The 67166-nt window shown below is 40.4% G+C and overlaps 2 protein-coding genes across 2 annotated transcripts; both read left to right on the top strand.

Moving 5' to 3' along the window:
• The first annotated feature begins 6552 nt into the window (after positions 1-6552).
• Positions 6553-23563, top strand: hpcal4 (hippocalcin like 4). Its single transcript, XM_062529685.1, has 4 exons — positions 6553-6670; positions 19630-19805; positions 20452-20667; positions 22843-23563. Exons 2-4 carry the CDS (start codon positions 19644-19646, stop codon positions 23038-23040), a joined length of 576 nt encoding a protein of 191 aa, XP_062385669.1. The 5' UTR covers positions 6553-6670; positions 19630-19643; the 3' UTR covers positions 23041-23563.
• A 9323-nt stretch (positions 23564-32886) lies between these two features.
• On the top strand, positions 32887-52461 carry nt5c1aa (5'-nucleotidase, cytosolic IAa). The gene is made up of 6 exons (XM_062530045.1): positions 32887-33390; positions 42407-42574; positions 44292-44421; positions 48374-48496; positions 49079-49263; positions 50592-52461. The coding sequence occupies exons 1-6, from the start codon at positions 33244-33246 to the stop codon at positions 50937-50939; spliced, it is 1101 nt and encodes a 366-aa protein (XP_062386029.1). The 5' UTR covers positions 32887-33243; the 3' UTR covers positions 50940-52461.
• The last annotated feature ends 14705 nt before the right edge of the window (positions 52462-67166 follow it).

The raw sequence follows: 67166 nt of genomic DNA, 5'->3' as shown, positions 1-67166 counted from the left end.
CATAATATGACCGCCGCTCAGTCTTGCACATTCTTCCTGCAAAAATAAATCACGCTCATCAATTTGTTTCCATCTCCTACTCCATCCCCTATACAACGTTCATGTATGTAAATGAGTGTGCGCATGTGCGCGCTTGCTTTTGTGTATGAATACCTCTGTGAGTGAGTCAATGGTGGGGGTAATGGTGTGTGTGTGTGTGTGTGTGTGTGTAGATTGAATCATCATCATCCTATAATTTCACTAAGTGAAACTGTGGATCTTCTACTAGGCAGCTATGTACATATCTGGAATAACACTTGTACACACTTTGTTGTGTTATTCATCTCCACCAAGACTCCCGTGTGAATACTGCACTAGCCTGAAATATTCCAAATAGTAGTTACACTACATAGCCACTAAGTGTCGCCAACTGACAAAAGCTAAATGTGCTGATATCAGTCTTGACCCTAGATTCAATTAGCCATGATTGGGAAATATGGTAAATGCACATTAACATTTTTGTAGACATGCCATGTCTATACAGGTATCGTCCACAAAGTGAAACATATACTGTAGGTGGGAAACATAGACATTAAAATGTACATAATTGGCTTCACTTGGATTGGCACACCTTTAGGCGTCTTCCATTGGCACATTCAACCTCAAAACATTTCGTACCATTTATGCAGTGGATAAACTCTATTTCTGAAATTTCAGAGGTGGCTAAACTGCATTTACCTGTGTTTAGCCTCCACTACATCCCTGATGTGCACACACAGCTTCAGGGAAAACTGCTCATTTTGTCACACTACTGTGTAACTGAGGGAATCAGTCATGATCACAGCAATATCATGGGCTCCTTATCAGTAAACTACATTCTACTTCTATCTACTTCTGTCCTTGGATCTGTCCTCTCTTATGTCAGTGTAGTAGTTTCCATTTTCTGTCCAGCCTTTCTCTGTCAGCTCTCCTATTTTGTACACTCACCTACTTTCTCCGTGAACATCATCTATGCATACGAGTCAATGTTTTGAAATGTTAAAGTACAGCTCCGCTTCATCTATCTCTTTCCTTTATCTGTATTTTTTTCTTCCCCTTTCAGTTCTTTTTTTCACACTCCCTCCTCTCTCTTTCCTGTGGTGAGCAAATCAATGCTTGGGATTATCGAGCTCTTGGAGGCTGAGACTGTGGGTGAGCTCCTCTCATGTTGATGGTTCCTGCTGCCCGTCAACTCTGTGAAGTGGGCATGTACCCTAGCGTCGCCCCGGCAACCAGCCCTACAATGCTTTGTGCCTCTTTGCTTCGGCCAGAGATACGTTGCAGGGGGCGCGTGTGTGTGGAGCTTTTTTTCAAATTCACCCAGAACTTCAAAGTCACGATCAACTTATAAATATATAATTCTTCACAGTTCCAGCGCATTCTTTAATGGGACACACAATGTTCCCATGTTTGCCATAGGTATAGCTCCACTCATGCCACACACCTGCACTCACACACTCATTGAGACTCAGTGTGTGTCGCTCGACACCTGAGTGTCCTTGAAACAAGCCATGCTTGTGTAATCTATGCATGTGGCTCACCAGCCTTTGAAATGTAAATGTGGTGGCACCCTAGTCTGGCTATCACCATACCAAGCTCAATCTGTCAAGATTAAACATTGGAGTCTGCACTTCATTTCTACTGCACAAGAGGCGTGATCAATGGGCATAGTTCAATCATTTTTGGGTAGTCCTTCAACCAATCAGACCAACGATCCGGTGCGTCTTTTGGATAAGCTAGTTTGTGATTGGACCCAAAGGTTGTGGACAGGAAGCAGGGGAGATAGATGTGCAGGTTTCAAGCCTGAGCTGCCGGGCGACATCCAAATTCGTCGGCAGGTCAGGCAGGGTTCACCCAGCCTATGCACATGGCTCACCAGCCTTTGAAATGTAAATCTGGTGGCACCCCCTTTTCCTCTTGTATACACACACACACACACACACGTGCTCCTTTCTATCATTTGTGATCGCAGCCAGCTGCTGTGGCCATGAAACTACCTACACTGCACATGCACACACACATGAACGCACACGCACAAACACACACACACAAAGATACATACAAACACACACACGCACACACACACACACACACACACACACACACAGAGACGAGCAAGTACACCTCCTGTTACTAGCACATGAATGGATGAAAGAAAATTAAACCATACCCCATGTATGCTGTTTACTGATTCTGTAGTCTCTTTGGAGTGTTCAGAAGCTACAGTACATTATTATAATGGCAGAATATGATATTATGCGTGTACAGTATACATTACTGTAACATATTTTCTGACTTCCAGAGTTGAACAAGTCTGTTTTCTGAACGTACAGTATACTATATCTATGCACCTGCGGAGGGGAGCTATGGATCATGCCAACATACTGATAAGCCCTCTGAAGAAGAGTAATGATGCTTGAAAGAGAGACTGTATGAGTAAGGTGACCTGATGTCCGAGACCAAAACTGGGGACATAATCCCAAAAATGTGGATAAAACTGGGACATTTTCAATGTGAATCGGTAGTTTTTCTGTATTTTCACGGGGACAGGCAACCAAAAACGGGGACTGTCCCCTGAAGCCGGGGACGTCTGGTCACCCCATGTTCTGTATGAGGAACTGTACATCAGTGAAGCGCTGATGGGAAACAAGAGGGCGGAAGAGAGAGACGAGCGAGGCGGCGAGGCAGACCGGTGGGGTGGCCGTCACACAAGCATCCTCTGCCCTGGTGGGCCCATGCTGTTGCCATGGAAACTGGGTCAGTGCTGCGGCAGTCGGCACGGGGTGTAATGAGTGAATGTGTCACAGGTGCATGAGAGGGAGGTGTGGGAACTTAACAGAGACATAAAAAAGATGGCAGAAAAACAGAAACAGTGTGTGTTTTCTGTCTGTTTCACAAGCAGTGATGTGAAGTGTGACCCAGCCTGTCCACGGATACATACACGCATTAACATTCTCATATTGACACTACTATAGCCGTTGTGAGGATACCCCTCAATTGTTAAAGCATAGTGTTTTACGCGTCAAACGTTTCAAACACGTTTCAAACACATGTTTCAGACACAACAAGGAGCTGTCATGGTTCTCAAATAATTGCTTTGTGTAGTTGGTGCCCCTGTGAATGGAGAGTGCCCTTAGCATGTGCCTCTATGCTAAGGGGACTAAAAGTCTGAGGTCAAAACCGGGGACATAATCGCAAAAATATGGAAAAAACGGGGACATTTTCAGTTTGACTGTCAATATGATTGAAATACATGCCATTTTCATCTTCCAAAAACCTTGGACATAGGTAGTTTTCTGTATGTAGTTTCTCTTCTTCGCAGAGAGTCTGGCCTATAGCTCCATTGGCAAATGTTTATTTCCTGGTTTGCTTAAATGTAATCGCTCTTGGGAACGCCCTCTGATCGCTGATTGGGCGGAGATGCATTTGCCGGAGTAAACCAAGCTGGATCAAGCTATACCAGACGGAGTGTGAAGAGAAATGCAAATGAGCGGAAGTACGTAGTCAGAAGGGGGCCAGGCTACATGGCATCACTATGTGGCCGTGGTACAAAGTTCTGTCCCTAACAAGAGGCGGCAAGAGAGCACCACACTTCACTGATTGAATTGAATTTTATTTACTAATCTATCAAGGAAGACTGTTACAAATGGAAACTGTGCATTTCCTCGTGTTCATTGTTCTCTGTATACTGGCTTATAAATCCCGAAGGAGCCAAATTCCAGATGCCAGGGTAGCTTGTTGTACTCGGTTCATTCATTCAAGTCAATGGAGCGCTCTACTTGCGTTGTGAAGAGCCGTATAATAATAGCACATAGCATAGCTTGTGTGCAACTTTTCCAACCTTTAGGTTAAATCACTCTTTTCTAGTTATATTATTTTCTAGACTCAAAAAAGCATGATACATCTATGCTAGTAGAGACAAAGTAATTTATTATTATACTTTAATGAAACAAGAATTCATGAATTACTGCTGGAGAGTTCATAACTACTCTGATTAGGCCTACCTTAAAAAAGTTGAATGTACTGTAAATGGGGAAAAAAGAATTTGTTACACTTTGTTCATAAGTTTTAGATGTGCCAATAATGGTAGCAGGTGTGTTTAGGCTTAAAATATTCATCTCTTTAGGGTGATTTGCATATATATATATATATATATATATATACTGTATATATATATATATGGGTGGTGGTCATTTCATTTTCTGATCTTTTGGATTTTGTGGTGTTTACAGACCTAAATTCATAACTGTTATTGAAGAGTGATCGTTTAAACGGCCTGCTATAATCCCTGTTCTAAGACCAGGCAGCACTGTAACCATTTCTGCTGTGAAGCAAATGGCAAATGATGCTCTCTCTAGGGAAGGTCACAGACAGACATTTCCTATAACAAGATTAAACATTGTTTCACTGAAAAGGAAGGAAATAAGATGTCTGCAAATTTAAAGGTCATAACTAGGACTAGATAACCCTTTCATGGCTCTGAGCTTTTAGTGTTTACAGCTGAAACAGCTATTCCCCAACAGATTAACGTCTGGCTTGACTTGATTTTCACTGACCAGACACATAAACACACACATACAAGCAGGCGCACACACACACACACACACACACACACACACACACACACACACACACACACACACACACACACATACACACAAAGACACACACATACACACACAGTAGACAGGTAGGCATATGCACACACACATGCACCTGCACACACACACACACACACACACACACACACACACAGACACATATATAAAGACGCACACGCACACATGCACAAACACTCCAACAGGCAAGCAGATGCATACACACACTCACACACACATATACAAACATCCCATTACCCCCACCACACACACTCAGAAGCAAAAAGTCAGACAGAGAAGCACACATGCACAAAAGCACATATACAAAAGCAAAAGTTGTAGTAGGGGATGGAGTAGGAGATGGAAACAAATTCACAAGCGTGACTTATTTTTTGCGGAGAGAATGTGCAGGACTGAGCGGCGGTCATATTTTACACCGCTTTGCGGTACATCTAGTTGAGTGTAAGACAAGAATAAGCCTTGCGTCACTTGTGTGAGATAGGGCCCAAAGCATGTTTGCATTGTAAGATACAGTATAACTAGATCTGCACAGCACTGACAACAGGGTTGAAATACAAAGGCTATCACGATCATTTAGTCCAGTGGTTCTCAAACTGTACTGCATGTTCTTCACCATGAGTACCACCTCAAAGAGCAATTGACCCTCCAAGTACCACCATTATGACCAGCATTAAAATACAGTAGCGTAGGCCAATGTAAATATATTTTATATTGCACATACAGTTTTGCGTTGTTTTGGGTTTTTTTTTTCAAGAAAAACAAAAACTAGTTTACATTTAACAAATGTTCCTTATATATATTTCTATATCATTTGAAGTGATTATGTCTTCATGAGATAAAACGTCTTGGAGACTCCCAGAGTACCACAACAGAGAGTTTGCGTACCACCAGTGGTACCCGTACCACACTTTGAGAACCACTGATTTAGTCAACAATGATGCTTATAGCACCAACATAATAAACAATTTAATATCCAATATCATTTTGACTATAATAGTTAAGCCTACAGTACCTGATGATGTTCTCTGGAGCCCCCTGTCAGTGCTGGGCCCTTAGAATGGTCTTAAACCCCGTTTATTTTTCCTTTCCTCTGCAAGGTCAAACTCAAAAAGGTCAGGTCATTGAAATTGTAAAATGAGCTAAGGTAAATGAGATTAAATTCCAATTTAATATTTATATCACTGCCATTTTGATTTAGCAATACGTCTTTATGACAGAAACTAAATATCCTGAGTGGGCCTATCAAGATACTTTTAGTTGTGAGGAAAGGCTCCGTTGCCTTTATGGACAGAAGGGAGAGACATGGTGAGTTAATTGAGCATTGAGGTTGCATTATTATAATATAGCATCAATTCAGGGCAGGATTTTCTCTCTGTATGTCCTATTCTCTTAACTTTTTATTATTAATTCAAAAACTGAACCGAATAAGAAACAGAACGGTATGAGTATGCATATCTGTCCCCTTTAAGTTGACTACCCCAGGCAACATAAAAATGCCTAATGTGTCCCAAAACACAGATAAGAAACACTCATAACATTCAGACTTGGCAGTCAATATCAATAACAAGAATAGGAACAAAGAAAGGTATTAGGTAATTTATCTCTGAATACTCAAGTTTACACAGAGCTTGTTTGTCAACAATTAAGAAGCATGCTTGCAATGGCAGCACTCATGTTGGACTAAAACATGCATTTTAACAGCAGCTCTTGGCATACGTACAGCACCAAGATTCGTTTTGAATGACGTTGCGTATGGCTTTTGCTGTCCAATTCAAAGCGCGCCGTCTTTACATATATAATAATTTGAGGTCATCTTTAAGTATTATCCAATCAGTGAAAGAAGTAGGCGGTTCCTACGCAAATGTGTTGGCAACGGAGACGTAAGCGGCGGTCCATTCATTTTCGGTGTACAGGATAAATTGGTATCTCGCATTGAAGTGCCTTGCGCGTTTAGTTTTAGAATTACAAGCCAGTAGAAAACGGATAAAGACTCTGCAGAGTACGGAAAGAACACTGTTCAATTCAATCTCTTGGTAAGAAATACAACTTGATTACGCCTGCAAGTGATTTTGTTATTGTAAAATGAAGTCAAAAAGCAATAACGCTAGCGCATTTGAGTGCGCAGCAGAAATCTGGAAAATAGTTGTCTGAGTAAATAGGCTGCTGAAGAAAAGATCAAATGCTATGATCAATGCTATGATGAATTTCGTTTTTTTCCCGATAGCATGCACATAGGTCTGCTATTTACGCATTGATGAATACCTCACCGTTTCTGACATAACAACAGCAGGTGTAGCAGACTCATTTGATTTGCATAGGTATGCATCAGGCTTCAGTGCACAGCATTAATTATTCTTCATACAATCCAGTTTGAACTGAATTAGGTAATGGACGCAAATATTGGAATGAGTAACGGGAAAACGCGATGTGGTTTACTAGAGGAGAAAGGGCACATGTGTAACCTCCTTTTGGAGCGCTGCTCATCTACACAGTGGAAAGATTTTGTTCCATTATGGTTTCATTGCCTCTCCATGGAATTGACATGAGAGTGCCAGTTGCGGCGTGTTCCAGTTTTGTCATCACTGAGGGATAAGTAATGAGGATTCTTAGGTCCATGTCTAAGTTTGAGCTTTAACCAAATAGGTCCTCAGATCATGTTTTTAGCATGTGGGACATATGAGAGAGCATAGGTTGGCCTATATTTTATTTTCATGGAAGAACATAAATGAAAGTGGGGGAAAGGGCAAACGCTAGACCTTAGTGTTTACTTAAACTTGATTTCAGTTTTCTGTGATGCACATTTGCTTCTGGGAGCATTTGTGGGTTTTGTATCAGATGTGTTGTGTTGGAATGCACTTGTGATCTGTTATAGCATTCAGATTGACTGCAAGTTGGCAGTCAGAAGGCTCAGCAGACAGCCGTTGCCATCCCGAATGCCACGTTGCAGGTGCCTGTCACCATGGTTCTGCATGGTCTCTGTGTCATTACCTGACATAGTCTGGCATGATGACATTACTGCCAGTGATCACCAATATGATGAAAGGTAATAGTAATATAGTTTGAAAAAACTTGACAATTGTGAGGGCTCAAGCAAGGGATCTGCAGCTGTATCCACTCTGAGTCTGTGTTGCTTCAAACTGGAAAGTATTTGTGAGAGGAAGATGCATCATCCTACAGAACAGGTCAGCCATGATGTCATCACTCGTCGCACATGTGATCAGTTCATTGAAGAGAACTGTAGCTGTCTGCGCCCTCTCTGGAATATTGTATTGATTATTCAACCTGTTTATGGTTCAGTGCATGTTTCACAGACAAAAGGGACATCATGAATCACAGTTATGCTCTGGATTGATACCATGAGTCATGCGATTTAAACCAAAAATACAAGTTCATGTGGAACGCACCTTTTGCACATTCATTCGACACATTTTCTTACATTGGGCATTCACTGTCCCACAAAACTGAGCTGTCCCACAGTGATACATTATATATTAGGCTATATATATATCAGTGTAATCTCAGGAGCCTCTTAAGCAATCATTTTACCACCCTGGTGACATCTGCTTTACCTACTCCAAGTTCATTTTGTCATCAGAGATTAATGATGCTACAGTCTCTCTTCTACACTGGCGTCTGAACACTGTATGTCCTCTTTCCACAAGACCCATGTGTTTTACACTCCGTCACTCATACCTCACTAACAGTAAAGTACGAAAGGACCTTTGAGCTTCTGAGAGATGCTGGTCTTAATACTGTAACTACCAGTCAATGCTATCTGCCTTTTTATCCACCGTTACTGTCACCGTCTGTAGATTCATCTCTTAACCAATTTGTTTGTTCTGACTGGAAATGACACCAGCACATGCCTGAAGTGTGTAAGGCAATGCAATGAGTGATGGCAAAGAACCGTTGCTGCTAAAACGGTGAAGTCTTTATTGTGTAAACATAGAGAGGCTTGGTAGCTATTAAAAGAACCACTTTGAGTGCTGTGATGGCAAATTAAGATGTTTCCATTGATTATTTAAAAAGGGTATGAATAATTTGGACATGCCATTTTTCATTTTTTTAAAAAAGCTGAAAGAACTTCTTTTGTTGATTTTATGCTTCTAAATGTTTATTTGTTTATCTATTTATTTATTTATGTATTTATTTATTTATTTATTATTTGTATTTGATAGGGAGTTAGCCTCAGGCTAATTGATGCAGTCCCTAGGCAGGGCATGTGGACCCATGACATGTGGCTGTGCTATTTTCAGTCAGAACAAACATTATGGTCAAGAGAAATTTCCCAGGGGTATGTATGAATAATTGTGGGCATACCTCAAAAAATGATAACATATTTTGATGTTATTCTATTGTTCATTTTTCCCATTTATTGCAAAAACTGAAATGTTAATATTCAATATTCATTACACATATATTTAAAATGCTCAAGAATAAAGAGTTTATAATACAACAATTTCAACCTTCTGAAAAGTAATGAACTAAACTGGCTTATCTGAAATAGTTAATGTATGCACTAGCCTACTTGGTCGGAGCTCCTTTTGGGTAAATTACTGAGATGAGGCATGAAGGCAATCTGCCTGTGTATTGATCTTATTCAATCTACGTAATCAATGTTCGCTGCGGCCATATTGTTGACATACACTGTAGCCACTGCATAGATACTGTAGGTTACATTTATTTGTTATTTTTTTTACAAAATTTAACGTGATGGTACATGGTAGGCTACTGTATGTAGTGTAATACACGGTTGTTCTAACAACAGCATTAAGAACCCTGGAGTTTTTATGCCATGTTGACTGTCGAAGGGATGGAGACAGATGAGTCGAGCCAGCGCAGGAGAGACTTGTGGTGTTACAGTTGGATAAATAGGCGAAACTTTCAGCTAACGCCTCAGGGTAAAGTCTGTGCCCACCATTATTATATGGCTGTCCCTGTTTGAACAAGAATGAAATCTACCTTTTTGTAGCTTATGCATTTTTCCAAATTAATTGGTATTTCACACGATTTCTATTTCTATCCATATTTATGCAATCATCACATTTTTAAAGTATTTTCTTTACTCTACTTTTGGGAGGTTTTGCCCTTAAGCTGTTGGCTATACTGATACAATACAGCTAAAGAGGTGCTGATCATTTGACATGAATTGCACTTATCATCACTGTTTGGCTGGTCAACCAGCTAAGTTATGTTATACAAAGTACGTTCAACCAGTGTTTAAAGCTCACATTGGTCAGAAAAAGCACCCTTTCTAAATAGCCAACTACTAGGCTACTTGAGGTGCAGATGCTGCAGCTATACAGAAAGCAAAGACTCTGACCTGTAGGGTGTTCTATGTTAGTATGTATCTTTTACTCTGTTATAAGATTGAGAAGCCACTAAAATACATCACATTTATAGGGTCCTGCATGTAAGATATATAAAGTTTCTGCAGCACATGCATTTTGCCAACTACATTAGACAACATTAAAACAAGCCTTGACAATGTCAAAATTATGTGTTCAGAGCATCCACTCATAGTGCTTCTCTCATTCACTTCCCTAGTACATGTGATAGAGTCACAGGAGTCCTTTCATTTGATCACAGATGACTATCTAAATATCCAACAGTCATTTTGATGATAATCACGGTGGAAGCAAAAATTATATATCTTCTAAAATCCTACATGTCTCAACTTCAACCACTGTTGCAACATTGCTACCTGTACATAGTTCTATATTGTGCACTGGTGAACCATTTTTACAGTTGGCCTATTTTTGCCTCTATCATTAAGGGAAAGCTTATTGAACAGCCTAAACTCTTCCCTCTAGATGTGACATGAATTAAGACAAATTGAAAACTGTACAACACTGTATTGAATAGTTATGTAGTCAATACTGTATGTTATAAGCTTAGCTTGGAAAATCCAGATCCTGATCATCTAGAAATATTAAAGTTCTGGCCATTATTAATGTAACGACCACTGTTTACTGACTTCTGACATTGCTGCGCTGTTGTCATCAGTTTAGCTTGCCTCTGGCCCACCTATATCAGATACACCAGTTTGATTGGTGCCTCGTGATGCAAGAGGTAAAAGTAATGTGCATCATTGCTCATTGCCAGAGTGTCTCGCAAAGACAATTCATCTTGTGCTCGTGTGAGAACTCTGGATGTCCAGGGTATTATAAGCTCTTTTACCGTCTGGCACGTACATGAGATTATGATTCACGTGAGCCATCCTTTTATGCTGTAATATATCTGAAATCTGGAATCCATTCGGAAATCGCCTTCTGTGTTAAAAAGGTGTTTGGATCTACTGTAGGAAGGTCATTCCACCACTGATGTACTGTACCACAATTGAAGACTATACTGACAGCTGTTTCTTGCTTCTGAATGAGGGTAAAGACAACCAAAGTTGGTGAGAGGCAGAATAGAGCTGAATCATGGCATTTGAATAGGCTAGTGCCAATTCAGTTGTGTACCGCTACCAAATACCTGTCACCAGTGGCTGTCCTATAGATAAAAAATTATTTGAATTCTCACAGTTAGAGGGGCCAAAAAGGGTGACTAACAGAAGATTTCCATGTGACTTTAGATGATAGAAGAGCAACATATTATTAATCAACTACAACACAGGCAGGCTGTAACAATGCCTGTGCAAGAAGTGTGTAGCATATTGTGTGAGCTATGATCTTACAATTACTATGTAAACTGATGAGATCTTGAGTCAAATCGGTAGTTAATATCTCAAATTTCGTTGTAAGTAAGTAAGGAAGTAAGTAAGTTTTATTTGTATAGCGCATTTAACGTGCACAGAGTGCAACCCAAAGCACTTTACACACAAGACAGAGTCAATGAAGATGAGCCAAGTTGAATGTTGGCGTTCCGTGGGTTACCTATGGGAATGCAGGGATTACTGTCACCATGAGAGAACAACAGCATGTGGCTGCTTAATAAGCAGACCTGTGTCTATCCCTGTTTACCCCACGGGATTTAGGGACTTTGCCTTCCGTGCTTAGATTCGCTTCCCAAGAGGAGAGAGACAGAGATGGCGTGTCTGTCTATATACAGTATACTGTTTGTGTTCAGTTGGCCGTTGGAGTGTTGTATCTACTGAGACTTTCTCTAACAGTGGAGTCTGTCTGAGTCTGACATTGTGCGCTATTGTAAAATTGATTTAATCTCTCTGCAATTCACTGTCACACTGTCACTGCTGTGAGCTCCGAGTGGAACTTGGGATAGTTTCTTCTCACAAGGACCCTCTAATGAGGTTCAAACAGTATGTGGGCCCATGTTAGGCAAGACTAGCATTACTATTTTTAGTTTTAGGCCTCAGAGGTATGACCTACCTACAGGTGTTCTATCTGTAGTGGAAGGTGGGATGTGTGTAGTCTGCCAGTCCCAGCTGCACAAGGATGTGCTCATCGCTATGGAAACAGCTCTCATCTCGGTTCAAAGATTCTAATTTAAAATAATGTGCTGGGACTGAGATATGCACCTGGGAGAAGAGTATGAATCTCTCTCTCGCTCTCGCTCTCTCTCTCTCTCTCATTCTCTCTTTCTCTCTCTCTCTGTGTGTGTGTGTGTGTGTGTGTGTGTGTGCGCGTGTGTATTTAGGTTTCAGCAGAAAATGAAAACCGGAGAAATGAAAAAAAAAAAGTGCAAAACAAAACAAAACAGCAGAAAGACAGAAGCAAAAAATGATGTTTGAATACAGGAGGATGACATGCGGATTTGAGCATCTCACCAACAGCCGCATGATGCCGCTCTGCATGTCATAGTCATGACTCATGACTCACAGGCGAATGCTACAGTATGAGTCATTTATGGTTAGCTAGCAACACGTACTTTATCCATAAGAGATACAAAATGATAACTGACTCGGCTAAAGATGATGTAGAGAGGTAATATAAGGTTATGCCAGATTACAAAGGATGTTTAGTTATTTAAGCAAGATAACAGTGTTCACAAATTAATGTGACTTTACAATACACTTTACACCTAGGAGAGGGATGTGAAATGGAAGAGATAACTTAGTGTTACGTTACAACTATTTGTGTGGTGCAAACCGTTAAACAGTAGTAACTCACAGACTGCAACATAGTGCAAATTTGCAATTTTGATGAAGTGCTAGTGCTAAAATTACGCATTTGTTCAAGTTGTGCAATCGGCTGAGGTGCAGTGGCTGCAGGACTACGGAACAGCTCATAGACTTGCTAAAGATGACATTTATTTTAAGGGGCCAGTACAAATGACCTCACTGCCAATTTAATAGCCTTGGCCACCTGCAATTATTTAGTTAAATGAACATGCCAGATCTAGATCTAGGCTCATAGAGGGCCATTTCAGAATAGTCCACTGGTTTGTTCTTGGCCATTAGTTGTGTGAGATTAGACATGGAGCAGTTTTGCTCCAGGGTTCCTTCTACTATATGGTTTCCGTGCACAGATTCAAGGTACCAGATGCAGCAAAGCAGTCCCAAAACTTAACCTACTCCACTCCACAGTAGATATGGTGTTATTTATTAGTGGGCTTGCTGCAAGGCAAGCCCATCTATTGTTATCTGTCGCCCGTTTTTTGAGAACGCCTCTTCTCCTAGTTCGAGCTATCGACGCGGTTCAAACACTAAAAAAATCAGGCCCGATCCGGTGTTGCTTGTTCATGTCGGATGGCTGCCGGTTGTCGTTTTTCCGGTATTCCCGTTTTTAGACCCTTGTAGTTCCGCCATGCTCCACCAGAGGCGTTTCCCCATTGAAATGAATGGGGGACTGTTCAGGCGTTTACATCACTGCCCCCTGGTGAGCAAGCCCACTCTTGCAGCTTCTTCTCATCAGTCCAAAAGACATTTTCCCCCATAGGACTGTGATTTTAGCAGGTTCCAGTCTAGCTTTCTATGTTTTTTTTTCAACAGTGGAGTCCTGGAGCTACTGTGGTCCAAAAAGTGACACATGTAGTGATCAGACACTGATGTACCATGACCTTGAAGTTCACCTTTGGCTTTGGCTCTTTGTCTTCCAATTCATATAATCCTTCTGCTCAGTTTGGGGTCCAGTTCCTTTTGTGGCCATGATCAGAGAGTGGATCATATAAACTGCATTTCAAACCTGCATTTAGAAGACAGATGTGTTTTCTGTACTTCCGAAAGCATTTGGTAAGAGTTTCTTTACCAACCTAAGTTTAATTTCACCACTGATAACACCTCTCTTGGAAATTGAAAGTGAACAGAGGGGGTCAGCCAGGCTAGTTCAAGGTCTTTTGCCCCCCCCCCCCCCCCACTACTATTGACTTCAAGGCACTTAACCTTCACCCGAACCTTAACGATAACCCTTGCCTAACCCTAGCGCTTTCCAGACAGGAGGCCCAAAAGACCATGGGTGCCTCTCATTTGGTCTTTTATACTTCCTCCCTCCCTCCTCGGGCCTCGATCCTCACTGATCTACATAAAGAATGAATGGGCGGCAACAATGGGATAGCCTATCCAGTGTTAGTTATAGATCAGTGGGAACGCCCCTCGAGGATTGAGGATCGAGGATCGAGGATCGAGGAGATATGTTGAGAGGCACCCCATATCTCCAAGTTTAAGCTACTTTTTGTTTATATTTAAGGCCTTCTACTCCTGAAACGTCTGCTGATGTGGCGCACTCACACATATTCATCACTAGCATGGTCATTTGTTGTGTTGCTAAGACAACTATTTATTCACTAGAGCCTTTGATGCCATCCCTGGGTTTTGAACACTGTTCTAATGTGCTACTGTTGTCCAGCATAGAAGGGCTAGCGTTTTCCTTTCAAAAGCCCATGGTCCTTAGATGCGGTGTAATACACACTCTCCATTCATCTCATCACAATGTGCACGTGCACTGATGTGTGTGAGTGTGCATATGTCTAAATCTGTTTGTGGGAACTTATGTGTTTGGGTGTTGAGATCGAGCTCCTGTTCTCCTGGATGACCAGATTTCAACTGATTTTCCTGATTTCAACATGATTTGTTTTCTCATATTTTTTTCTGAATCTTATTATCTAGAACTAGAGAGGTTTTGTGGTATTTTTCTTTCACATTTAGACTACATCTACTTGGTTGGCCTTAGTTGTTAGAGCCGCACAATTGTCGGTACAACTATTGATGAGCTCTTCTGAAAGCTCTTTAAATAGATCACTGACACAAACTCACAATCCAACAGTTGAGCAGAGGACACATCAGAGTTCTGACCTCAGCCAGTCTCTGCTGTGAGTTTGTTAGAGACTGATAAAGCTTTACGTTTCATCACACCAGTCCACCACAGGATCCGATCCCTTTACTTCAATGTGATGGTCAATAGATACACAATACATGATGGGTACATTTTGTGTAATGAGCATGGCTGTTGTTTACAGATGATTATTTAAACCCTCTTCACTATGAATTTTAAGTCAAAAGTCAAACCTCAGATGTTAAAAACAGTGCCCATGAAGTGGATTAAAATTTTGCACACTGCAAAACTGTTTTTGGTATAAAGACTCTTACTCACCTTGTGCTCTCTCGTAAGATAATTTTGACTTAACTTATTAAGAGTTTGACTTATTTGTATTAAAGGGATAGTTCGGGTTTTAAGACACGAAGTTATATGGGTTCCCTGTCAGCAACGTTGTGCATCAGCAATGACTTACCCCCCGACAGCGTCCTGTGAGCCGAGATCCAGCCGGTTTTTGATGCTGAAGAAAGTAGTCCGGCAAGTTTCTGGGGTCACGAAAGTAAAGTGTTTTTCTTCTCAAAACCATACGTGCTCAAAATAGTGATATATTTGCACCACAAAAACGTTGTCCAGGAAAAATTCAAACCTCGTTATCTTGGCACTATTTTTCTCGATTCCTATCACTGCGCGCTACTGACAGCTGGACAACGTTTTTGTGGTGCAAATATATCACGCTTTTGAACGCATATGGTTTTGAGAAGAAAAACACTTTACTTTCGTGACCCCAGCAACTTGCCGGACTACTTTCTTCAGCATCAAAAACGATCAAAAACCGGCTGGATCTCGGCTCACAGGACACTGTCGGGGGGTAAGTCAGTGCTGATGCACAACGTTGCTGACAGGGAACCCATATAACTTCGTGTCTTAAAACCCGAACTATCCCTTTAAGCGTGTTATCAAGACAAAATTCACTTAATGCGCTGGCAGCCAAATTTGCTTGTTTTCATGATGAGACGTCTTAAAATAAGTCAAACTCTTAGGGCGCATTCACACTAGGTCCCCTGGACCGGACCCGGGTCCGCCTGAAAAGGTGGTCTTGGGTCCGGTTCGCTAGAACGCTGGAACGTTTGCTTAGCAACCTGCCCCAGTGTTCTAGCGAACCGGACCCCAGACCACCTTTACAGGCGGACCCGGGTCCGGCCCCGGGTCCGCACCCGAGTTCGGTACGGTTGCGTTCACATTATCAAAAACCGAACCATCGGACCAAACGAACCCGGGTCCGGTTCAGAGGACCTGGTGTGAAAGCAACCTTAGTCAATAGGGCTCGGGATCATGACGTGAAAACTTAGTTGGCACAGCCATATTGGCAGCCTCACTCCTTAGTTTACTATGGATTACTATGGATTTACTCCCGCCTGTTAGTGTGTTCCTGTTACTTAGTTTTTGCCTTCTTGGTCGTATGTTGCTGTGTAGTGGGGTGTAACAGCGCAACCCATGATTGCAAGAGGAAAATAATCGCTAATACTATATTTCTGCTTCTTGTGTTCTGCATCTGAATGAATGGATATTACGTTCGGTGCGCTACCAACATGGCGGCAATATTCCTAGAATGCAAGGCGTGTGCCCGAGCCCTATTAATGTTTTTATGAGAAAGTGAAGCGAAACCAGCTGATACTTTAAACCAGCTGATTCTAATTAGCACAACTCTTCAGCCAGGTATAGAGCAGCTAGTTGATGAGATCACCTGTGTTAAGTGCACAGTCCCCTGCACCTCTGCACTTCTGCACAGCATTGTGACTTGAATTTGATCCAGGTGGCCAAGGGCAGGAAGTGGAGCTCAATGAACAGTGGGGTATAACACGTACCCTTTTGAATGCAGACCAGAGGGGCTGCAGCATCAGGAGCATTTGTAGCCGTTTCACCGCACAAGCTGGAGGCCCTTGTGGTGGGATCTCTTTTTCAAGGGAGCACTAGAACAGCAAATGTACAACAGAAAAAGTATTGTAGTCAATGTGGGGTTTGCCTTGTAAGTTGCAGTTAAACACAAGAGCCTAATAATGAACACACGCAGTGGTATAGAAATGTATAACAATCTCTATTTTATGAGTTCACGGACATATGAACTACTCTAAAATGCACGGGAGATAAGAAGGCAGAGGGCAACAAGCAATATCAGCATAACTATGGGCATCATAGTTGAATCACACAGTTACAGGACATTGCCAAGCACGGTGCACACAACACCAACAGGAGCCACTGTAGACCACTTAATCAATTCACACTATAGAAATGAAACACTGCCACCCACAACCAGGAGAAACCACTATTAGCCTGCGCTGCATGCGTTTCCCCACTACACACTGTTATCCCCTGATACGCTCATAATAACAGATGCACCACATACAGTATACACACACAACCACAAACACTCATGCGCACACACACCTATAAACTCACATATTTAGGTATACTCTTTTTATCCTGTGAGGGAAATTTGGTCTCTACATTTATCCCAAACACACACAGCACACAGTGAGGTGAAGGACATGCTGTACTATAGTAACCCAGAGCAATGAGCTGCCTGCCTGCTACAGTGGCACTCTGGGCAGTGAGGGGTTAGGTGCCTTGCTCAAGGGCACTTCAGCCGTGGATGTGGGCATAGCCATCACTCTGGCCACTCTGGCTGCCAATGTTTTACACATTTTGAATGTTATAGGTGTTAGTCTGTAGACTTTTTTTGTAAAATTGCATATATTTTTCCTAGAAATTATATTTTATGAAAGACTAGACTAGTTTTTCACGTGCATAGAATTTGGAAGTGACATTTGAATGCAGCGATTAGCATTTTCAATGTTTTGGTTGGTAAGGTTGGTAAGAAAAAATCTCTGCGAGAGAATGATTGGGGTTTTGGGAAATCATGGAAATAATGCCGTTGGTTGTTCATTACAGTAACTGCTTGGGAGACCCAGCATTCGATTCCTTTGAACAAAGTGCACATGTACAGTACGTCATCTCTATGGATTTTAGATCCAACATATCTCTATGCCCAAACCTTATTTTCACAGAAACCCCCCCCCCCCATTATTTTTGCCACAGGGACTGTTTCTTGGAAACCAGGAAATGTTAAAATGTTTAAACTAAAAAACTGACTGTTGACTTCCATACTCAATAACACTAGTAGTCTCACATGATCATCTTGAATGAAGTTCATGTTTTTTGGTTTTTTTGAAGGGGGCTTTGAGGAAAACCCACAAAGTCAGATTTGATCATTTGAATGATTGCTTCTGTGAGAAATAGAAAATCACAATGCCTCACATACAGTAGGTTGCTATATGAAAATCGAGCATTGAGTGGGATGCACTAATGGCCTTATTCAACAGAGCTTTTTTGGCTTTAGTCTATGAACAATGGAGAGACTTTTTTAACTTTGAAGATGTCCAGTAAAGGCCTTTGCTCTAATTCCACCAAGCACCGCTCTGTCTACAGTCTTTCTCCGTCATCTTCGCTTATGAAGACATTCATTCCTAAAAGCGTCACTGCCACCTACTGGATTGTGTACACATCCTACTGATACTTTCAATGCGGGGTTTTACTAATAGACAATAACTCTTGTGGTTTCTTTATGAGCACATTATATTAATCCTCTCTCATTATATTTAAACCATGAAATTAACACAGATATTGATATAGTAGAAGAGGAATAAGATGTGGGTCACAATTACCAAAACAAGCTCCCCATACTAATATGTGTCAACATTTTTTATATATGTGTGGCTGTGTGTGTGCACTGTAGGCTATATATTTTTCAGAGCAGGGTACATGCTGTACATTGAGTCGTTCAAGAGGAAGAAGGCATTTTTATTCAATATGCATTTAGTCTATTAATGTTCTTATGATTAAGGTTTGTATGTTATAGCGTTGTTTTGTTACCATTAGGCCATGGATTAAATTGAAGTTATTATATAGGCTATTGATTGAATGACTTTATTGTTTAATTACTATTCTCCTATTTAGTCATTGTTTTATTTTCATTGGATTGCTTATATTGACACTATTGATTTAAGTTTAAGTAGCTATTCTCTTTAGTCGACACTATAGTCTGATCAACTGCTAAATTTAATTATTGTGTTGTTTTGTTTGTATTTCGCTTTGGACAAAAGCGTCTGCTAAGCACCATAACTGTAACTGTAACTGTAACATAATAGGAGAGTGAGCAAAAGGCAGAAGGTGTATACTGTACACAGACTCAGAGACACAGCAGTAATAGAAACACATACGGTATCCAAACACATCACATATCACTCGTCACATTGTTGAAAATGTAAGAAAACAGATGTACAGTATGTTATTTGATAAATCTGGGAGTTGGCGACAAGGTTAGCAGCCACATCTGGTTAACTGGGTTGGATGGATGAATCATGAATGAATCATGGGTTGATCCAGTCTATCTTGAATGAATGTCAAATGTTTGAATCAAAGATGATTTGCACATTGATGAAAAAAGATTGCTATATATTAACAAAGTGAAATTCTACCTCAAGTGATGCTGTGTGTGTGTGTGTGTGTGTGTGTGTGTGTGTGTGTGTGTGTGTGTGCAGTCAGTGAGAAGCCACATTATTTCAAACCAATCTGCCATTCTCTCTGATGCTCTTATTGCCAAGAGGTTCAGTAGGGAATGGGAGAAATAAATGTCTTATTTCTCAAACCTGCAAAACCGGCATTTCTTAAAACGGTTTTGATTATATTGTCTGCTGATTTAGCTTTTCTAGTAAAAACAAAGGACCCTGTGAATATTTATTTTTTTTATTTTAGGGTACTCACTGTCCATTTACACCCAGACAGGTGCAGCAAGATGGGGAAGCACAACAGCAAGATGAGCCCAGAGGTGCTGGAGGACTTGACCAAGAGCACAGAGTTCAATGAGGTGGAGCTCAAGCAGTGGTACAAAGGCTTCCTGAAGGACTGCCCCAGTGGTATCCTGAACTTGGACGAATTCCAACAGCTCTATGTCAAAGTAGGCAGAGGATGCTGAAGCATACATAGTCTGTTTATTGTCTGTATTCAGCAACACAAAGGCCTACTGTATGCAGCCTATAGCCTGTATTGAGCAACACACTCCTTACTTACTTTATAATACTACCTGGGGAGCATTTAAGAAATCATTGCTGAACAATAGAGGTACAAAGTAACATTTGCTAAAACATTGAACTTACTCACAACAGTCTAGAAGACAGGTCCAAAATATTCATATCACTGTAGTCAAATAGTTGTCTATGAGTACATTTTAGTCCTTTTACCATTGTTTTTTTCTTGACTATAAAATACCTTTTTAATCTAAGACTAAGCTTAATCCATGTCCAGGAAGCCAGCCCAAAAAACAGTTTATGAGAATTGTCAAGGTTTATGAGTTTTTTTATGATCCCAGCAACCATGACCATTCTTTGATGTATGTAATTGTAAAGGGTTGAACTGACGTTGTGCTAACAGTTGATACCTCTGATAAAAGCAACTGATTGTGATATGCTCATACACACAAGTGCCCTGCAGTGGTGTACAGACATAGTTAAAAAATCTATATGTGAGAGCAATATTAATGTGTTTAATGTGTTTAAATGAGCAATTCATGTGTTTTAAGTTGTTCTTTTGCTTCTTTTCCTTAGTTCTTTCCTTACGGTGATGCCTCTAAGTTTGCCCAGCATGCCTTCCGGACCTTTGACAAGAACGGGGATGGCACCATTGACTTCCGGGAATTCATTTGCGCCCTGTCCATCACCTCACGGGGGAGTTTTGAGCAGAAACTCAATTGGGCTTTCAACATGTATGACCTGGATGGAGATGGAAAGATCACACGCATGGAGATGCTAGAGATCATTGAGGTAGGTCATATAGGTGTGGCTGAACTTACAGTGGCCTACTTTTAAGCACTTGTGACTAAACTGCATTTACTTAGCTGCTCCCCCTCCATTTACAGATACTGGATTTTGAGATGAAAACATTGTGTTCAATTGTGTTAATTGTGTTACGGACCTGAAAGGTGTGAGTTTATCCATAGCTTTCCACGGTGAGCTTTTCAGACAACACTGCCGTGCACACACGACGCATTCAGCAGCATTTGCTGTTCCTGCTGAAATTTGTGATTCTGAACCAATTCTGAATTGCTGATTTGAAAAGTAGGTTCATATGGTGGAGAGTCCTTTATAATCTCTGTATCGTCCCTGTACAGTATGTGTGCCAAATAGGTGGAGTTGTTAATCTGTCCGTTGTCTCTTTGTTTATTTTGTGTATGTGAGTGCAAACTTTACTACATAGTCGTGCTTTCGTGTTCTTGTGTATGGCTGTCTTCAGTAAAGAAGAAGCTGTATTTCAATCTGTTTTTTTTTTTTTTAAATGCAGTGAGCCGTTACTGATTAGTCCCACTAGGGCGAGATCCAGAGTCCTATCCATGGCTGCTCAATTATTCCGGCATGGCCACTGTAACCAGTCAGCAGCCCTGCTGGCGCTGAAGTCCAGACTCAGTGCAGTGACCATTCAGTGCTTCCGGCATTGAAGTCCAGAGCCAGTCAATGTGTCCTGTCGGTGGAGTGACACAAGGGGGCACTGTAGAGCCAGTTCTGTGACTGTGTCTAGTGTCAACTGGGACACACAACAGCCACCTGATGAAATAATTAAGTATTTTTCTATGACAAGTGTCAACAGCCCTGTCTGGCCAATGATAAGTTGAACAGCTGCATCTAAATTATGAGTTAGCTATTAGTTGATGGTGACATTGACTGACCATGAATTGACTCTGCAACTCCTCCTACACTGTCAACACCACTGACAGGCTACAGATTTTATATCGGCGAAATTCACCAGTGTGGAGAAACTTCCAGTAATCAAAAAGTACAAGGGGCAGGCTGACCATATGGTAGCGTACAAAGCTTTTTTCACGACTCCGGAGACAGGTTACAAACACACAAGCATCCTAGGTGAGCATGAGAGCAACAAGCCGCATTGTGTATAAGCCGCAGGACAGTGTTTTATGCAAGTCAAAATAAACAAAACCATATTAACACCATATTAACTGCCACCCTGTATTAACCTCATAGTTGAAGAAATTTTGCAAAATCAATGTGTAAGACGCGGCTAATAGTCGGGAAATTACGGTAGACGCAGTATTCCCATTATTTATTGGACTAAGCAGGCTATTGAGGGATTACATGAGATGATGAAATGAAAAAGCTGTCATGAATAACCAGAAAAAGAAGCTACTATCACTCCAGACTCCCCAAGGAAGTTGACCTCAGAGGTCATGGACAAGGGAATCACTTCCAGACTCCTAAGGGAAGATGGCCTCAAAGATCAGGGACAAGAGAAAAAGAAAATAACTAAGATCCTCCTTTTGACGTCTATTTTTATGCTCAGTCCCGAGCATAATGTCTCTAACAGCTGAGACATTATTTAATTACTGGAAATTTCCCCACACCAGTCATGGAACATACTCCAGATGCTGACTCAAACAACAAGAACTTTTATATAGAAGCATTTATATAGTGATTATCAAGTCAACCCAAGCGCTTTACAGCCACTACTAACCACCACCAATGTGTAGTAGCGCCCACCTGGGTGATATACTGTACTGTACACAGCAGCCATCATGCACCAGAATGCTAAGCGCACATCAACTTCAGATGGAGAGTGAGGGAACGCTGACGGCGTTGACTGGACATAGAGGCCACACAGGTGGTACCAGTCACGGCACAGATACTGGAGCTTGATCCTGGCAGCATTGCCTGGTCTTGGAAGTCATGTTGAACTTGTAGTATTTGATCATTCTCGCCATACGGCATCAAAAAATGACCTGTTTTAGCGACAACCCCATGTCCTTCAGTATCTTCAAAAGTTCTCTTCATTTCCATGGAAGTACAGTCGATTCTTTGCCTCATATCATCATCCATTTACTGTATTCCACTTCAGTGGTTCGTAAAATAAGAAAAGAAATGCTTTATATCAAGGAAAGTGGAATGTCTTTCACCACCTCTCTCCTCTTTTCATTCCTTCGCATGTCTTAGGCAATATACAAGATGGTGGGTACAGTGATCATGATGCGGATGAATGAGGATGGACTAACTCCACAACAGCGTGTGGACAAGATCTTCAGCAAGATGGACAAAGACCACAATGATGAGATCACCCTGGAGGAGTTCAAAGAGGCCGCCAAGAGTGACCCATCTATTGTACTCCTATTGCAGTGTGACATGCAAAAGTAAGAAGGGAGAGAGGGGACAGAGAGGGAAAGATGGAGAAAGGGAATTAGAAAAGAGAGTGAGACTGTGTGTGTAAGTTAAACCGGAGAGAAAAATGGAGAGGTGGAGGGATGGAGAGATGTAGATTGGGTGGAGAGACATTGTACAGAAAAGTGAAGATATGGAGAAATAAAAAAAATAGTGCTAAAAAGAGCAAAAAAGAGGGAGGGTTAAGGAGAAAAGATGGAAAATATGACGTGGTGTGTGTGTGTGCGTGTGTGTGTGCGTGTGTGTGTATGCCTATGTTGCTTTTTGATGTAATGCCCTCTCACCCTCTTTTAGCTGATTAATATATTTGAGTAGGCTGGTCATGTTCCCCCTGCCCCTCTCTCCCAACTATAAGGACATCAACTTAAGGCCATTGTACAATGAGTCTGTATTGTTCGTCCGAAATTGTTGCACTGTTGAAAAAATCTCATGTTTTGTCACATTTGAACCCTGACTGAATGAGGTTACTGCAGCTGTTTTTTTTTAAAAATATTATTATTATTATTATTATTATTATTATTATTATTATTATTATTATTATTATTATTTTTATGAAATTACAGATTTTAAAGTGCAAAATTCTTAAGATTCCATTTGGAGACATCTGAATTGTACATTCAGGGATTGTGACTGGCCATCTCCTCATCACAGCCATGAGTTATTGTTTCCTGGAATGCCTTCTCAGCACCTTGACTGAGCAGTTGCAGAGAGAACAATATTCATGGGTTCTTAAAGACATGTCACCATTTCCCATAAAACCCCTTTCACTCTTCTGGAGAAGGCACTACCGGAAATACTGATGCCAACTAAATTAACTAATCGCTTTTCTGATTAATACTTTCAACATAAAACTTCAGATAACAGCCAGATACAAAATTCCATTCAGTAAGATGAATGGAATTCTCTAATAAAAGCCAAGTAAAAATTTAGTTTAACAACAATATAGGACAGCTGGCTGTGTGATTATGTTTACTCTGAAATTGTGACATTGAGTTACAGTATGTCCATACACTTGCCTTACAAATCTTAAAATGTATGTATACGCTATTTCAAAACCCACTATTATTATTATTCCTACAATTACTATTATTCTTATTATTGTGAATATTATTATTATTATTATTATTATGTAAATAACTATGTAGATGGTTGTGACTGACAGCTCACACAGCAAAGAAACTGGTCTGTAATTACACAATTATGGTTATACTTACTGCACTTTTTGTTCACCAGATTTAGGTGGTAATAGGAGTAAACAGAGAGATGTGTTGTTAACCCATCAACTATAAAATCGGTGACCAAAATATCATAAGGTTAGAAACTTCCCATAAGGTTAGAAGCCCCCCCAAGTGTGTAGGATTATAATAGCGGCCACAAATTTACAAACCCTTTCTAGTGAAGCGTACTTACACCAGTTGTAGCCTCAACAATTATTCGTTTCTTTGACTCACATTTTTGTACCTACAGTGTGTTTCTTGAATAGTAATAGGCATTTTTAAAGTGATGGTCAGTAGTAAATTGAAATTGCTTTAAAAACCATGCAAGATCTCATAGTGCACCTTTAATTATGTCCACTCGACAGTTCTAGTTGGAGAAGGAGATCAGTAATAAGCCCTATCCTGAGCTGATGTTAGCTTACTGTACATGGTCCTAGCCTGTATTATTCTAAAACTACTTCTAATGAATTACCTGGGTGATGTATCATACCACTGAACAACCAGCAGAGTTATTCTGTAACCATGGCATTTCTTGTGACCTACTGTATTTATCCCGAGATAATGTCATCTACAGAGATGACGGAGAGATGGTATGAAGTTTAATGTATAGTATGTTTCCTTCACAATCAGAAAACAAAAGGGTGTTTTCATATATAGTCATTTTTAGAAGAACCAAACTCAGTCCTCAAAGGCTGTTGCTCCCTTTCAGCCCCCTTAAACTGATGAAATTTTTTGTTGTGCATATCGGAAACATACACTCTAAACATACTCAGACCCCTTTTCAACAAACCAAACTGCTTGAACGTTTGTGGTGCGGCTTACTTAACCTATGCATTGTGAACATAAAACGGTCCATGTTTGTTTCACCTTTTGCATCGTATTTTTGCTCTTGCACAGTCACTGCCATACCAGCATATTTATTAACATGTTATTTCAAAAAAGGGTCACATTCTCTAAAATGTTTCAAATGGCCAACAAAAGGAGGATTTGTTTTTCGCAAGGCAAGGTTATATTCCCTTGCAGCTCGCTAGTAGCCTCAATGACATTAGATTGCCAGAAGAGAATGCATATCAATAATACAAAAAAATATTACCATTAGGCCTACGTTAACAAAACAGGATACAGCCATTTGTAAATATACAGCCAATTAAGCGAGTTCTTAAAACTGTTGATAAATGATAAAATGAATGTCTTCATCCAAGCTATAGGTTACTGTCAATGTAGAAATAGATAGATAGATACTTTATTGAACTCTGTTCAAATCAGTGAACTGCTGAATTCAATGTGAAGATCAACGTCACTTCACTCACCATTTTTCATTATCTAGGCCATATATTACAGGTAAAACTCTTCCACACATGTGGAAAGAACCACGCCACAATATTTTCAGGTATGCGAGAGACACTGCAGTATAGTCAACATACTGCTTTTCAATTGTAATTTTGGATGTGAGCTAGCCTCGGTGTTCCCATGCTGCCTTGCGCACGATTTCATTCACGCTGCTAAGGCAGTCTGGAAATTACCGTCCTAATTTTTGCCTGAGATAGGGGACCAATCACAGAACAAGGGGTATAGCAAGACGATGATGAGCTATGCGCAGACGCATTTGATAGACATCCGTGGCGCCCAATGACCGGATCTGGGCATTTTTTCAAATACGAGAAAATGAACGTTTGGTTGCCAGACCACGTCTCATTTGAGAAGTGGTAGGCGCTAGCCAGGCTAGATGTAAGCCACAAACTAAAGCTTGTGGGACATAGCAATAGTAGCCAGGTGGGGCAGGCATACAGTAGGCCTATCACTCTTAATGAGAAAGGAGTGATTAGATAATGTATTCAGAGTTCAAAGTTCAAAGTTTATTATTCAAAGCGTTTATTAGCATTGAAATTCATTATGCTCAAGTGTCCATTCATCTTCAAGAATAAATTAAAAGAAAATAAATAAAAAAAATTATACTATAAAAAAAGGATGGAGATAAGGAGGTAGAGGTAAAACATGTGTTGATGGACAACAATTAGAGATCCAAGACATCAGATAAGAACTAATTTAGAATCCCAGAAAAAATATCTCTACATTTATGAAACAAACAACCACGCCAATCATTACATACTGTACATGAAGTATGATCAATATAATGAACCTGATATTGAATGATAATTAAAATACACAGCTAACCCAGAGCAACTACATAGCCCATAATCTAAAGCAGTACAGCATGGGACCTCCTGAGGAACTAGAGTGTGAACAGGAAGAAAACAGGAGGTCCCATCAGAGCTGAAGAGTACCAGAAAGAGTTCCGAGTCTCACAAAGTAAAATTCACAATGTGAATACAAAAACAACGGAGAGAGAGAGAGAGAGAGAGATAGTTTGTTTCCAGTTTTAGTTTTCCATTTTTTGGTGAACTTTTAAGAGGACCAGATGGAGATTTTTCAAATACGATTATGACTGTGATCTAGTTGTAAGTAGACAGGGGTGTGGGCATCTGCCAACTGTAAAGATTAAATGTGCACTTGCTCCAAAAACATGTTTTCCTTCACATGAAATACCCTTGGCTTGTTTGTGTCAACATCAACACCATGAACTATATGACTCTCTTAACCATCTAGAAGCTTGGAATCTACAAGTTGCAAGTTACAGGTGTCCCAACATCACCGTTTAATGCTATCTTACTTTAGGCCTACCACCTTTATTGAATTGTCTCTCTAGTAGGCTTTCCTGAAGGTTTTACTTTTAATTATATTGGTTACATTGAAGGTTTTTAATATGAAATAAAATAGATAAAGTTATAGTAAGTTGCAGAATTGTCCATTACAGACTCATTAATTCGTTCTTCCATTTAAAACCAACAATCAAAAAACAGAAATGCACTCGTTTTTTTCAATATCCATCTCTAAAGCCAAAACAATGAGTCATTTTTTCATTTTCCAAAATTGGGTCTGATTTGTCCATTTTTGTTTTGAGTACAATTTTTGAAAATTTAGAAGAAAAAAAAAACCCTCTTCATTTCGGTTTTAGAAATCGATATAGAAAAAACAAGTGCCTTTTTGTTTTTTGATTGTTGCCCTTCCAACAACAGTATTATTATTTTTGGTCCCAACAGTTGTTTATACAATGGGAAGCGCTCAGAGGCATTGCTTTTCACAGCCACAGAAAATAAGAGAGGGGAATACATTTCATACAATTTAGTGATGAAATCGTGCCATACAACACCAAAACAGAATAGGTCCCTTTCCTAACGCTCTACCTTTTTTATTTTTTTTCGGCACGAGCTGAAATCATGCCACCAGGAAATCTAATCTCTGTTCAATCACAGTCTTCTATCAAATAGGGGGCTTAGTTTAGGTCTGTAAGTGTGTAGTGTAACCATTATCACTCATCTGACTGGCCGGCCACATCTCTGATGATAGAGGAATAGGCCGTAGTCCATCCCAAAAGTGTTCAGTGTCTAGGTATCACGCTCTCTTATCAGACATTAAATTATTGATGTAGATTAGATTGTAGCCATTGAATTATCAATGTGTATGAGGAGCCACATGGCACCCTTTACTCACCATTCTGTCACGCAACACAGATAGCAAAACCACACTTGTAGAATGTATACTGTAATTTGTTGGCCTGCCACGTGTGGTCTGCTGTTGTAGGCCACCATCATCTTTAGTTTAACTTGTGGTGAATATTAAGAAAATAACAAAATGTTATAAAAAATAAATGAAGACATGTAAATTATGAAAACAAGTGTCAAAACAGTGTTTGTTGGATACCCATCAGTGTGCTGGAAAGTTGCTGCTGTCATTACAGGCTTGCTTATAAATTGTAGTTGCACCTATAGACACTGTAAGTTCCCTTTTAAGTATGCATCATTACATCCTCTAGTAGCCTACTGGGGAACAGTGGCAGAGAATGTCTTATAGATATCCAAGGTGCCCATTTGGTTCTGGAAGTTTGCCAGTCTGCTGATTCAATGGTCTCTTGTACCTGTAAGACCAAAATGGATACATCTAACGATTTGGAGAGAGTGTAGAAAATAGCAGTTGATCAATAGGATTGGCACTGCCCAAGGAAATTTAGATCGGCCAGTTTACGTTTAAACAAAGTCAAGCATATTAAACCGGCAATCTAGAACCTCAAGCGATCAAGAAGGGTGCGCTTGAATCCCTGTTTGAAAAGCTAGCTCCGGTGTGTGGAGCAGCCCAGTGAAGAAAGCAGTAGGGTGCCCCTCAGTGGATTCAGGTATACTGTAGGCCCACTGTCCTTACGTTGTTCCTGCAGCTTTGGGGTTCGTCAACAGCCTCTATCTATCTGAAACGCATGGTCTGAAACTGAAGCTTTTTTTTTTTCATTGGCACGCCTATTTAGGCCGGGTGAACCCTACCTGAACTTCCGGCGAATTTGGATTTCGTCCAGGAGCTCAGGCTGGAAACCTGCACATCTTATGGCCTCGGTTCCCTGATTGGTTGAAGGACTATCCAAGCGTACAGAGTCATTTGAACGATGCCCATCAATCACGCCTCTTGTGCAGTAGGAACAAAGCGCAGCCTCCTCATACTAATGTTCAATCTTAAAAGATTGAGATGGGGATAGCCAGACTAACGCCTATTGGCACAATGTTCAATTAAAGTGGAGCGCATGACGAAAAAAGTATCACTGCCTTGGGAGTAAGCTACTGTAGTCCAAGACTTGCATCAGGCCTGGTGCCACATGGCGTCGGGTGTAAGATGGAGCCCTTAGAGTTCAGCTCAGCAATGGATCCATTACAGCAGCGCTGGTTGTCTCTCTAGCGCTTGTAGGGAGTTCAATACTTTGGTTGCAAATCCAATGCCAGAGGTCCACTGTTCAAGATCAGTCACTGCTGTCATCAAGATCAAGACTGGTCGAGTTCAAGACCAGTCACTGCCAGTCACCTCTAATGTAGCCATACAGGACCTCATTCTAAATAGTGCAGGCCAGCATCATGCTGAAGTAGCCAGGTACTGCAGGTATCCTGGGTGCCCCGTCCGACAGCTGCGTCCTTTTGATGTGCCAAATTGTCACATTAGGAAATGTGATCAATTGAGGCTAATTAATTGCGCATTTTTACGTAATGTGTAATCTCACGTTCAATCACTTGAAAATGACTGGGACATTTGGCCAGTGCAACATGAGGGGAATTGGTGCATATAAAGGAACTTTCAAGAATTCAGAGAGAAAGATCCTTTGTTGACACAGATATGAAATCATGAATACAATTTTTAAAACAAATTAGCTGTGGAATAAAACTTCTGCAGAGCATTATCAGCTTGTCAACCATTTAAAGATTGAGTCTGTTTTTCTCTTGTGCCATTTGTTTTGAGAAGTCTGTACTCTGTAATTCCCGGCTCAGCCACTCACACACACACACACACGCACACCTTATATCTTACCATTGGAAATTACGAAGAGAAATAAAAGTCCGGAAGGTGTCGTCTGGTGTGTGGTATGCCAAAGAGTAAACTGTGTGAGAATGTGCCAATAAATAGAATGACTACAACTGAGGTAACATAGTGTATATTTACGGTGGAAATATTTAATTTTCATGATATTCGTAGGTAGAATATGCCAGACCAACAAGAAGAGATACAGTAGGAAGAGATCTAAAAACAAGTTGGTTAGAATTGAGTATACATTTCTGACACACAATGGCCCCCATTTATGAAACGAACGTACGACGTATACGGTCGAAACTCAAACCCCAGGACTCAACACGTGTACGCACGTTTTTGAGGTGGCATAGCACAGTGCAGCAGTGAATTGACTGAGGATTGGAAAGTTGATGAGTTGAATTCATGGAATATCTTAGACCTAAGACTTTTGCTGTACATTAGTAGCCTATGCCGTAATGTAGCCTGTTATGTTGACATATTTGATGGCTTAGTAGGACAGCCTTAGGCTATGTGGAGAGAAATACTTTCTCTTTGGAAAGCTAATGGTTATAAATGTTTTTTTGAAATGATTGACAAAGGGAAACTAGTCACCATGGTCTCATAGTCAACGACAAAACAGTTCTACACAGTTAATTACTTTCACTATTGACTGACAAGGGGTTTGCATAGCACACATTTGAGTGTAAGATAGTAAAAAGGTTTGCGTTGCGATAAAAATAACCTTTGAGCCACATTTCTGATCGTCAAAATAGAGCCCAAAGTCTGTTACACTTCAATTGCTACATTTTTCCGGCTTTCTTGATGACACTTCTCTAGCTGTCAAATTTTTCAAGGTTCAGCTGGCCTTGCAACATCACTGTGGCTATCTCGAAGTCAGAAATGTTTCTCTTTTGGACATATTCAGTAATTTCCTGTGTATTAGCCACATTGTGTGTAAGCCAGAGGACAGAAACAAAACCATATTAAAAGAAATAAAACCATATTAATACCATATTAACTGCACTCGTGTATTAACCTCATACTGTAGCTGAAGAAATTTAGCAAAATCAATCTACAGTACAAGCTGCGGCTAATAGTTGGGAAATGATGGTAATGCCCCTCTATGTCGTAAATTCTATGAGCGAGGCCTGTAAAATGAGCTATATACAGGGAACATGATATTTAAATTAGCCTTGTTTTCAGCCACTACTTTTATCAACACACGTTTATTCTTACGCTGGAATTGGAGTGATACGAATGTTTCATGAATCCGTGCTCAGATCCACACTGGTTTCTGCTGTACGCTCGGTTGATAAATGAGGGTCACTGTGTATGTATACATTTACTCGGAAATACCCTGAACTTACTAAAAAGGGGATACATGTGCTCAGTTTGTGCAAAATGATTCTCCCCTGCTATGTTTATATGGATATATGTATAATTACAGTATGCTTTCATTTGAGTTGCTTTTGCAGTTTCATAAAGCTTCTAGAACAAAAATGTGCAATTATTTTTGTTACACTCAAAATAAATACACTGATGTCCAATTTACGATCCCATTGTTTTCTTTTTCCAGTCTTCCAGTCTTTTTTTATCTGAAGCAATACACATGATGAATTGCATACAGTCTTGCACAGGTGTGTAATTGTGGATAGTGGATAGTTACACCTTGTCAATGGTGTTTGTAGTGACCTTAAAGGTAGGGTATGGGATTCTTTTTTTGCCATGTTTGCAAAATCACTTGAAGTCCTACTCCTAGCCCACTTACAGCCACTGAGTTGGAAGCACTGAAATGGAAATTAAACACGTCAATCATCTGTGGTACGGGCAGGCCTTGAAAAACTCCAGTCAATTATATCCAAGACCATCTAGCAGCATTGGACAGCCCCCCCCCCCCCCCCCCCACCACCCCCGCATGCGTGACCCCTTCATGCACATACTCAAAGCTTGTGACTCAGTCAGAGCAAGAGCCAGAACGACACCAATTACCACCCGTCCCCTATGTCCCCTACTCTATGTGTCACTTAATATTCCTTTCTATACAAACTGAGATGGTGGATTTGTAAAGAAACGCAAGCACCCACACCATAAGTGTATATAAATTAGCTATGTACCAAAAATTATATTTTTACCGTGACTCAGTAAGTGCTGTAAGTTGAACAGAAGACAACACCAACATAGGCCTAAGCAGGATTTGATGGCCGCATTACTACACTTATAAAATGCAATTCAATGTGAAAGTAATCCAAGTAGGCTTCACTAGAATTCAGAATTCACTACTCAGATTGACGGAATGCGTTACAAATTATACTTTTGGACATTACTGTTGGATTACGGACTGACACGGGTTGCGGAACTGCAGGTGCTCGGGCCTGTAAACTCTGAAATTCTAACTTCTGCTACATTTTCATCAAAGGAGCAGGATTTCATTCCCTGTGAAAGAAAGAATTTTCCAGGACAGCCACTCAAAAAGGTCTGTTGCAGGGAAAGGAGGACAGGTGGCAAACTAATCCATGCCTCTCCTTTTCACAGCAGCAGTGAAAATGCAGTTTCAGGATTGCTAGAATGTAAGCGCATTAAAAGCTGCAATCCTGATCTTGCAGTTATGTGCACCAGAAATACACTCAATACATTCAGCGTTTCTCTGTTCTTCCTGCATAAACTCTGAAATAAGGTATTTCACGCCGTAACTCAAGAAACCTTGATGATAGTGAACTGCTTAATATAGAATGACCCCAGCTGTAACACGAGTCATTTTTGCACTAAAAAAAACACCTCTGTAGCCCTGGTCATCCTCAGGCATTAATGCGCATTAATATTCAAATGTAACTGGACGCTGGAGGCACGACATTGATAGAGGCAGGGCATACGTGCTTCAGAGCCAGTGCTATTATTGGCGGCATAGGTTCCTTCCTGGGTGACTTTGTGAAGCCTCTCATAAAAACCAAGCAATAATTCTACGAGTGACAGAATGATATCGCATCAAGGCTGTGTGCATACGTATCGCACCGAAATGATGCAGAGAAAGCAGTGGAGAGAGATGAACCGAAACAGGGAATGACATTGAAGCGGTGAGCGATAGAAAGCAGCAGCAGCGGCAGCAGCAAAGGAGAGCCGTGAGAGAGAGGGGGAGGGATTAGAGAGAAGGGGGAGGGGGAACAGATCAGCAGCGCGTCATCGCAAGCAGCAGACTGCAGGCAGGAGAGCAGACAGAGAGCACCAGAGGAGAGAGGATTCAGCACCACAAGAGACACAGCTCAGAGACAAGAGGAGGGTGGACCTGTACAATCCCTTTTGCACACACTCAGAAAAGAAATCACCCGAGAAACGGAGAGACAACATAACCCTGCCTGTGTTGTGTGAGAGTGGGAGGGCGTATCAGTGGACCAAGCACACCATTTGTGACGGGACCTTGTTGGAAAGCAGAGGATTTCTGTGTCCTACTACTACAGTGACTGTGTTTGTGTGTGTGTGTGTGTGTGTGTGTGTGTGTGTGAGTGTGTGTGTGTGTGTGTATGTGGACGTGTCAGTGTGTGTGACAATACCAGGCAGGAGTTCTGCTGGATGAGCATAGCTGGGCAAGATGAGTTTGGACCCTGTGCAGGTCATGAAAGGCCAGGAGCCCACAGCAATCCCAACCCCCACCACTCCCAATGGCGACAGCAAAGGATCATGGGATAGCAGCAAGGATGCTTATGAGCACATAGGTTCTACCAAGAAACCAAGATCAGTGAGTGTCTATATATTACCTGATCTCTTTTGTATTGCTGGCTGTCTGTCTGTCTCACCTATATGTGCACTAGCACATTTGGCATTTACATTGAGCTTGTGTAATGCCATGAAGGAATATGGCATACTGCCCCCCAACATCTGTGTGTGAGCTTATGCCTCTACTGTGTTGAGTTCATATCCACTTGCTGCTTCTCCACACTGCTATTTTCCCTCTAACTCTCTATTTCACGCTATTTTTCTTGTGTTGTGGCATTTTATGCCCGTCTTTCTGTTTAAAAATGAACAAAAATTGGATTCAGACTGAGATTCAAGATCCATGAAATGTTGATATAATTTTAGAGTGAAGGTGCACAACATAATCTTTCAAGCATGAGATACAGATGAGAGATGGAAGTTACAGAAAGAGAGAGAAAATATATTTAAAACCATCTAATTGTATTTATTGTATTTGCATTTATCCATTTAAATATATCTCTGATTTTACATGCGGCAACACGGCAAGGCTATTTTCATGCTGGCTAACTGTATTGTAAATACAGTATAACACTAATGATTGGGGTATCCCCAAAATACAACGCACTGCAATCTGTAACTTATTCCGAAGGAGTCTGAACCTTATTAAGCTATTGTTGCTGTTATGTATGAATAATATTTACATTGCTCCTTGTTGCAGTCATCCATCAAATACTTGTACATGTCATCATAACCCAACTTACCTCAGATTGAAACACAAATGTTTGCTTTGTGTGAACAGTTTCTGTTGTTTATGATATAGAAAACTCAGTGGAAGAATAACTTCAGACAGGTTCTACCAAATACTTGTCCATAGCCCAACTGACTTCAGATTGAAGCACAAATGTTTCTGTTGTTTATGATAGAGAAAACTCAGTGGAATAGAATAACTTCAGACAGATTGGAGTAATGGTCCAGGAGGTGTGTGAAACTCTGTACAACGGGCTGCTGGTTGGCGCTATGCTATGTATGCTCCTCTCTTTGCCATGTGCCTTGTGTTCTGAACTCACTCCAAATGTTGCTGGCCTTTTCCCGCTCCTAAAATAACCACTCACCATACACACAGCACACTCACACACACACACTTAACCCACTCATATTTACATACCTGACGTCATTCTCAGTTGTCTCCTTTTACCAAGACCCACAGCTAACTATTTTCTTTTCAATAATTGTTAAGTGTCACTGTACAGTTAAAACTGCACACAAAAATTACTGTTAAAATGTCCATAAATGCTGCTGTACAGTATATTCTTGTTGGTCAAAATAAGTGTCAAAATATAGTCCTATCACAAGAGTGAGCTCAATCTTTTGAGATTGACATTAGTCTGTGGAGTCTGCAATGTATTTCTACTGCACAAGAGGCGTGATCAATGGGCATAGTAGCCTACAAATGAATCTGTACGCTTGGATAGTCCTTCAACCAATCAGACAACGATCTGGATGCGCCTGGTGGATAAGCCAGTTTGTGATTGGTTCCGGCAAACGTGGAAAGGAAGCAAGAGACATAAATGTGCAAGTTTCCTGCCTGAGCTGTAGGTTGAAATCCAATCATTGGCAGATCGGGCTGGGTTTACCCAGTCTGGTGAAAATATTCTTTATTTTAAAGATTTGGTGCCTCTCCAATATGGGCTCTGCATTTGGAATTGAAAGTATAACTGTCTGTATTATTGTAACTGTAATATTTGAGGGTGTTGTAGGACAGTGACTGCAGCCATTGGACCACTTGCAATGTGATAATTGTAACAGGCCTACTTTGACAGCAATAAATATACAGTGAGGCTCATAAGTATTTGAAGCCATGCTAATGTTGACTAAATAGAGGTCTCTTTTTTTGTACTTAATGCTTTAAGTAAAAGAATGAGGACAGATCCAACCTTTCAGGACACCAATTTTCTTTGCTGAGTGAATAATGTATTGTAAATAATGAAATGTTTTTCCTTAAAATACAGGGGCCATACAGTAAGTATTTGCAGTTTGCATCCCATGTCAAATTCCCATCGAGGCAGGCAGATTTTATTTTTAGAGGGGAGTTATTTCATAGATCCAGGATACTGTATGCATCCTGATAAAGTTCCCTTGGCCTTTAGAATTAAAATAGCCCCACATCATCACATACCCTTCACCATGCATAAAGATTAGCATGGTGTTTTTTTCAGTTAGCTGGTTTCATGCTCATTGAGCTTAATGCAAATCAAACCAGCCAGTAGGCTAACTGAAAAAAAGAAAATACCATACCAATCTCTAGGTATGGTGAAGGGTATGTGATAATGTGGGGCTAATAACCGAATAACAACATTGTTCATCTGTGTTTGAATGAGTTATATCTACTTTCCTGAGGAAAACCGTGAGGATTATTAGCCTGATCCTTAAAAGTTTTATCAATTACACCACATGGCTTAATGTAGAGTATTTTGATACTTCAAAATAATATTTGATAAATTTGGTTCTTAGCCAAAATACAAGCTTCAGTGTCGCTCAGACGTTGTCATCGTCTTGCTGTCCACTCGTTCTGGGATTGGTTCGCTGAGGTGAAAATTAGGTCCATGGAATCCAGGCTGCCGAGCAATGAAATTGCGAACGAGGCAGCATGGGTATACCCAGGCTAGGCATGCAGCGGAGTGAATTATCCATGTAAATAGCTGGCATTTGTGAAATTGAATAGGCTTATTCATATCAAAGGTGCTCTAAGTGACGTTGGGTAACTGATCTGTCAGCTATTTGGATTTCGTCCTGCAGCTTAGGCTGGAAATCTGCACATCTTTCTCTCCTGTTTCCTGTCCACGTTTGCTGGGTCCAATCACAAACTGGCTTATCCATCAGGCACACTCGGATCGCTGGTCTGATTGGTTGAAGGACTATCCGAGCGTACAGAGTCATTTGAACTATGCCCTTTGATCACGCCTCTTGCGCAGTAAAGCGCAGACTTCTCAGAATAATTTTCCATTTGAAAAGATTGAGTTTAGTATGGTAATAGCCAGACTAACCCGCCCCTCCCATGCAATTGAAACTCTAATCTCGTCTGTGATTGGCTGGAACAATTTGTTTTTATGGTCCAGGTTGGACCAAACACCTCCATGTTTTCCCTATTAAAATTAAAATACAGTTACACAAGTAGTCATACGACCAAGTATGGTGAGACAAAATAAAACGTGGTGCATTTGTAAGCAGGTAAGAGGGATAACTATATTGTGTGGCGCAGTAGCCTAATATCCTCACTCTTGCACTTTCAGTTTCACTTTGGAGTTAGGATATTACTGCGCAGTCTAAGTGCTCCCAATGTTATTCCGCCACACAATAGTTATTCCTTTTGCCTGCTTAGAAATGCACCACATTTTATTTTCTCTCACCATACTTGGTCGTTTGACTACTCGTGTAGGCTAACTGTATTTTAATATGGAAAACATGGAGGTGTTTGGTCGCTCCTAACTTCATCTCTGTTTGGATCCTAATGAATGCATTGGGCTAGCTTAATGCTATCAAAGTTGCGCCGCGCGCCAGAGCCAGTGAGTGCACGCATTGAAACGTGAGAGGTATGTATCAACTCGTCTTAATTAAGGGAATAACATAGGCTAGTTTAATATGAAAAAACGGTGAAGTGTTCCTTTAGTTTAAGGGACTGAGCTATCAAGCACTAGTTAGAAAAGTTGAGGGGTTCAATTCCTGGATGCCACTGAGAAAGTAAAGGAAGTAGGTAAATCAGTGCCATATTTCCTGTAAATATGTAAATATGCCTAACTCACGTTCTGAATTTAATCAAAATTCTCCATCTGTGAAGGGGCCGGTGAGACGAACCAGGAAGGTGGAAGGAAGCATTTTCTTTGTAAGTATGTGGTGGAGTCAAATGATTACTAACCCAATCTGTGTGTCTGACTAATCTACACTTTTGATGATCAGTGGCCAAAACACACGCTTCTGTTAAGTATTTAAATGCAGAGGTGGAAAAGTCCAGCTTCAGAAAGTAAAAGTCCTATAGGTACCACATATCTGTGCCAACCATTCATTTAAACCAACTGATTCTAATCAACACATCTCATCAGCTAGGTAGAGTTGCTAATTAGTGAAATCACCTGTGCTAAAAGTTCACAGCTAGAACCAATACATGGGTTAGATTTTTACTTTCTGAAGCTGAACTTTTCCACCTCTGTTTAAATGTGGTGCTGTGAAAGATTCAATTGATTCATCCATGAACCTGAGGTGTTACATCATGGTTAAATTAAAGCTCCATCAGTATCCTAATGTTATCTTCACATCCCCATATTATCTATTCCAAACCATGCTTTCTGTTTTTTCCCCTGATCTGATGTTGTTGAAACATCACAAACAGCAAAACAAGCCACATGAAATCTGACTTTCCATTCTGATTTTGGCCATGTCCATACAGTACATGTATGTGGTCCTAAATAAATCAGATACAGATGTGTTTTTTGCAATGTGACCACTGTCTGAATAGAATTCCTGTGACTTTTACATCAACCTTGACTAATTTGTCAGAATGGTGTGCTGGCGTAAGTGATACAAAACGTTCTAACACTAGAGAAATAGGGCTCGGGCACACGCCTTGCATTCTAGGAATATTGCCGCTATGTTGGTAGCGCACCAAACGTAATATCCATTCGTTCAGATGCAGAAGACAAGAAGCAGAAATATAGTATTAGCGATTCTTTTCCTCTGGCGATCGTGGGTTGTGCTGTTACCTGTTACACCCCACTACACAGCAACATACGACCAAGAAGGCAAAAACTAAGCAACAGGAACACACTAATAGGCGGGAGTAAATCCATAGTAATCCATAGTAAACTTAGGAGTAAGGCTGTCAATATGGCTGTGTCCGTGAAGTTTTCACGTAATGATCCCGAACCCTATTGGTTGCACACTTTCAAATGTGACTTATAGCATCGGTGGAAATGCAGGAGAGAGACGAAGGTAGTCAGGCTAGCTGAGTGCTGTGCATGTTTGTTTGTTGTTATTTTGAGCATGCAGGTCAGCTCAGGACTGTCACCAGTCCACACTGGCTTAAGAGCCTGATATTGGGCACACTGAATGAAAACTTTTGTTCAAAATTTTTAGCATTAAGACTTGCGACGTGACTATAAAGTTTTCTATACACCAACTTTTTCCACTTCTGAGATTAACGATATATTCAAATAGAAATTATAATTAAATGTCATATAGTATATATATATATATATATATATATATATATATATATATATATACGTATATATATATAATAAGCATTCTAGTATATGTTATACATAATTTGTGCCTTTCGGTTCATTCAGCGGCACTACCTTTTTAGCTATCAATTCTCTTTGTCAATCCTATATCTAACTCTTTCCCCGAAAGCCTTCCTATCTCCAAGCAACATAGTCCCCTCTGCTTTTCAGAGAGACATTGGTCATTGGTGACGCCGGGAAGTGCCTCTTGCAGTATGCCACACTCATACCCCCACCAACCGTTAAATGTGATCCATGGGTGGAGCTGTGGCTTGTCACTTTCCCCTCACCTCTCAGCTTACAGGCACGCTTCTGTGTCACATGCCTGGCAATCCCCCCAGACCATGTTCCCTCAGGGGTGAAGGGGAAGGTTGAGGAGGGGAGTTCTCGGGTGTGGGGAGTAGGTGTGGAGATTTGGTTTGAGAGGATGTGTCACAATGCACGTACAATAGCACCATACATGTATTTTTTTTTTTTTAAAGATCATTTTTTGGGGCTTTTTATGCCTTTAATTGGACAGGACAGTAGAGAGTATGACAGGAAACGAGCAGGAGAGAGAGTAGGGGTGGGATCCGGAAAGGACCACGGGGCGGGAATCGAACCCGGGTCGCCGGCGTGCGGTGCAGGTGCCCCAGCCAGTCGCGCCACGGCTGGGGCCACCATACATGTATTTTGACTTAACTTTTACCACTGTTAATTTCAATGTTAATGTTATTGTAAATCGCTTTGGGTAAAAGCATCAGCTAAGTCAACATAAACGTGAACATTTATTCTTTCCTATTTCTCTCTTTTGGCAAATCTCAAAAAGTACAGTTGTAGACTTTGCATTAACTTTAAAATTGGTCCTATGACTCTTTTAGCTACTGCGCGGTTCAGCTCTGGAACCAACTTCCACATGTCATCAAAAATGGCCCATGTGTAAGCCAGTTTCAGACCTAGACGACCAGTCTGTTCTCAGATGCTTTCAGCTAACTGATCAAAAATGTACTTCCTGTATGTTAATCAGATGCACTACTCAGTTGACAGTCTCTTTGGGTGAGTTTATTGCCCCTTGTAGTATACCATGACATTGCAGCCTACTTTGTCGCGGGTGACTTCAACCCCTAAAATTTAAAGACAGTACTGCCTAAATTCTGTCAAAATGTATCATGCCCCATGAGAGAAGAAAATATTTTAGATGCATAAAAAGCCCCTCCCCCTCCCTGACTGACTGGAGAATGTTCGCAACTAAGGCCACCCATGACCTCCACACGGACATTGATTCATATGCCTCCTCTGTTCTGGACTGTATCAATTCAAACATCAACAGTAGGGGTGCAACGGATCGAAAAAGTCACGGTTCGGATCGTTCCTCGGATCAAGAGTCACGGATCGGATCATTTTTCGGATCAGCAAAAAAAAAAAACAAGACAAATAAACATAGTTTTGTCTTTGACGGGATGTTGTAACGTGGCTCAAGCACTTTCAGCAAAGTAGGCTAGTGTTGTCACGATACCAAAATTATTGTTTCGATACCGATACTAAGTCAATAATGACTTTTTCGATGCTTTTTTACAATTTTAGTTGATTTGGTATTTAATCACCAGTAGCCTTATATTGAATATTGTGTGATCATTCACACCAGTGGCCATCCAAGATTCTGCTTGACCCTCCACACAAAATCTGCATAATTACTAGTAGCTACAAATGTTTAGTCATTTGTGTACTGATTTAGCTATCTTTAATGTGGTGTGTAGGAGTGCGCATAGGAGGTGTGTGTAATTGAGTCCCTGTCGCTTTAAGAAATACGTGAGGGTAATTAGGCTTCAGTCTCTCACGGTTTTATTCTTGAGAAAATAAGTTGGATACAGTGCCTGATGACAAGGATATTTCATTAGATAAAATACATGTTAATAAAACTAACAAGTTGAAGAAAATCTTTCTGGGATCATAAAAGAGATGAGTGTCTTGCAATGCTCCTTTATGATTTTAGTGAGCACAAGCTATCTCCAGATGTAGCCTACAAGTTAGCCAAGGTTGCGTAGCTTATTGCTGACATTGAACCCAACAGTAGGCTAAACCTAAATTACCTAAATATCATAGCATAGGTAGGTGCGCAACAAACTTGAGAAGTGTGCACAAACGAACTTGATATTAGGCTATTATTGTGTTGCTGCTGTGTAGCCACTTCAGCACTTAAACTAACAGCCATGTATTGCTGGTTATGGCATGACCGCTAATAACATGTGTGAGAACAGAAAAGACGCACAGGCAGGCTAGGGGAGCAGAGCAGGGAGGGACTAGAAGCATGCCTTGTGGACACGCACGCATGTTACTTCAAAAGAACACACGGACATTATTATTAATAATTATTATAAATCAATCCGCGGATCATGTGTGTGCCGAACCGAAGATACTGATCCGAACGGATCACGGATCAATGATGATCCGTTGCACCCCTAATCAACAGTGTCACCACCCTCAAACGGATTACCACTTTCCCTAATCAGAAGCCTGCTGACTCCTGCTGAAGGCACGAGACATAACATTCAGATCAGGTGATGCTCAAGCCTATATATTGTATGAACTATATATAGTTCATCCAGGGCTGATCTGAACAGGGACATCAAAAAGGCCAAGCACAACCACAAGCTTTGAGGATTGAGGATCACTTCAAGAACAACCCTGACTCCCAACGCATGTGGCAAGGCCTCCAGGCCATCACAGATGACAAAACTAACTCTACCTCCCCTGTCACCGATACCTCCTTGAAAGAACGGTTAATAGTGTTCCTTTAAGAGGGGCACATAAAGATTTTATAAATCGTAAAAAATATGTTTTTTTTTTTATCTGTGAGAGAACCCACACATGACGATAAAAAATCTTTCTTGGCTGCCCTCGGAATTCCCCACACACATAATATTTACGATTATCGGCACTGAATGTTTTCCGACGTGTCATAAAGGCTATTGTCGTGACTCTTAACACACCACACACTACAAGAGAATCTCATAAGATAATCTTCAGAGTTTAAGATAATCGGCCGTTTTCTGTCTTTGGTTGAAAGGGGGAAAATCGGGGGGAAATCAGCCTGATTATCTTTATGTGTGTACCCCCCCTTTAAACATGACATGGCCTTTACAAATTGATTTTATGGCCAACAGCCTTAAAGTGGAAATCAAAACACATTAGATATACGTATATTCTAAAAAGGTTATCTAAAACAGGTGAAATTGGTTTTGGTTACATTCATCCAAAAATTGTTTCCGGTTTTCGTTTTCATTCTTTGAATTGTTTGTAATCTCTGGTAGTTATTCATAATCCCGCCCATACTTTAAAAAAAAAAAAAAAAAAAACCTTCAATGATGCACTGATGCCTTGATGTGTAAAAGTGGATAATATTTATCTCTGGAGACAAGACAACCATGACTTGGGAAGTAAACGTGCATTGGATTACTGCACTACTGAACTGAAAGAGCTAGTATTCTTAGTAGGCTTGAAAGAAGATTGAAAATGGAAAGGCTGTTATGTTTTCATATAATTTAAATACTCTTGTGGTCTACAGTTTCAGTATGTTTTCAGAGTCTGGTCACATCATGTCTGGTGATGTGAAGATGCTGCATTTTTTTACATCATCAAAAATGTAGTATCCTATAATTGAGGCTGAGGTGTGATAATATATAACATGGTTGGTAAAGGAGTGTCCAATAATGTTAATTCAGATTATAATGATTGATTGTATTACAATGTTGTCATGTTACACTATGTCCATTTTTATTCTGTGTTCAATTCCTTACCCCTCAGCCCAAACCAGAGAATGCAGTGACTATTGCAGTGTCATCACGGGTGCTCTTCCGCACAGAGAAAGAGCAAAAGGTGTTTGACCAGATGGGAGTTGAAGAGTATCTGCGATATCAAATGGAGCATGAGAATGAGCCTTTTGCCCCGGGGCCTGCTTTCCCATTTGTCAAGGTCACCCACACATAAACACACTCTCATGCATGCACACACATACACACACACACACACACACACACACACACACAGAAACATCTATCTAGGGTTCGGACTAGGGTCTCAAATATATATATAAATGATATATTAGCTCAATTGTTAATGGCTGTTAGCTTAAACTTGATGATGTTACAATGAGATGTGAATGTTATGCCATAGTATTCTATTAAAACAGACTACTACGGTAAAAAAAATTGACCTAGAGTCATTATATTGCTATAGGGATGGACACATGTTTGTGTCTTGCACAGTTGCTCACTATGCTTTTTGCAATAATAATCTCGGGCAATGTGTTGCAATAGCCTATATCATAAGACATCTTGGAATCATTGTGTAGTTCTTGCAGCGGCAACACTTAAGTTGCAAATGCTACTTCAAGTGATTCAGGTGTGTAGTGGCAATGACAGATGCAATTCTATAACTGTGTACCAAAATTATTGGATGAAGCTGTTATTTTACTGTAAAAAAACTATACTATACTTCTATAATGCTTTCCCTTGTAAACTTCAAGCTTACTTAATCACAAAAAGATCTTTGTAGTTTTTATTTGTTACTTTATAACCATTTACTTACTCATGTACTATAAAGTCCACTATATTGTGAATCAGCCATTTCTGTGCTGTTTAAAATGGTCTAAATGACATTCGCAATTCAGCATTGTGCACTACAACATTGTTGTGAGGCACTCAAAAATATTGGGTGTAAACAACGTTCACTAAGGTTCCAATGTTGTCCTTTATATTACTATTGAGCGACCAAGAACAAGTCGTGGAGTTGAGATTAATTCTATGCCGGCAAAGGACAGAGGCAGCACTATTTTGCTTGTGTGAGAGGCGCAGAGAAATGTCCATAGGGCAAATACAAAAATAGAAGAAAACGGGCTGAAGCACAGGGCTGGAGACTTCTTGCGGATGTTGGAAGGCAAACTGCTAGTTCCACATTGTGTTGCCGTGACTGCTTTGAGGCCAGATCTGGTGCTGTATTTGGAGAGTGAGCGCATCGTTTACTTTATCGTGCTAACTATTCCATTTGAAGATAATGATTGAGAAAGCCTTTGAAAGGAAGAAATCAAAGTATGCTGAACTGGTAGCGGAGATAAGAGAGAGCGGATGGCAAGCACCCACAAGACCAGTGAAGATAGATGCTAGAGACTTTGTGGAAAAGTCAGCCACAACACTTTTGCTAGACTTTGGTCTTTGAGGACGGTGACTGAAAGGAGCTGTAAAACAGTTATTAAAAAGCAAGAGGAACTTCAAGGCACTCTCATATATCAAAAGTTAAAAAGCCTTTATTGTAGTGGCTTGGTCACATTAAACCTTTCTGAAAAAAACTCCCGGTGGAATGCTCTCTTGAGGGCTGTTCAGTTGGTGTTAGTGATTTGTGATTCATTAGTGACTTTGAATTTGATGGTAAATATGTTTGTTTAACATCTCTCCTGTGTATATTAGAAACTACAATTCATTACATGGTGACTCAAATGAAGAAAAGACCAGCCATTCCTCAGTTTATGTATCAGTCACTGCAGATGTTTTTAGTTATACACTGGCAGGAGTAATATGGATTAATCTAGAGTAAAGCAGGTAGAATAAATTGTCAAGTACAGTACATGACACAGTGCCCTATTAGCCACCACTCTTGCTGACTCTATTGCATGTCCCTCTACTTGTCTGACTAGGCCCTGGATGCCGTGAATAATCAGCTGCGTGAGCTTTATCCCGAAAGTGAAGAGCTCTTCGACATTGTCCTGGTCACCTATAACCATGCCCATGTGGGAATCAGACTCATCAACACCATCAATTACCACAGTAAGTACGCACACATACTGTACACAGGCACATACACGCTCTCACACACACTCATTTCAATGCCATTAAGGGAGCTCTCTCTTTGCACCCAACCTTGTAACCATGTTTTGGAAGTTAGATGACATCTTACGCCAGTGCTGTAGTTCAAACTATAGCTCATATTTAGTTCTTGTTGTGTTTGGCCAAATTCCTGTTGAATGTTGTATGCTAATATCTATTTAACAATAATAATGATATAATGATAATGATACTGTATCTATTTGGTTAGATACTGGACCAATGGTTTCCTAATGAAGTGTGGTTAGACTATTAACATGGAGTGAATGTGTCTGGTTATTATAAGGCAATTCCCACTAGTCGGTTTTCATTTTACCCAAGTCGGTAATACTTTATTTGAAGGGATCTACATAAAGGTGACATAGCCTATAACCGTCGTAAGAATGACACGTCATGTATACAGTATTAATGGCACATTTTTTATGTTGATGACTATTGTCATAATGTGTCATTTTGGTTTTTAATGTTTTTGACATTCCAGAAACCGAACGACACATTATGACAACAGTCAGGTAGCCTAAACCTGAAACCTTTTGGAAAGGTCACTGGGTCCTCATCAAACTTTTTAATGTAGCCTAATTTTGACCATTTGAATAAGACCTCCTAACAGGAAATGCTTGAAATACAAATTCAGTACTCTTAAGGCGCATAGAAAAAAAAAAAAAAAATCTGTAAACATTGATGACCACACATTTTGACCCCACAGCTGTTCAGAATTTCGCTAGATTAGGAGAATGTCTATTTTTAACTCACATTAACACAGTGGATGGAAACGTGTGCACATGATCATATTCTTGAGCCGAATTTTTATGAATGAGCATAGAACATGCAAATGAGCTGCATTGAAACTCAGCTAGTATTTCTGCTTGAAAAAGATACTGGCAACAACAACAAACAGAATGTCTTGTATGGAAATCAGCAACACGTTTCAAGAAAATACCCTGTCATAAGGTCTTAAAAAAAAAAAAAAAAAAGACATCACAAAGACTTCGTAACTGTAGGTTATGCAACCTGTTGACCAACCAGTTTTTCCCAGAGTTAGATGTGACCCCCCTGATCCCTTTGATCACTTCCTGTAGCCAATCCCGCGGTGTCTCAGCGGGGCTCTGTCTAATCCTCTCAACCACAGAAGAAGCAGTGAAAACAAACTTCCATGTGAACTCATCACTCATCGTCTGAGAAAACAAGACGCGAATGGAAAACTTATGGTCTTTGTGAAATAGACCGTAACATTACACAGAAAATAAAACTGACCGAGACAGAGGCTGCTTTGATAAACTTGATCACGATGATTTAAAAGGAAATTCTTCCCTTTAAAGATCAGACTTTTGCTGTTCTTTGGAAGTAGAGACACAAGTGTGACGCACTGCAAACTGACATGATCACTTTGATGCTAAGCCTCTGGAAACAGTTGAGATCTGGACTGAGATGCTCTGTAAGAATCTTCATATTTCTTCCCATACTGAAAATATTAGAGTGGCAGAGGGCACGTTTGGAACATGAAGTGTTTCTTAACTTCCATGACATAATAAATACCCACAAAGGGACATTTCACTTCTTAAAAGAGTTGGTTTGACTTCCAAAACTTCATTGAGAAGTGTAGGCTACGTCTAACCAAAAAAAATCCAAAGGCACACTGCTTTTTTTGTTGTTAAAAAGCCTTTAATTTAGGTGGGCTTACACGTTGCCACAAGGGGAATTCGTTCATGTGCTCTTTTGCTCTCTATGTTGACTTCTATGCATCTCTTTCTCTGAAATTAGACCAGTGGAATCTGTTCACCTTTAGCTTCTTGAAAGATTGTAGTCTTTCAACTTATGTCCCTCATTCCAGCTTTACTCAAAAGACTACAATCTTTCTAGCCTGGCAAGCCAAACTATACATTAAATGTATAGTCTGGAGTCGGACCATTCACAGAGCTGAAGCCTGTGGGTGGGATGAATTGTTGTCTTTCAAACTTCCTCTGCACGTAATAGGCCAGCACTTGTAACTGGTTGTTCTGGTTGTTCTGCTATCTCGCTGTCGGGCTCAAGGACTCGGTACACAGATAGAGCGTTCTGATTGGACCGACTGACCCGGTGTCGGACGCAGCATTAGCCTTAACGGTGTGACGCTAGACCATCCCGCTAGGCAAAAAATGTTTTTTTTTGCCGTTAGGGTGCATCTAGATTTCTAGGCTACAATCTTTCAAGAATCTTTCCCAAATCTTGTAAGGTAGGCTTTAGTAACACACTTACATAGATATGACATTGACAAGTCAATTTAGTCTGCTAGTGTGAGCATAGGCTCATTTTCCCAACCCCCACCCACCCTTGGTAGGCGATGAACTTAGTGCCTTTTCCTTTCCTTCTTCTATATAGGTGGATGTAAACTGTAAGCCGTGAGTTGATACTGATACTCGCTGCTTTTCTGCCCCCCCCCCCCCCCCCGCACACACACACACACACACACACATACAGTACACACAAACTCTTCCTTGCACCCCTGTGGAGTGTCAGCTAAAATAGGAGCAGAGTACACTTTCCCAGCAGAGTCAGCTGGCTCCATTCGCTACTCTCAGTAGCCAGCTCAGTTCAGTTAACACATCCATGTCCTGTGGAGAGACCACAACCCTTGAGACAGGAGAATTGGATAGGTGTTTAGGGGAGGGGAGACACATGAGAAATTATGACCTTTATATCTTAGGCTTGCTCATGAACCCGGTGTCATGTAACATAGTAAACCCTTTTTTGCATCCATTACTCATCATTTTCACATTCCTTTTCAAAACTGGTATAATTTGTAATTTGATCCGATGTTAATGGGGCTATATTTAGTAAATAAAATCTCTCCTGCCCACTATAAATGTCATTACCCTGGCTATGCCAGCTGCTCTTCTCTTCATTGTCCATGGTCTAGACACATTGCATTTCATTCCAGTTTCCAAAGAGGTGCAACTAATGAGCGATGTATTGAAAACAGTTGGATCAGCATCAAGCTCATGTCACATGGCTAATGGAAGTGCATGGTAAACAGGCTGTTTGCTCAATAAATGAACAAATGAAGCCAGAGATGTGTAACAACATCTTGCCGAAAGCCTGTTGAGTTCTCCCGATACTGTACTGTATCACATTTTCTAACCTCCAGAGCAGCAACGTTGTCGTGGCTGGACTTCAAATGAAATCTCTAGATTCATTAGTTCATTTACTGAGCTGTCTCTGTTTACCCACTCCCATTAGCCATGTGACATTGGGTGCCTCTCCTTCGTCTTTTATCTGTCCTCCCTTCCTTCCTCGGTCCTCGGGTCTATCCAGTGCTAGTTATAGATCAGTGGGAACGACTCTGGAGGGCCGTGCATTGAGGATCGAGGAGGGATGTTGAGAGAGACCCATTATCTTATTTTGATACTGAGCCCCTGGAAACAATTCCGGCTTTCAGAGATCAATCCAACACACATACAAGGATGCATGCGATTATGAAGCCAAAGCTTATTTTTCCTCTAATATACATTTGCTCACACATATCATAATAACTTCTTAACATGTGATATTATAATAAAAATACTTCTGGTAAATCCTACAATTGCTTTTAAGATTTCCTCACCTAGTTAGTTGGTACAGTATATGATCAAATAAAAAAAAAGAAACAAGTTGCTGAAGGCCTGCCGAGTTCTCCCCAAATACTGTATACAGTAGGCAATCAATTTTTGTAACCATCAGAACTGCAGTTATATTGTTGAAGCTGGAATTCAAATGAAATATTTTTCTTTTAATTTGAGAAACTAATTAGAGATTCAATACATGTTTTTATTGGACTCTTTTTGGATTTAAAGTATTTTGTTAAACTATGCTGTTTTTTAACTTGGTGTATAAAAGCACTGGGGGGAATTGACTCTCTCTCTCTCTCTCTCTCTCTCAGACCTGTTTATTGAACGCTTTTGCATGACTGGGGGCAGCAGCCCTATTGGTTATCTGAAGGCATGGCACACCAACCTCTATCTGTCAGCAGATGCTGAAAAAGTGAAAGAGGCCCTTTCTGAGGGTGAGTTTCTGTGTGACTGTATGTGTGTAAGGAAGTGGGTCTCTAATACTTCTGCAAGGTGGACTATGGACTGTGATTAAAATGTGAAATGTACACTCTTAAAACGAATGTGTTGAAATCAACACAGCTTGCGCTGTTTTTAACACTTTCTGTGTCCAGATAGGTACAGCACAGTTTGTAGTGTTACCTTTTTTATTTGTTTGCAGTAAATGTTGGGAAATAAAATACATTTAATTGAAAACAACACAACTTGTGTTGCTTTTTAACACATCTGTCTGTCCAGATAGGGACAACACATTCATTTTAAGAGTGTAGCCTATTAAAGCAATGAAAGGTAGTTTGTTTGTTTTAAGTTTGCTTGTTGAAGTTCACACAGTTGTAACTAGTGGCATAAATATTTTCACAATGTTTTTACAAAATCTGTCCATGGCATTACATAGATCAGCCTGCTCTTTCTGACACGTTGCACTTAGATACAGTACCTTGCAAAGCTGCTGACTAGGTTTGGAGAATGTTGATCATTAATTCAAGCGATTGAGAACATGTTATTACTATATTTGTATTTCCTGTTTATTGTTCCAGGCATTGCAGCTGCCACTATGTTCATGTCAGAGAAGCAGACCGAAGTGTCCGAGACCCAACTGAGGGTAGCATTTGACGGAGATGCCGTTCTCTTCTCTGATGAGTCGGAACGCATCTTTAAAGCTCACGGTTTGGACAAGTTCTTTGAGCATGAGCGAGAAAATGAGAATACACTTCTAGATTGTGTAAGTGTGAAAATGTTTTGGTCAGCTCTCATTTCATACCATGGCCCCCAGTGTGAAGGAAAACAATGGCTGGCAGAAATGGCGGCGCATGCACACTGTTGCACTAAGTAGAGGGAGAGATACACTACATTTGCAAAAGTATTGGGTCAACTGCCTTGACTCGCATATGAATTTAAGTGACATCCCATTCTTGATCCGTAGAACAGGAAGGGGCCATCTCTGAGCTAGGCTTGGCCCCTTAGTTCCAGTGAGAGGAACTCTGAACGCTTCAGCATTAACCAAGAGATTTTGAACAATTCCATGCTCCCACCTTTATGGGAACTGTTTGGGGATGGCCCCTTCCTGTTCCAACATGACTGTGCACCAGTGCACAAAGCAAAGTCCACAAAGACATGGATGACAGAGTGTGGTGCGGAGGAACTTGACTGGCCTGCACAGAGTCCTGACCTCAACCCGATAGAACACCTTTGGGATGAATTGGAGCAGAGACTGAGAGCCACATCAGTGTGTGACCTCACAAATGCGCTTCAGGTAGAATAGTAAAACAATTTCTAAAATTTTAAAGTAAAAAAAAATCCTAAACCTTGTGGAAAGCCTTCCCAGAAGAGTTTAAGCTGTTATACAGTAGCTGCAAAGGGTGGACCAACGTCATATTAAACCCGATGGATTAAGAATGGGATGCCACTTAAGTTCATATGTGAGTCCAGGCAAGTGACCCAATACTTTTGGCAATATAGTGTATATGTGTGGTCAAAGGCCTTGCTCAGACTACCAATTCTTTAACATATCCACATTATTGGATTGATTAGATTGGATTGACAAGATTGGATTGAAATTGGATTATTGTTGTATTCTGTACCTGTTGCTACACTGTTGCTGTATGTTCACCGTGATAGCAAACTAGTTACCCATTGGAGGTAATGACAACCTCTTCAAAATGGTTTTCTAGATGTTCCTTGTCAGAGAAGAATGTCACCTTTGCTTGGACATTTAAATGTATTGCCAGAATTCAAGTCAGTCTGGGAAGAGCAGGTCGTTTCCACCAGCCATGGTTACCATCACCATCCCCATAGGCCACAATGCCCCCAAAACAAAAATGTCAATTTTAGAATAAGTCACTCTTCAATTTGTTAGAAGCTCAGCGACTACTATAAAACTCATAAACTTGGCTATCAGGGAACCAAGCCCTAATAACAAAATGTCACACATTAATTGTATGAATAATGTATCTCATTAAGTCTTAAGTCATTTGGACCAGCTAGCAGCCTACAGTATGTTTAGTCTGAAAGCAAAAAGAGGGGAATCCAACCTTTCCCTGTCTTTTCTAGGGTCCACTGAAGGGCTTCCTGGAGCTTCTGGGGAAGCTCCAAAAGAAGTTCTATGCAAAGGGTCATCGCTTGGACTGTCCCATCCGCACCTACTTGGTGACCGCACGATCTGCTGCCAGCTCTGGGATCCGCGCTCTGAAAACACTCCGAGCCTGGGGCCTGGAAACAGATGAAGCACTGTTTCTCGCTGGAGCACCAAAGGGCCCAATGTTGGAGAAGATACGGCCGCACATCTACTTTGATGACCAAATGTTCCATGTGGAGGGGGCAGCAGAAATGGGCACGGTTGCAGCACATGTGCCCTATGGTATTGCTCAGAAACACCCCCACAAGAAGAGCTCCAAGTAGCAGGAGCAGGGTGTAGACACCACAAGATCCTTGGGGTGAAGCTACTACACCCAGATGGTTGGATGAAGTTTGTGTGGCCAACTTAGGTGAAACATTCTGGACATGTCGATTTCTGGGAAGCACTTTGTTGTAATGACTGTGAAACTCACATTATTATTATTTTATTTTTTTCATTTCAAATAGCAAACAAAAAAACATGCATGCCTCCCAAGTTTTTCAGAAATACCAATAGTTTATTTTTCAATAGATACGGACAGGGGATTCTTTCTTATGTGATGGAAGGCTAAATGTATCAGTTTGTTGGTGTTATTCTGAGTAAATGCAATGCATTGATCTCACCAAGTCAAAGGTATAGTACTTTATTAATGTACATGCAGTATAAGTACATAATCTCTTCTATTATAAAACAATGTATTCCTCTTCTCAAACTAAATCTTCACTGGGAGGTTTATTATAACATATTTTTGCTATTAGATAGGGTAGCATTTACTGATTTTATTACAGTGCATGAGTTTACCTGACAATAAGAGGCAGATGATTGATAGAAAGTGCCTGCATATTTTTCTATGCAGTGGTCTGACACCACTTTCCTTTTATGTGTGTATTAAGCCATAGTCAGACTCAGTCCTCTGATTTTATTGTGTAAAACAGTGTTCTTACTATTGTATGATTTTCTTTTTTTTAAACAGGAAGCTTTATTTTTCTATTATAGTAAAATTAACATGGGTGTTGTGTATGAGCTATGCAAGTAGAAAGAAAACAGAATGCTGCTTGTTGTCAAAGCTTCCCTTAGATGAAAACAAAATGACGGAAGCATATACAGTATGTAGCATGATTCCAATGGCAATGCAATTTACAATTTGCAACTCGCAAAGTGTAGTTTGCAAGTGAATCCTCAATTCAGTTTGTGCTCAAAAACTGTGTGTTCTACCCAAAGTAATTCAGAATGGTTTCAGGGTGGCATTGTCACTTTTTCAAAATATGATAACAAAATGCAAGCCCACATTGAACATTAAATATCAAATTGCAAAATTAATTGACATTTGAATTCTGAGATTGAAGTACCATGGCAAACTGGAATGCATTTTCAATACATTCACGGCCTAAGTTTTATTTATTTATTTTTTTTTTAAAAGAAAGAAAGAAAATCCAAATTAGGATTTCATAGCCACTTTGCATATTAAAATACACTTTGTGCAAAGTGTTTTCGAATAGCATTATTAAATTGCATAATGAATTGTCAGTTTCATATTGTGATGTCTTATTGAATTGCAATTGCAAATTGCATTGCCATTTGAATTATGCTACATATACTGTATGCTTCTATAGAAAACGATCAACACCACAAAAAGCTACAGTAGATTAATGTGCTGTCTTCATGACACTGCTTGCATTCTCCATTCAATTTTATTTATTTACATTTTCTTTATTTATAGTGTCGAAAACAATAAATGTTGATGAAAAAAATATTCATAAAATGTTAAAGAATCTAACGTTTGTTAACTGACATCACTCCTACCATTTCTTAATTAAAGTGTCATTCGTACCTCCCTGTTCCATAACATGTGCTTGCACAACTCTGGCATCTCTCTCCCTTCTCTTTCTCTTCATATTCTGGCAATGAATTCATAGAAAGATTTACCAAGCATTGGACAGTGATTTCCAAACTGGCAGGCCCCTCTTTGTCAATGAGAAAACAAAAAATTGGATCCCTGCCAGGCATTCTATGAACCTGGCAAGCTACCCAGCTTATCCTATCCCTGCCTGCCTAAACTACTCATCGAGATGGTTGAACTTGTGATCTATATAATGAACGCCCTCTCACCTAAACAGCTGCAACCACCACAGATTAGAGCGGAGCTCTTTAGAATCTTTGGCTGCAACTAATGTATTAATATGTTGTCCAGGGGCAATAGGTTTTGTTTTGTCAAGTTTGTTTTTGTTAAACATAAAATGGCAATTGATCTGTTAGTTAGCATTATGCTAGCTGAGCTGTGCTTTAGATACTCCTTAAAACGGAAGTTTTGGAGTTCCTCACGCAGCTGAGCACTAGTAGTAGCCTACTTCAAAGTAGGCCTATCAGAAAAATGAAAAGCACAAAACTGCGTGCTCAGATGAACTGACATTTTGGTCTTTCAGACCTTCACCAGAGTGATCTATTTACGAATCAACATCCTTTATTTTTTGGTAGATTTAATGTCGATAGTCTAATTAGTATGTGTAGGACTTTAAAAAGCAAATATTTGGCAGGATCTTACTTCCATTCCTATATCATTATGGCCAAGATATCGTAGTTCCGGTTTCCAGGCAGTGTAACTGCGAATCAGCTGATTCTGTGTGACAAGTGTGTTACCTGACTGCTGTCTGTGTAATGCACTTGTCACACTAGGCCTACTATATATACTGTATATACTGTATATATTGCTTTCCCCACATTACCTTTAGAATGAGGCTACATTTTCCAACCTACGGATAGTTTAACATGCTTCTTCCTCTTGAATTTAAGACAACAAGATGACTAACTTCCTTCAACTTTCAAGAAAAGAAATACAACTTTTGATAGCAACTGACGCAGGAGTCATTAACATTTTTATGTCAACGGTGATCTCCATCAATCAAAGAGCTGCTTTTACAGTACACTGTAAGATTTTAGGTAGTGTAGTGTTTACTCAGATTATGGCTGTTTTTGATGCACAAGGTTTTTGTAAACATTTATATTTTTTCCTAAGAGAACTGTGGTTGATGACCCAAGGCACCATGAAACTTACCTGTGGCCCCACATGGCCTCACTGTTCTATACTGACATTTTAATTTAATGACAATTGAAACTGATAAGAAGAGACGTGACAAAAAGCTTTGACTGCTGTCAGTTTACTTTCGATTCAACTGGAAGTAAAGTGTATACAGAGAACATCAACCAATAGGGGCAGAGGATTCGGGTGACAAACTTAAGACAGGCGAAAGCAATACTCAATACCTAACACTCACGATGCCCCTTTTGTTCTACATTATGCTCATATGTATGTGTGTGCCGACTCTTGTGAGGGAGGTTTCTGACACCGCCAGATTGTCAACTTGTCATATAATAATGACTAGTCTGTTCTCCATCACTGTTTGAAGGGTGAACTATTCTCTGTGGCTGCAACACCACTGCCCACCACTAGATGGAAGCAGCAGCTTACTTTGAATCCCTCGATTCTAAGTCCAGCAAATGGAATTGTCATCTGCCTTTAACAAGCATTATGCCCATTATGGGCCAGAAAAAAAAAAATAGGAGTAATGGGCCAAATAATATGAAGTGCAGCAACATATATGGCACTGTTTACTGGACACCTATAAGCTTAATATTTTATTTTCAATGAACTCTATTGGCTCTATTTTGGCTATCAGAATTGCGGCACATACTGTAGGCTACTGTAGTGGCGCAAAGTGTGACGCAAAGCTTATTCTCATCTTACACCCAGTCAGTAGTGGATTTTGCGCCATTTAGCAGCAACTCCTCTGCAAGATAAATACTCTTATAGGATTTGTATTCAGTCATTCGAATTATTAGGGTAAGGGTTGTTTTTTCATCAGCCCATTTTATTCGATGGTAACTCCTTGTCAGTCAATAAAGTAATCAACTGTGTAGAACTGTTCTGTCGTTGACCATGAGCCCATGGTGAAGTAAGTTTCACTTTGCCTATATGAAACTTTACGCTTCTAACCATCCTCCACCAAGGAGATTATGTTTTCATCTGGGTTTGTCTGTCTGTCTGTCTGTCTGTCTGTTTGTTTGCAAGATAACTCAAAAAGCTATCCATATCTGTTTTCGCTTGGCGGAGGACTCACTCTCTGAGTGCTTCTCTAATGTGTTCACAGGTGATTTATAAGCAATAGCTGCTGGTGGTTGGGGACTTTGCACAGTAGTGTTTTTGGTGTTGTGAATTGATAAAATTATCATTAGTTTAACCAGCCAGCATTTTTTTTGCCATTGTATTTTTGACACTCAAGACTTTGCCTGTCTTAGGGCTCTCACTCCTGATTGATGCTGCTTATAGTTGACTATTGCTGGATGTCTGAAGTAGCCTACTACAGCTAAGAACTGTAATACAAATAAGAAACTGGACGATTCTTGTAATGTAGAACTATTTGTATTATTCATGCTTTGACTTTATTTTCAAAGCTCATGATCTAGGCACCCAATATTCATTTGAACGTCTCCATGGCAACAGCTTCAGACTGTTCCATCGGGAGGAGGCGGGTTGTGTAATCAATACTTACAATATTTATTAGTTTAGAGACACCTTACTGCTGTTTCCACAGTAACAAAATCCATGGGAGCGTTGTGCCTAGTTTACTTGGCAGAATAGGAAGGGATGGTGTTATGGCCTATCGGATGGAGTCAGCATGTGTTGTTAAGAGCTTGTAAAATACATGCTCATGTTCATGCTCACGTTTCCGAAGTTCAAAATAAATAAATAAATAATTGCTAATATTAAGATTGAGATATTATGATTAAGTCAGACTTTTGAGAATATGAAATGGGAAATCTTTTAAACTTATTTCCATGTTCAGTATATACCCACATTCGCCTGATATTCTCTGTAGTGCTTAGATAGACAGGCAGGTTGAGTGTGGGTGGACAGGGCTGTGGGTGGCTGGCTACAGGAATCTATTTCTTTGTAAAGCAAAAAAAAAAAAAAAAACACTCACCCTAAAGCGCATACACACACACACACACACACACCAATGCAAGAAGTGCTTCATGCTGCTCTCTGAGTTCCATTTTGAATTCAGCAAACACTGTCATGATTTTAAAGCATGTACAGTAGCAAAGATGTAGCAACATCCACGCTCATCTTAATAAACCATTGTTTAGTCAGAGAAGACTGACTGAGCATTAAGCTCTTTTATAGTAATGCCCAAAGTTTACAATCAAACATCTTACAGAGGGTCACAGTTTCTCACCCTTGAAAGACCGTTGTGCCAATTTCTTATGCCCATTTTATTTAGATACAAGTAAGTGAGACAAGTCTGTCAAGCTATACTCCAAAAACATCCACGGCAAAACCACCGCATCTGGCTGATTTTATAGGCTTCTGTCACAGACAGCAATGGCCATTTTTAAAGCCTGACGGACTAGTGACAAGAAGGTTATTCTGTGAGATGAATTTTGTGACTTCTTTGGAAGCCAACTCACAAAGGCTGTAAAGAGGGGGTGGGAGTTTTCAGGTGTCAGTGGCACTGTGGATATCATCATTGTACACAGACTTTACTAAAAAGAAGGTTCCAAAGAGGTTTTGAATAACCTGGAAAGATGGTGGTATGGGGGAAAAACAATAAAGTTAGTCGTTTCTTTTGAATAAACTCTTCACACAAACAATGTCCTCAATGCTCGAGTTCATGTATAGACCCTGGTGCTTTGAGCAAAGTTTCATGTTTTGTCGAGCCTTGTTAGTGTTTTTATAGTGAGTTTGATGTGATCATTAGCCTGGCTAAATGAGATGTGGTCTGGGAACCAAACATTCATTTTCTAATATTTGAGGCATGATTTACGAATGCCCAGAGTCGTTTATTGGGCGCTACGTATGTCTATCAAATGTGTCTGTGCTTAGCTCATAGGCTTGCCAGTCGTATTAATTACCTATACCAGATGACATATGTAGAGCGTTTTAATACTTCAAAATAACATTTGATAAACTAACCTTGCATTCAGTAATGATGGGTGTGTAGATTTGAACAAAAGCTGGTTTGGTTCTTAAGCAAAATACAAGCTTCGGTGTGTTGCTTAGACGTCGTCATCATCATCATCTTAGTATCTCCCAGTTCTGCCATTGGCTCCCTAGCCTAGGTGAAAATTAGGTCCATGGATTCCAGGCAGTCTAGCAGCATGACTGAAATTACGCACAAGACAGCATGGGTAGCTTTAGCCTATACCCAGGCTATGCGATCAGCAGTGCCCTAGCACTCCCATTCAAAAGGCCTTTTGACCCGAAAATGAAAAATGGGGAGAGTTTTGCTTTAAGCCTTATCAAAACATTTGTAAACATTGTAGCGCTGAAATCATACTGGACAAAACTTAGCCTGGTCCTACAATACTCTCACACATTTACAATGTACAGTACAGGGAGTCTGGGTCTGTGGTATATTTTGCGGGTTTTCTCAAGACAAAAATGTCCAGGTCCAATCAGCGAACAGAGGGAGTAGCTGAGAACGATGACGTTGAAGTTGTGTGCAAGTTTGAGCATGTCACGGCAGATCTGAGTGGCTCTGGGCAGATCCAATAGTTTTAAATATCAACAGAGTATCCGCATTCAAGGAAGTTCATAGCCTAGAAATCTAGACGCCCCTAGCGGCAGCAAATGTAATTTGTCTGGCGGGGCAGTCTAGGCACGATCCATAGAGCTTAGGAGCTGAGAACTTGAAAATCAAGCGATCCAATCACAGCGTGTATAAAGTCGGTGGGTGGGCTTAAAGGGATAATCCGGAGTGAAATGCACTTTAGATAAATTTTTCGGACTATTGGGAGTACATACGTTGAGTTGACACCAAAATCATGTCATTCGGATGTATTTTGAGAAAGTTCGAGCTCACCGTTTTTAGCCAAAACTCGTTAGCCTGGAAGTGACGCGGGCATGTCCTTTCGCCGCTACAAAACGCTATTTTCATACCTCTTCTACTGTTCCAAACAACACTACACTTACGTGGTAGTGAGTAGAGGGTCCCTAAAGCCAAACCAAAGTATCCCCACGTAGCGTTTTGTAGCGGCGAAAGACATGCCCGCGTCACTTCCAGGCTAACGAGTTTTGGCTAAAAACGGTGAGCTCGAACTTTCTCAAAATACATCCGAATGACATGATTTTGGTGTCAACTCAACGTATGTACTCCCAATAGTCCGAAAAATTTATCTATTTAAAAAGTGCATTTCACTCCGGATTATCCCTTTAACATAATGGTGACTGACATGCGACCAGAAGTTGCGACGGTAACGCATCCTGCTATTTGAAAACAAGAAGATGATTCGTTTAGCATTATCCTACTGCGTGGTGAGGGAAGGTCACGCAGCCTGCTACTTGAAAAAAAGAAGATGATTCGTTTAGCATTATCCTATTGCGGAGATGGAATTTGAAAGACAACTGTTTGGCAATGGAAAGTGGCTCTCTGTACATTATGAATGTACAACAGTATGGTAGGACCAGGCTAGACAAAACTAACTACGGACTAATTTGTCCGAATGGGAATACCCATAGGCCTACGGACAAATTAAGAAGAGTCTGGTGTCAACAAGGCTAGAACAAAACCAGTGGGCCAAACACTTGAGAATCCTACAGGACTGTGACACAATCCTGCACCACACTGTTTTGCGTCGTGATCCGCAGGTCCTGCGTGACTCCCGCAGCAGTGCAGACTTCTAGCTTCAACCCCCTCCAGTTTGCCTATAGAACCAACAGGTCCAGAGACGATGCCATCTCCAACCTTCTGCACACCACCCTAATCCACCTGGAGGATGGGAAAGGGAAGTAAGCTTATGTGAGAATGTGGTTTATTGACTATAGTTCAAAGTTCAATACCATAGTCCCCCACACTCTGGTCACAAAAGCCGAGAAATTTTTTTATTTTACCTGTCTGTACAGATTGTACATAGTTTACTGTGTTGCACTTTATTGAATATTTTTCACCTTATTTGGTTTTGTGTACTTGATAATAATTGTACTTTTTACCTGCCTGTAGTTATTGTGTTTTTGCACTTTATTGATTATTTGATGAAGGCTCTTGGATTAAACAACAACAAGATGGGTGGTCTGTCTTCTGACGCCTTAACCATCAGAACAGGCAGCCCCAAGGGCTGTGTTTTGAGTCCTATAACCATCAATAAGCTTCTTGCACCTCTCAACTGGAATTTTGGACAACTTTTCTTTTGCAAAACTGCTCCAGTTGGCTCATATTTGAGGGGCGCCTTCTTTTAACAGCAATTTTAAGATCTCTCCGACAGGATCACTACGATTAAGATCCGGACTCATTGCTGGTCACTTTAGAACCCTCCAGTGATTTGTTATCATCCACCTCTGGGTGCTTTTAGAGGTATGTTTAGGGTCATTGTCCTGCTGGAAGACCCATGACCTACACAGTAGGACGCAAACCCAGTTCTTTTACTCTGGGCCCTACGTTGTGAAGTCCCTTGGTAGTCTTCAGATTTAATGATGCCTTGCACAAAGGCAAGGCACTAGGGGTGGGAATTGGCAAAAAAATTAAGATTCGATACTATTGCGATATTTGGGCCACAATTCGATAATATTGCGATTCTTAACATATTGCGATACACCAAGTATTGCAATTCGATTTTGCGATATATTGCTATTCATGTCTCTCATATTATTCTAAGTTATTAAAAAAAATTAGGAAAATAACACTGTTCAACTCACTTTGCAATGGCATGGTGCATGTCAAGGTCCTTACTATTCACTTTTTGTTGAAAACCAAAATACACCCACCTTTTTCGATGTGAAAGTAGTGTAGAGTGTCGTGTATAACAGGTTGTGATTGTGAAGTCATTTTCATTTATTATTGCTGTTGAATGCACAGTGAAAGACCACAACACGTGCCCCCCTTATAAGCGTAATAAGCTAATTTAATGTGATCAGAGTAAACCCTGAGTAAACTCGACTCAAATAAAAGTAAAATGGATAATTCAATTATATAATTAAGTATTGCGATACTTTGAGCTACAAGTATCGATTTAATTGTGTGCACAAAATATCGCGATACTGAACAGAATCGATTTTTTCCCCCACCACTACAAGGCACCCAGTGCCAGAGGCAGGAAAACAACCCCAAAAAATGTTTGAACCTCCACCATATTTGACTGTAGGTATAGTGTTCTTTTCTTTGTAAGCCTCATGCCGTTTTCGGTAAACAGCAGAATAAATGACAGGGCTGGCAAGTTTCAGAAAATGGCAAGCGTGAGAGTTCAGGTCGGCAGCAAAATTTTTTTTCACTGTCACACTCAAAGCGTGACATTTGGCAGCTCCGATTAGAGTCGATTTTTCAAGTGTGAACTTATCAAGAAAGAGGCAAATAAATGTTACACAGCTCTGCAACAAGTGACAATTATAGACTTAGCAGCCTTAACGTTAACTTGGAAAATCAAGGAGAAACAGCGAATCAACAGTGAACAAAATCTAGCAAGCAGTAGAACGTTTTAAATCTAATTGTCGGAGTCAGCGCTGTTGTGTGTTTGAAAGATAAGTTAGAGGCGCCAAGACCCGCCTTACGTTGCTTCTGATTTGTTTGCGTGATGCCTTCTGTGGTTGGTGAGATTTAGGCACAAAGGACTGATGGATTGGTTATTGCTGTCAGTCAATCAGAGCTCGAGTTTATCATCATGAGCTCAAAGCGTGAGACTTGGCAGCCCTGAAATGATGTGTCTTACCAAAAAGCTCTACATTGGTCTCATCTGTCCACAGAACGTTTTCCCTGAGCAATTTTGGCCAACTGCAGTCTAGCTTTTTCATGTCTCTGTATCAGCAATGGGGTCCTCCTGGGCCTCCATAGTGTTTCATTACATTGAAATGACGACAAGACAGTTCGCGCTCACACTGATGCACCCTGAGCTTGCAGGACGGCTTCGATATATTTGGGAGTGGTTTGCGGCTGCTTATCCACCATTCGGACCATCCTGCATTGCAACCTTACAGTAATGGATGCCAGCTAGTTAGCTGTGCATGCAGAGCTGAGCTGCAGTGGTTCAACACAATGCAGGTTACATTTACATAATTTTTTCTCTTTCGTCCATGTCCAGAGAGATTTGCTACAGTGCCATGGGTTTTAAATTTCTTGATTATGTTGAGCACTGTGGACAAACGAACACCAAGATCTCCTGAGATGGCCTTGTAACCGTGAGATTGTTGATATTTCTCCACAATTCTGGTTCTCAAGTCCTCAGACAGCTCTCTTCTCCTCTTTCTGTTCTCCATGTTTAGTGTGGCACACTGTACAATGCAAAGATTGATTCAACATCTCTCCTTTTTTATCTGGTTTCAGGTGTGATTTTTATATTGCCCGCACCTGTTACTTGCCACAGGTGACCTTAAAGGGAAACTATGCAGGTTTGGTGATTTTATTGCCGGTTTCGCTTTCCCTTTTCGTTTTTGCTCGTTTTACGCTGGCAGATTTCTCTGCCGAGCTTCCCCTACAGCTTTAGCATGTATAACACTCCTCAGTCGGTCAGTCTGCCTTTTAATTGAGCATGATCGCGAGGCTGGAGACTTTCTGTTTGTCAGTGGCACAAACTTGCAAGCATGGTTTCCTGCTCAGAGGCGCTAGGGGGAAGCGAGACAGCAGTCATTCAATCAGAAATAACTCTGAAGAACCGTATAGTCAGCATATTAAAGAGGACATAGAATGGATGAATCGAGTATTGTACTGTTTTTTTCTGATGTTAAAATAGTATTGAACTTTGATTTATAAAAAATACACTCATTGTATTTTTACAAGCCCAATTAAAACCTTACATTTAGGCTGGGTATTGAAATGGTCCTTTTGACTAAATAGCGCCCTCTTTGGCAACCCCAATTGACCAACAATGGCTTTGCGATATTTGACTTGACAAGTAGGCTTTGTTCTAATTCGCCCATTTTTTTGTGGCTATTTCTAAGTTCAAGATTTTCATATGAAGGAGGGCACAACCATGCCTCATGTTCACCTTTAATGTCTTAAAAAAAACCCTTGATTTTGTGAAGTTGCCTCCAAAGGTCTTACGCAAACTGACTGACTGACGTCATTATGGCCCCAAGTGAAAATTTGCCCTTGTAAGCATCCAAAAATAGACTCTGGGTTATTGTTAGAACAGAGTTCCCCTTTAAGCATATGCTCAGAGCATTCGGTGCCCCCACTAAATATGTTGCGTTCACACATATTACACACAATGCTAGTAAATCAGAATATATATGTCTAGTCAATCAGAATATATGGTTATGTGAGAAGAAGTGCATAGCCTACAGCACCAGTCTGGAATGGTGTGTATGTGACTGTGAGGTGGTTTAAGTATGTTTTTCTCAAGCCATAGTGATGGGCATACTGCTGGAAACCACCCATACTGTATGCAACCTTTTGATTTGTGTGTGCGTGTGTCCGCAGAAGCAGATCCCCCTGTGATTCCACTGTAATTTCTCCCGTCAGTCACAGTGAGGGTGAGCCCGTCATTTCTTCTCACCATGGCAACAGCTGCAGGACAGGAAGGGTTCTATTTCATGCTGAGCAGAATCCCGTTATTTCTTTTCCATGCTGTGTAGCCAAGTTAAGTGGCATCCACACAACCCTTTGAATGGTTGTGGTCAGTGAAGAACTGAAGCTATAGCCAACAAGCCTCACCTCTTACCCCACACACATTTGATCATTTCGGACAGCAAACCTGTAGCCATCAGTCTTCTCACAATCAAAATCCATGTTTACACATAGGAAAAATGCATATATGCTCATGCGGTTTATCCTTTCATTTACAGTACATTTAAAATGTACGTTTTATCACTGAAAATGATTATATCTGAAAACTTTGGCCAAAGTGGAGATTTGGGAAAACTCTGGATTCACATTTGCATGTAGATAGGAAAGAAAGGTGTTTTTGCATTGTGATGTGTGTTCCCTCGTTTGTTCTCTGTTGCAATCTCTGATTGGCCACCAGTTTGCTCGAAATGTTCGCGATACCCTTCACCAGCTGTTTTACTATTGTGTGACTGGAACTACTGTATTTCTTTATAAAAAAAAGAATACTCTGCTATGTGCATACTGTACATGGTCTAAAAGTGACATGACAATTGGTCTGCCTGTTGCAAGTCTTTGTCACCAAATACTGTCCACTTTACTTTCACTGCACTCTTTGTCACTATAGCACTTTTGGAGATACACCCCCCCCCCCCCCCCCCCCCAAACAAAGGGGAGGAGGGGGCTGTAACACCATGAAATACTGTGGAAAAATAGATCTGGTCATCCAACATTAAACAATTAAACATCATCCATTTCTTATCAGACACCTTTGAGCGATTATTTCTCATCACTCACCCCAATAAAGTGTTCAAATCAAATGATTAATTTATTACTCACGTCTCACACGTTTCAGATTTCTTGCATTAATGATTTCCACGGTCTGCAGCCACCCAAGGTGGTTATTTAATTTGGGTTGTTACGGTATCAATGCTATATTTAGGCCACTGGACCATTGACAGTGCTGTGTTAATGAATAGCCTCCTCTAAGCTATTAGTCACTGCATGTAGGCTCTATATTCATCTTCTAAAACATTGACATGCTGTACCTCGCCCTTACCACAACCTCATAGAGAAAAAAAATGCAAAAAGTAAGGGAGGTCCCCCAAGAACATAAATCACACTCCTAACTCTCTTTAGAGACTTATTCCTTCTATGTGCTGCCCTCATTCTCCATTTTGTTCTAAAGCAACTGATGTATTAAAACTTGCACCCATTTTCAATTTTAATGACTGAGGTTTCAGGACCAGGATACCACAAAAGGGGGCTGAAATAGGCTGGGTAAACCCTGCCTGATCTACAGGCAGGCTGAAATACTGTCTGCAATAAAAAAATAAAAAATAAAAAAAACAAGGAATTGTACCTATATTGCATATTTTGTACAATATTTTCCCCCTTTTGGATTGAGTTGCAATCCTCCTGTACTGATATAGTAAAACATGCCCCCTATGTAGTAAAACGAGCACACAATATACTGAAGTGCACATTCTCTTCTCTCGATATACAAACAAATCTGGCAAAGACACCTCAAGGGCTCCGTAAGTAGGCCATTAGACATCAGCCAAGGCCAAAGGCAATAAGGCAAAAGTGTGTCATTAGATGCCACGTCTGCCGTTTACATAATAACATGCATACTGTACATACTTTTGGATGTGTGCTTGTCTGTGTCTAACAGGGATGGAGGAAAGAGAAAGAGAGATTACTGTAGACTAACAAACAATTACACCAAGGATAGCCAAAGGATAAATCATCAATGAATCACCTGATAAGTGCATTAATTAGGACCCTCTTTCTCTCACTTGAGAAGGCACCAAACTGTCTTCTGTTGATTTTTGAAGTCTGAAACATTACACCATTGGTGTTATTTGGCTATTTTATGTCATGTTCACGGAAACAGACAGAGACTGTACATCTGAGGAGGGAGGCAGCCATCAAGACCCTGTGCCTATATTTTGGTGAAGATGATGAATCTCATACATGTACATGGTAAGTAACACTAACCACGTGCATGACGAAATTGCTAGTTAATACTCATATTTGTTTTTATTTTGATGCAAGTTTCGCTGTGAAATTCAAATTCTGATGTGTTATATTAGGCACACACGGTTTATGCTAGGCAATACAGAAAATGGACTTAAAGTGTAAAATACCGAAATATTCCTTTAATGGCCCACAGGCTATGCAGTCTCCATAGGTTAACATGGCAAAAACTCAAAAGCTTGCCAGACCTTGCTTGCCTAGTTACAGGTTGCTAAGCCACGATTGGCCTGTGGCGGTTTTAGGGCTTTAGTGGCTCTGGAAGGGTCAATTCTAAACACAACAACAGCTACAAGCCAAAAAGCATGTTTCTGATTTAGAGCAACCCCTAGAGGTCAAAGGTCACCAAATTTCTTACGCGTCCTCCTGATGGGGTCACGAGTCCATGTACCAAGTTTGGTTTTGATACATGGAAGGGTTGCTGAGATATGATACTTCCTGTTTGGCGGCTTCGCCGCAAATTTCGATTGGCTGGTACAGGCGAACAGTTATACTTCTGAAGACCAAAAGCAATGCGTGAATTAGACATGGTCTGAAGATGATCTATGTCAAGATTAGTGTTGACAAAATGTGTGACCTGTGAAGCTTTAGTTTCACTTTCGCTAAAATCCAAAATGGCGGAAAATCCATCAGGGCGGAAAATGACGTCATAGTGTGCGTTGAACTTGGGCAGGTCCAAGGATTCCAACGATACCTGAGTTTTGAAAACCGGACCAAGGGGTCAAAAGTTACGTGCGTGAACGCACATCCAACTTTGGTTTTCTTGAAGAGAATGATACAAAGACACTGGAAGGTTGGCCATCCCTGTCCTTTGTGGGGTGTGTGGGGTGTTACGAGGGCAACCGAGAAAGATTTTTTGAGTTGGGTGTGGGTTCTCTCACAGTTAAAAAAATCGGTTGAGATTTACAAAATCTTTATGTGTGTACCCCCCTTAAGTATGATTTCACAAACCCACTAGGCCTACATAGCATTTACTGTAAACGACAAACTGACAGTTCTGACAAAGTCTTAAAGCTATGACTGTGATGTCAGCGTATTCTCTTCGTTACCCCATATATGGACTGCAGACTCAAGGATTAGTCATTTCAGAGATTGATTTTTTGACTGATATAACCACTGCATGGTCTTTTGATCATTGTAATGACCATCTATATGTGCTATATCATACATCTGCACCCACACTGTCATCTAATGATGTCTTACGTTTCTTAAGTCTTTATATCAAAGATAATATTGCAGATCTTTTGAACATTTTGCATGTTTTTTATTATGCACCATAGAAGGCATGCCAGGAGACATATTGCAATGTGTGGGGGGATTGTCTGGATTCTGGAAATATAAATGTACTTTTAAATAGGAAAACATCTCTGTAATATAACTATAAAATATGATGTTTTTACAATTGACAAAGACACACACACACACACACACACACACACACACACACACACACACACACACACACACACACACACACACACACACACACACACACTTCATCCATTAAAGTATTTTAATGGACGTAATATGAAATGTAATGTCATGTAGTTTAGTAAAAAGGCAGCTGAGCAGTTGAGTGGTAGTAGATGTACTGTAGCCGTCTGCTTGGCTGTCAGCAGAAGACCATGGCGTATGGATGACTGTCCTGCTCCTCACACCCACTCACATGGTCAAAGGCCCATGTAGATGGGACAGCGAAACTGAAAGGGCCCGCTGTGAAAACAGCAATACTCAAGTCAACATTCAGCATCAACTCATTTTGTTATTTTGTAATTTTGGCAGAAGACCAAAGAACATGGAGATGAAGATTTCCTTTGAAAATAATCATTTAGTATATGCTAATCTTAAACTGTATACGGGAAACTGACCATATCAAGTTATCACCATGATCATACTAAAACTTTTACTTACAGTGCATGATGGCCACTCTATCTTGTCCAGTCACATCCCGATACATCTGGTCATGTGTCAGACCCCAGCCTGTTAGAAAGAGTTTGAAACCAGTTACTGTACGTGTCGGCGTAAATCATCAGTTTATGGTGAATTCCACGGGTTCCCAAACTCTTTGGGCCTAAGGCCCACCGACTGATTATGATGAATTAATGATTATGGTGAATGTCACGCACCTCATTATAGACTATTATCATGGGTGTACTGTACATTCTCTTATGTCTATATATTTTCTATACATAAAAAGTGTCCATGTGCCAAGTACAAAATAAAGGGAAGTGACATTATTCACAGATTAGGAAAGGTGATCTTATTCTACTGCTCAACAAAGGGGTGCTGCCCTCAAAATTGGTCGCTAGACTTGTTTAGCAAGTGCAACATACTGCAGCCTAACAACTGTGGCAATAGATGTTAAACTATGGTGAGCTTGCCTAAGGCATTGCGAGACGGATCTTGCATCATGAAATCAAACTGAGAATGGTAGCCTACTAAAGCTATGTGTGTTCTTACTTAGTGGTTCATTAGGCTGAAGATCCTCTCCAGTCTCATCCGCTGATGAACTCTGTTCCTCCATGACCTCATGGTCAAGAGCAGATTCAGATGGAACAGGGGAACTGGAGCCAGGGCCTGCTGTGACAAAAACAACACCGCCACTAAAGTCAACATTTAACATTCACTAATTTTGTTAGTATCAATATCAATATACTTGAATTCATTAAATTAAATTAATTTAAATTATTTATATTTTTCTAAGGTTAGGTTCAGTTTATGTATAGGGAAACTGGCAATATATTTTAACCACTATAAGGTAGACACAATACTGTAACTCCTCTTCCATTATCAGACTAAGGTCTGTAACTTCAGTCAGCTAATAATTATTTAAATTATTTTCAACTGGTTTTATGATTGTGATATATTTTTTGCTATGGTGGCCATTGAATATAATTGGCCACCTAACATTGACATTTGATGATTTGTCAAAGATTAATTTAGGCTTAC

Source organism: Sardina pilchardus, chromosome 24, assembly GCF_963854185.1.
Source record: "Sardina pilchardus chromosome 24, fSarPil1.1, whole genome shotgun sequence".
Lineage (NCBI taxonomy): Eukaryota > Metazoa > Chordata > Actinopteri > Clupeiformes > Clupeidae > Sardina > Sardina pilchardus.
Note: the sequence above shows the minus strand (reverse complement) of the source record. Positions and strands in the feature narration are given on the sequence as shown.

Coding starts and splice junctions, on each gene's coding strand:
- hpcal4 (XM_062529685.1), top strand. CDS start 19,644: ATGGGGAAGCACAACAGCAAGATGAGCCCAGAGGTGCTGGAGGACTTG. Junction 19,806..20,451: donor TCCAACAGCTCTATGTCAAA/GTAGGCAGAGGA, acceptor TCTTTTCCTTAG/TTCTTTCCTTACGGTGATGC. Junction 20,668..22,842: donor AGATGCTAGAGATCATTGAG/GTAGGTCATATA, acceptor CGCATGTCTTAG/GCAATATACAAGATGGTGGG.
- nt5c1aa (XM_062530045.1), top strand. CDS start 33,244: ATGAGTTTGGACCCTGTGCAGGTCATGAAAGGCCAGGAGCCCACAGCA. Junction 42,575..44,291: donor CTGCTTTCCCATTTGTCAAG/GTCACCCACACA, acceptor TTGTCTGACTAG/GCCCTGGATGCCGTGAATAA. Junction 44,422..48,373: donor CAACACCATCAATTACCACA/GTAAGTACGCAC, acceptor TCTCTCTCTCAG/ACCTGTTTATTGAACGCTTT.